General features: G+C 43.7%; 2 protein-coding genes across 8 annotated transcripts; both read right to left on the bottom strand.

The window, feature by feature from the left end:
• Window positions 1–3,290: 3,290 nt before the first annotated feature.
• LOC136098120 (syntabulin) lies at window positions 3,291–5,013 on the bottom strand. The gene has a single exon (XM_065831256.2). The coding sequence runs from the start codon at window positions 4,911–4,913 to the stop codon at window positions 4,239–4,241; it is 675 nt and encodes a 224-aa protein (XP_065687328.1). The 5' UTR covers window positions 4,914–5,013; the 3' UTR covers window positions 3,291–4,238.
• A 5,198-nt stretch (window positions 5,014–10,211) lies between these two features.
• LOC136098119 (syntabulin-like) lies at window positions 10,212–51,457 on the bottom strand. Of its 7 annotated transcripts, none has more exons than XM_065831250.2 (9): window positions 47,324–47,555; window positions 37,289–37,486; window positions 28,358–28,429; window positions 27,624–27,720; window positions 27,070–27,189; window positions 17,096–17,198; window positions 14,491–14,694; window positions 13,415–13,564; window positions 10,212–12,275 (listed from the first exon to the last, which is right to left on the bottom strand). In XM_065831250.2, the coding sequence occupies exons 3-9, from the start codon at window positions 28,367–28,369 to the stop codon at window positions 11,162–11,164; spliced, it is 1,800 nt and encodes a 599-aa protein (XP_065687322.1). In that variant the 5' UTR covers window positions 28,370–28,429; window positions 37,289–37,486; window positions 47,324–47,555; the 3' UTR covers window positions 10,212–11,161. The 7 variants fall into 7 exon arrangements, with proteins under 7 accessions (XP_065687322.1, XP_065687324.1, XP_065687327.1 ...); XM_065831252.2 differs by having other exon boundaries at window positions 27,624–27,717; XM_065831255.2 differs by lacking the exons at window positions 27,624–27,720; window positions 28,358–28,429; window positions 47,324–47,555 and adding exons at window positions 50,926–51,112; window positions 51,244–51,457.
• Between the last annotated feature and the right edge of the window lie 10,041 nt (window positions 51,458–61,498).

The following is a 61,498-nucleotide window of genomic DNA, read 5'->3' as shown; positions in this document are numbered from 1 at the left end:
ATGGGTGTCCTGGTGACAGAAGATACAGAGAAGGCAGAGTTACTGAATGCCTTCTTCATCTCCATCTACTCTGACAGAGGCTGTCCTGAGGAGCCCCGTACCGCTGAGGCCCCCGAGGAAGTCGGGACAATGGAGGAGAGTGCCCCTGTTGATGAGGACTGGGTTAGGGAGCAATTACGCAGTCTGGACATCCATAAAACCGTGGGTCCGGATGGGATGCACCCGTAGGTGCTGAGCGAGCTGGCTGAGGTCATTGCTGGACCGCTTTCCATCATCTTTGCCGAGTCTTGGGAAAGGGGAGAGGTGCCTGAGGACTGGAGGAAAGCAAATGTCACTCCAGTCTTCAGAAAGGGCAAGAAGGAGGACCCGGGTAACTATAGACCGGTCAGCCTCAGCTCCATCCCTGGGAAACTGATGGAATGACTTATCCTTGGTGCCATCGCAAGGCATATCAAGGATAAGAGGGTGATTAGGGGCAGCCAACGTGGCTTCACCAAGGGGAAGTTGTGCTTGACCAACCTCACTGACTCTTATGAGGACATAACCAGGCGGATAGATGATGGCAAAGAAATGGATGTGGTCTATCTTGATTTCACTGAAGCATTTGACACAGTCTCCCACAGCATTCTTACAGCTAAACTAAGGAAGTGTGGACTGGATGATCGAGTAGTGAGATGGACTGCGAACTGGCTGAAGGGAAGAAGCTGTGCTGCCATCCAGCAGGACCTGGACAGGCTGGAGAGTTGGGCAGGGAAAAATTTAATGAAATATAACAAGGGAAGTTGTAGAGTATTGCATGTGGGTAGGAACAACCCCAGTTTCCAGTATAAGTTGGGGAATGACCTATTAGAGTGCAGTGTAGGGGAAAGGAAGCTGGGGGTCCTGGTGGACAGCAGGATGACCATGAGCCAGCACTGTGCCCTTGTGGCCAAGAGGGCCAATGGCATCCTGGGGTGTATTAGAAGGGAAGTGGTTAGTAGGTCGAGAGAGGTTCTCCTTCCCCTTTACTCTGCCCTGGTGAGACCACATCTGGAATATTGTGTCCAGTTCTGGGCCCCTCAGTTCAAGAAGGACAGGGAACTGCTGGAGAGGGTCCAGCACAGGGCAACAAAGATGATTAAGGGAGTGGAGCATCTACCTTATGAGGAAAGGCTGAGGGAGCTGGGTCTCTTTAGTTTGGAGGAGACTGAGGGGTGACCTCATTAATGTTTACAAATATATAAAGGGTGAGTGTCATGAGGATGGAGCCAGGCTCTTCTCGGTGACAACCAATGATAGGACAAGGGGTAATGGATACAAACTGGAACACAGGAGGTTCCACTTAAATATGAGAAGAAACTTCTTCTCAGTGAGGGTGACAGAACACTGGAACAGGCTGCCCAGCGAGGTTGTGGAGTCTCCTTCTCTGGATACCTTCAAAACCCGCCTGGACACATTCCTGTGTAACCTCATCTAGGTGTTCCTGCTCCAGCAGGGGGACTGGACTGGATGATCTTTCGAGGTCCCTTCTAATTCCTAACATTCTGTGATTTTGTGATTCTGTAACTTGTACAGGACATGCCAGCTATTTCCCTACAAGTTGCTGGGGCCTGATGGGATTCATCCAAGGGTACTTGAAGAGCTGGCTGATGTCATAGCCAGACTTATCTCCATGATTTTTCGCAGCCCCTGGGAATCTGGAGAGGTCCCAGATGACCGGATGCTGGCAAATGTTGTCCCAAACTACAAGAAGGGCAGCAGGGATGACCCTGGCAACTGCAGGTCTGTCGGCCTCACTTCTGTTCCTGGCAAAATCATGGAGAAGATTGTTCTGGGAGTTATTGAAAAACATCTGAATGACAATGCAGTCATTGGTCCCAGCCAGCAGGGGTTTATGAGGGGAAAGTCCTGCTTGACCAACTCAATTAATTTAACCAAGGCTACCCACGCAGTTGACCAAGGGAAGCCTGTCTATGTGATCTTTTTGGATTTCAGGAAACCCTCTGATACCGTCTCTCACAGTATCCTCCTGGGCAAGATGTCCAGCATGCAGCTGGATAAACACACAATGCAGTGGGTGAGCAATTGGCTGATAGGCCAGGCTCAAAGGGTTGTAGTAAATGGGGTTACGTCAGGCTGGTGACCAGTCACTAGTGGGGTTCCACACGGATCCATCTTAGAGCCAGCACTCTTCAATGTCTTCATAAATGACTTGGATGCAGGACTTGAGGGAATGCTAAGTAAGCTCGCCAATGACAAAAAAACTGGGAGGAGCAGTTGACACTCTCAAGGGCAGAGAGGCCCTGCAGAGGGATCTGGACAAATTAGAGGACTGGGCCATCACCAACTGCATGAAATTTAACAAGTTCAAGTGTCAGATTTTGCACCTGGGTCACGGCAACCCTGGCTGTGCATACAGACTGGGGGACGAGATGCTGGAAAGCAGCTCTGTGGAGAGGGATTTGGGGGTTCTGGTCAACAGTAAGTTGAACATGAGCCAACAGAGTGTCCTGGCAGCCAAGAGGGCAACCGTGTCCTGGGTGCCTCCAGCACAGCGTTGCCAGCCAGGCAGGGAGGTGATTGTCCCGCTCCGCTCTGCACTGGTGTGGCCTCACCTGGAGCACTGGGTGCAGGTCGGCACCACAGGATAAAAAGGATATAAAGCTACTGAAGTGTCCAGAAGAGAGCTACGAGGCTGGTCAAGGGTTTGGAGATGAAGCCCTATGAGGAGCAGTTAAAGTCACTTAGTTTGTTCAGCCTGGAGGAGACTGAGGGGAAACCTCATTATGGCTACAGCTTCCTCACAAGGGGAGGAGGAGGGGCAGGTGCTTTTCTCTTTGGTGACCGCTGACAGAACCCGAGGGAATGTCAGGAAGATGTGCCAGGGGAGGTTTCGGTTGGACATTAGGAAAAGGTTCTTCACCCAGAGGGTGGTGGAGCACTGGAACAGGCTCCCCAGGGAGGTGTCACGGCCCCAGGCCTGACGGTGTTCAAGAAGAGACTGGACAACACCCTCAGACACACGGTGTGAGCTGTGGGGTTGTCCTGTGCAGGGACAGGAGTTGGACTTGATGATGCTCATGGGTCCCTTCCAACTCAGGACATTCTATGATTCTATGATGCTTTTATCTGGCTGAGTGCTTACGCTTGGAGCTGTACTCAGGTGTTCTCAGTCTAACTCTTTTCTCCAGGTCCTGGTGGTTCCTATGCCCTGATCCAGTGCCTCCTCCTTCCTGTGCAGCCTTCGTCTGACAGGTCCACTAGGCAGAGGTGTTTTTAATAGCTTTGCTACAATAAAATGCTCACACATGTTTGTTTAACACTTTTAACATGCTTTACTGAACTTGTGATTATAAAGGTAATTTACAATAAAACAATTAAATAAGCAATAAGTTAAAACACAATAACAGATATATATATAGAATTTCAAACGGCTTGAATAACTACCAGGTTCAAATACATTAAAACTTTAAAACAACATCAATATTTCAAGCGTATCCACGCCTATACTTAAAACATTTCAAGATTCCCACCAACGTACATTTTTGGTTACAGTCCCCGTGTATGCACAAGACTGGTGAAACGCTCAAGCAGTTGTATGACTGAGAAGAGCACCACACAAGACAGGCATGAATGATGTAGTGGAAGCTGCCTGGGGGGTATGGGGCTTGCCTCTAAATTGAATCAACATTTCAGACAACAAACAGAAAGCGCTAGCATGCTTTTGGAGTACATGTGGGCACAAGTCTCTGTGTCACTTACTTAACACTATAGTTTCACAGATGTTTTAGTCTGGTGCTGCCTTAAGAAATAGCTCACGATCCTCTGGCTGTGGCACCCGGCACATCTCACACCCCTGAGCTGGTGCAAAGCACTTACAAATTTGCTCAGGGAAACTGCGCTTAACTCAGCAAGGAAACACAAAAGAGTGCTCGCTGTAGTTCTTTATTTCCCCATCATCTTCATTCTGCAGATGAGCTGGTAGCATAAAGATACCAAACCAGGGCAAGGACACAGTGCCTGGGAGCAGGAGACCTAATTCTTTAGGCAGCAGTTAAAAACACCAGTTGAAAACACCTTGTGGAACTACAGTGTTCAGCTTTTCTATTTTGAAACAACATTCTTGAACAAATTTATAGTGCAAATCATGTAGTCAAAACCAAAATTATGAACTCTGCCAGAATAACTACAGTAATTTTTTATGACATCTCATCCCTCTTTCTGCCCCAGATAGTTGATGCCGCGGGACAGAATGGGCTTTAGGTTTTGATGGTGAAGGGAGTATGGCGTAAAGAGTGCAGGGCCACCAGGCAGCAACCACGAAGCAGTGCTCCAATACTGTAAATGGGATCAGTTCCTCCTCGCTGGGTACTGAAAGCCCACATTAGAGTGGGTACTACAGGGGCTGCGACAGCCAGAACATCTCTCAGGAGACTGCTGCTCCAGTATGTCTTCTTTACTGCTGCCTGAGAGACGGTATTGACAAACCCAAAGGCCTCCTCCTCCTCATCAGGTTCAGTAAAATCAAGTTCTTTCATGAAACGGTTTTCCTTAACTCTGTGCTCCACTTGCCTGCACGGGGACTCCATAGGAGATAAAAGGATAGCAGAGTTTGGATCAGTTGGAGTTAAATCAACTACGATGCCAGAATCACTGAAGCTTCCATGAGAAAATTCACTCAGTTCCTTCAGTGATGAAGGTGGGCTTAGCGGACAGGCATCTTGACATCCGAAGATGTTTTGAATGAGCTGCTCCATGTCTAGGCTGTATGGTACCACGTCAGTTTGGATGGCCTGTTCCACCAGGTTTAGTGCCTGAGTTAGGTTACGGTTGGACTCGATGATCCTGAGGGTTTCTTCCAAGTGAAATGATTCTCTGGTTCTCCGTGTTGCAGCAGTCTCATGAGGTTGGCCCACTGGCCTGCAGGAGCCCATGCAGGCTGGAGGGTGCGAAAGAGCAAGTTACCGCCAGAGAATGCAAGGTGGCCACCTTTGTGAGCTCTGGGAACTATGTTATAGCAAATTGTCTGTTAGATTTCTCTTCCTTAATATAATGCTTAATGAGCCCTCCTGAATCTTTGTTGCAAACACAAGTAGTTCAGAAGTTGGGCATCACAGGGACATGAAATGTCAGTCGCCTCTGTAAGCACCGCTGTGTATCACCCTCACGAGTGCTGTAGATGCTCCCCACATGATGGCCAGTTATGCCTCCTCCCTGGTGGCTCACTAATCACCCCCTTCTTCCCAAAAGCTTCAGAGCAATTCACAGCATTGTCTGGTTTCGCTAGACCCCCTCTTCTCTGGGTTGCACCGGGAAATATCGCACTTGCTTTGCTGGAGCGCAAAACTGGAGGCCAGTCAGGTTTAAACGGTTAGAGGTGGTGAAAGGTTGGGTGAAGCCAGAAAAACCCTACTGGGTCATCTGTTGGGTAGTGTTGCCCTCCTCTGGTTTATGCACAGATTTCAAGTTTTGGGCATGGAGAATTTGGGCTTTGATGGTCACAGTGGCATCTCAGTGTGCGCACTGAAATTACACCACTCTCGGCGGGTTAAACAAAGCCTTCTGGACTTCTGTTAAACACCTGGAAGACCCGTGGCGTACTGGGAGTGCAGAAGGGAGAAGTAACAAGCTCCCAGAAGACCGCATTTGGTTATAGATGAGGTCACTGGAGTCTGTGAATGCAGCGTGGGTGCGGCAGAGTGGGCGGCAGGTTATTCTTTAAGGAACTAAGCGAAGCCTCCAAGTCATCTGCCCCTGTCCTTATGGAGGACTTCAACTTGCCAGATGTCAACTGGGAGTGTCACACAGCTGGCACCAACAGGTCCAGAAGATTCCTGAAGCATCTGGATGATAAGTTCTTGATACAGGTACTAAGGTACCTGATCAGGAAAGGTGCCTTCCTAGATTTGCTACTCACTAAGAGAGAGAGTGTTGTGGGAGAAGTGGCAATTGGTGGCTCCCTTGGCCACAGCAACCACAAAGCAATCAGGTTTTAAATCTGTGCTAATAGGAGGAAAACTGTCAGCAAGACCTTAACACTAGATATGAGGAGGGCAGAGAAGTATTTAGTAAGATTTCCTGGGAAGAAGCTTCTGAAGGTGTGGGGGTCCATCAGTGTTGGTTGCTTTTTAAGTACCACCTACCAAGAGCACAGGACCAGGCCATTCCAAAATGCCGAAAATCTAGCATGTGAGGCAAAAAGCCAGCTTGGTTGAGCAGGCCCTGGTTGTGGTGGGGGATTTTAACTTCCCTGATGTTTGTTGGAAGGACTACTCAGCCAGCCAGCCAGCCAGCCAGTCTAGGAGGTTCCTCCAGTGCCTTGACGATAACTTTCTGATGCAAATGGTGGCTGAGCCAACTAAGCACTGCTGGACCTCATCCTCACTATCAAGGAGGGTCTGGTTGAAGTGGTAAAGGTTGAGGGCTGCCTTGGTTGCAGCGACCATGAGATGGTGGAGTTCAGGATCTCATGTGGCAGGAACAGAATAGCAAGCAGAATTGCAACCCTGGACTTCAGCAGGGTGAACTTTGGCCTTTTCAAGCAATTGCTTGGGGAAATCCCATGGGCAAGGCTGCTTGAAGGTAAAGGAGCCCAAGATAGTTGGTTGGTGTTCAGGGACTGTTTCTACCGGGCACAAGATCACAAGCATCCCGACACATAAGAAGTCAAGGAGGGGAGCCAGGAGAGCTGTGTGGTTGAACAGAGAACTGCTGGGTATGCTCAAGCGGAAGAGGAGAGTTTATAGATCATGGAAGGAGGGGCTGGCCACCTGGGAAGAATATAAGGCTGTTGTCAGAGGGTATAGGGAGGCAACTAGGAAAGCTAAGACCTCCTTAGAATTAAATCTTGTGAGAGGGATCAAGGACAATAGAAAGAGCTTTTTCAAATACGTGGCAGATAAAACTAACACCAGAGGCAATGTAGGCCCACTGATGAATGAGATGGGTGTCCTGGTGACAGAAGATACAGAGAAGGCAGAGTTACTGAATGCCTTCTTCATCTCCATCTACTCTGACAGAGGCTGTCCTGAGGAGCCCCGTACCGCTGAGGCCCCCGAGGAAGTCGGGACAATGGAGGAGAGTGCCCCTGTTGATGAGGACTGGGTTAGGGAGCAATTACGCAGTCTGGACATCCATAAATCCGTGGGTCCGGATGGGATGCACCCGTGGGTGCTGAGTGAGCTGGCTGAGGTCATTGCTGGACCGCTTTCCATCATCTTTGCCGAGTCTTGGGAAAGGGGAGAGGTGACTGAGGACTGGAGGAAAGCAAATGTCACTCCAGTCTTCAGAAAGGGCAAGAAGGAGGACCCGGGTAACTATAGACCGGTCAGCCTCAGCTCCATCCCTGGGAAACTGATGGAATGACTTATCCTTGGTGCCATCGCAAGGCATATCAAGGATAAGAGGGTGATTAGGGGCAGCCAACGTGGCTTCACCAAGGGGAAGTTGTGCTTGACCAACCTCACTGACTCTTATGAGGACATAACCAGGCGGATAGATGATGGCAAAGAAATGGATGTGGTCTATCTTGATTTCACTGAAGCATTTGACACAGTCTCCCACAGCATTCTTACAGCTAAACTGAGGAAGTGTGGACTGGATGATCGAGTAGTGAGGTGGACTGCGAACTGGCTGAAGGGAAGAAGCTGTGCTGCCATCCAGCAGGACCTGGACAGGCTGGAGAGTTGGGCAGGGAAAAATTTAATGAAATATAACAAGGGAAGTTGTAGAGTATTGCATGTGGGTAGGAACAACCCCAGGTTCCAGTATAAGTTGGGGAATGACCTATTAGAGTGCAGTGTAGGGGAAAGGAAGCTGGGGGTCCTGGTGGACAGCAGGATGACCATGAGCCAGCACTGTGCCCTTGTGGCCAAGAGGGCCAATGGCATCCTGGGGTGTATTAGAAGGGGAGTGGTTAGTAGGTCGAGAGAGGTTCTCCTTCCCCTCTACTCTGCCCTGGTGAGACCACATCTGGAATATTGTGTCCAGTTCTGGGCCCCTCAGTTCAAGAAGGACACGGAACTGCTGGAGAGAGTCCAACACAGGGCAACAAAGATGATTAAGGGAGTGGAGCATCTCCCTTATGAGGAAAGGCTGAGGGAGCTGGGTCTCTTTAGTTTGGAGGAGACTGAGGGGTGACCTCATTAATGTTTACAAATATATAAAGGGTGAGTGTCATGAGGATGGAGCCAGGCTCTTCTCGGTGACAACCAATGATAGGACAAGGGGCAATGGATACAAACTGGAACACAGGAGGTTCCACTTAAATATGAGAAGAAACTTCTTCTCAGTGAGGGTGACAGAACACTGGAACAGGCTGCCCAGCGAGGTTGTGGAGTCTCCTTCTCTGGAGACCTTCAAAACCCGCCTGGACACATTCCTGTGTAACCTCATCTAGGTGTTCCTGCTCCAGCAGGGGGACTGGACTGGATGATCTTTCGAGGTCCCTTCTAATTCCTAACATTCTGTGATTTTGTGATTCTGTAACTTGTACAGGACATGCCAGCTATTTCCCTACAAGTTGCTGGGGCCTGATGGGATTCATCCAAGGGTACTTGAAGAGCTGGCTGATGTCATAGCCAGACTTATCTCCATGATTTTTCGCAGCCCCTGGGAATCTGGAGAGGTCCCAGATGACTGGATGCTGGCAAATGTTGTCCCAAACTACAAGAAGGGCAGCAGGGATGACCCTGGCAACTGCAGGTCTGTCGGCCTCACTTCTGTTCCTGGCAAAATCATGGAGAAGATTGTTCTGGGAGTTATTGAAAAACATCTGAATGACAATGCAGTCATTGGTCCCAGCCAGCAGGGGTTTATGAGGGGAAAGTCCTGCTTGACCAACTCAATTAATTTAACCAAGGCTACCCACGCAGTTGACCAAGGGAAGCCTGTCTATGTGATCTTTTTGGATTTCAGGAAACCCTCTGATACCGTCTCTCACAGTATCCTCCTGGGCAAGATGTCCAGCATGCAGCTGGATAAACACACAATGCAGTGGGTGAGCAATTGGCTGATAGGCCAGGCTCAAAGGGTTGTAGTAAATGGGGTTACGTCAGGCTGGTGACCAGTCACTAGTGGGGTTCCACACGGATCCATCTTAGAGCCAGCACTCTTCAATGTCTTCATAAATGACTTGGATGCAGGACTTGAGGGAATGCTAAGTAAGCTCGCCAATGACAAAAAAACTGGGAGGAGCAGTTGACACTCTCAAGGGCAGAGAGGCCCTGCAGAGGGATCTGGACAAATTAGAGGACTGGGCCATCACCAACTGCATGAAATTTAACAAGTTCAAGTGTCAGATTTTGCACCTGGGACACGGCAACCCTGGCTGTGCATACAGACTGGGGGACGAGATGCTGGAAAGCAGCTCTGTGGAGAGGGATTTGGGGGTTCTGGTCAACAGTAAGTTGAACATGAGCCAACAGAGTGTCCTGGCAGCCAAGAGGGCAACCGTGTCCTGGGTGCCTCCAGCACAGCGTTGCCAGCCAGGCAGGGAGGTGATTGTCCCGCTCCGCTCTGCACTGGTGTGGCCTCACCTGGAGCACTGGGTGCAGGTCGGCACCACAGGATAAAAAGGATATAAAGCTACTGAAGTGTCCAGAAGAGAGCTACGAGGTTGGTGAGGGGTTTGGAGATGAAGCCCTATGAGGAGCAGTTAAAGTCACTTAGTTTGTTCAGCCTGGAGGAGACTGAGGGGAAACCTCATTATGGCTACAGCTTCCTCACAAGGGGAGGAGGAGGGGCAGGTGCTTTTCTCTTTGGTGACCGCTGACAGAACCCGAGGGAATGTCAGGAAGATGTGCCAGGGGAGGTTTCGGTTGGACATTAGGAAAAGGTTCTTCACCCAGAGGGTGGTGGAGCACTGGAACAGGCTCCCCAGGGAGGTGTCACGGCCCCAGGCCTGACAGTGTTCAAGAAGAGACTGGACAACACCCTCAGGCACACGGTGTGAGCTGTGGGGTTGTCCTGTGCAGGGACAGGAGTTGGACTTGATGATGCTCATGGGTCCCTTCCAACTCAGGACATTCTATGATTCTATGATGCTTTTATCTGGCTGAGTGCTTACGCTTGGAGCTGTACTCAGGTGTTCTCAGTCTAACTCTTTTCTCCAGGTCCTGGTGGTTCCTATGCCCTGATCCAGTGCCTCCTCCTTCCTGTGCAGCCTTCGTCTGACAGGTCCACTAGGCAGAGGTATTTTTAATAGCTTTGCTACAATAAAATGCTCACACATGTTTGTTTAACACTTTTAACATGCTTTACTGAACTTGTGATTATAAAGGTAATTTACAATAAAACAATTAAATAAGCAATAAGTTAAAACACAATAACAGATATATATATATAGAATTTCAAATGGCTTGAATAACTACCAGGTTCAAATACATTAAAACTTTAAAACAACAGCAATATTTCAAGTGTATCCACGCCTATACTTAAAACATTTCAAGATTCCCACCAACGTACATTTTTGGTTACAGTCCCCGTGTATGCACAAGACTGGTGAAACGCTCAAGCAGTTGTATGACTGAGAAGAGCACCACACAAGACAGGCATGAATGATGTAGTGGAAGCTGCCTGGGGGGTATGGGGCTTGCCTCTAAATTGAATCAACATTTCAGACAACAAACAGAAAGCGCTAGCATGCTTTTGGAGTACATGTGGGAACAAGTCTCTGTGTCACTTGCTTAACACTATAGTTTCACAGATGTTTTAGTCTGGTGCTGCCTTAAGAAATAGCTCACGATCCTCTGGCTGTGGCACCCGGCACATCTCACACCCCTGAGCTGGTGCAAAGCACTTACAAATTTGCTCAGGGAAACTGCGCTTAACTCAGCAAGGAAACACAAAAGAGTGCTCGCTGTAGTTCTTTATTTCCCCATCATCTTCATTCTGCAGATGAGCTGGTAGCATAAAGATACCAAACCAGGGCAAGGACACAGTGCCTGGGAGCAGGAGACCTAATTCTTTAGGCAGCAGTTAAAAACACCAGTTGAAAACACCTTGTGGAACTACAGTGTTCAGCTTTTCTACTTTGAAACAACGTTCTTGAACAAATTTATAGTGCAAATCATATAGTCAAAACCAAAATTATGAACTCTGCCAGAATAACTACAGTAATTTTTTATGACATCTCATCCCTCTTTCTGCCCCAGATAGTTGATGCCGCGGGACAGAATGGGTTTTAGGTTTTGATGGTGAAGGGAGTATGGCGTAAAGAGTGCAGGGCCACCAGGCAGCAACCACGAAGCAGTGCTCCAATACTGTAAATGGGATCGGTTCCTCCTCGCTGGGTACTGAAAGCCCACATTAGAGTGGGTACTACAGGGGCTGCGACAGCCAGAACATCTCTCAGGAGACTGCTGCTCCAGTATGTCTTCTTTACTGCTGCCTGAGAGACGGTATTGACAAACCCAAAGGCCTCCTCCTCCTCATCAGGTTCAGTAAAATCAAGTTCTTTCATGAAACGGTTTTCCTTAACTCTGTGCTCCACTTGCCTGCACGGGGACTCCATAGGAGATAAAAGGATAGCAGAGTTTGGATCAGTTGGAGTTAAATCAACTACGATGCCAGAATCACTGAAGCTTCCATGAGAAAATTCACTCAGTTCCTTCAGTGATGAAGGTGGGCTTAGCGGACAGGCATCTTGACATCCGAAGATGTTTTGAATGAGCTGCTCCATGTCTAGGCTGTATGGTACCACGTCAGTTTGGATGGCCTGTTCCACCATGAGGATGCTGCTTTTCTTCTCACCCTGGGAATAAGTTAGTTTTTCATAAAGAACATTTCCAATCATCTCCTTATCCACAGAAGCACTAGAGGGAGCTGCATCACTGAACTCAGAAGTTGTGGTCAAATTCTCTTCAGACGAATCAGTGCCATTAGCTGCGTTCTCATTAAGAAGCAGCCCACTGTCTGCCACCTCCTCCAGAACCTGGTCCTCCATGATGAAGCTGTCTGGCATTGTGGCACACAGTGCGAATGACTTCTCCTCCGAGCCACATGTGTACTCCAGGCACTGCTCATCCCTCACAGAACTGTTCTGAGCCGCCTCCATGCTCTGCAGACAGGATTCCAGTTTCTTGTTTTGAATGTTTATGTCTACGAAGTACTTCTGAATTTTTTTGTCTTTCTCAGCCATGCTGTTTTCCATGGTTTCAATAACCTTCTTGAGTTGTTTAATTTCGTCTTTTGCTTCCTTCAAGGCCAGCTCTGTCTCCACACGATTACACTCTTCTTCAACCCAGTCTTCCCTCATCCGTCCCAGCTGACCTTTCAGCTCTTCTATTTCTGTTTCCCTGTAGCAAAATGAAAATGTTGTAACACTTCTGCTGACCAGTCAGTTAAATATTCAACATGAGGCTCCGCGGCACTGGGATGGCTGTGCTGCAGAGATGCTCCAAGAAGGAAGCAAGTTCCTCCATGAACCATTTCCTGCTGCCTCTGAGAGAACTGGTGGAGACATAAGTGGCTGCCACGACATGCCGGCTGATTGCTAACTGGAGTCACCGACCTCACCACACAGCCTGGTGGGCTGTGCCACAACCCGGGACATTTGGAGGCACAAGTGGTGACCTCTAGGTTAGGTCCAAGCAGTACAGCGTTAACATCTCACCTACTGCCTCTCCCAGGAGGAAATGAGAAAGCGCTGTTTGGATGTGTCCCCCTTCTTGTCACATTCAGCCAGAGCCACCGCTGGGGGCTGCAGGCACCTGGTTTGCTTTGCACCCACCCAGCCCAGCGAGGGGCCAGAGGCTGCTGCCTTGACCGGAAGCAAGTGGGGAGAGGGGGCCCCTGCATGGGATCCAGCCCTCGAGTTCCCTGGGACTCTGCCTTGGGGATCTGCACAGACACCCCTTTGTGCCCGCTTGGGTCATGTGGGCTGAAGAGCCAGCTCTTAGGGCGGTTTTAGTAAAAGAGACAACATCTGTTGCTGTGTAATGCACATTGTCACTTCTTCACTCAGCATACATAAAAAGGGCTAATGTGAAAAATTCAATATCTAAGTAACAAAAATACAAGTGGGCACACTGGTTTGTGTAAGAGCTTTTCTGTCTTTAGGGGAGAAGGAGGACATATGTAGTCTTATTTCACACTGAGTGAGGTAGAACAGGAGACTAAGGTAATACATGGTTGCAGGTAGAAACTATGTATAAAAAGTCTCAATACTAAATCAGACTAGTAAAAAATGATCCTTTAAAATACTCTGATGGGAAAGTTCAAAAAACAGAAAAGAGAAAGTCATATTAATAACTAAATTGCATGACATGTATTCAATGAGCATGCTATGAAACATAAAATATCTGAAAACAACCTAATCAGACTGACTATATTTCAAATTTCTTAATGAAAAGTTTATGTGGTAACGTTCAGGATTCCCACCCCTAAATGGCCCTGAATCAATCTTTCTAATTCTGATTTCTGAAGTGAAATATACCTTTCTTTAAGCTTGCTCTCAGCTTCCTTCAGCTTTGTTTTCAGATGCCGTATTGTAACTTCTTTCTGCTGCAGAGGAGTCAAATAGTGCTCTGGATTTTGTGGCTTAATGCTGTGATTGTCACCACAAGAACTGTACCTCCCTGATCGCCTGAAAAGAAAAAAAAAAAAACAACAAACCATCACATCACTTCTACAGTTCTTCCGTCCTGGCAAAAAGGAAACATCCATTGATACAAAGCTTGACTCATTTGAGGCTCCTCAGTGTCCGCACAAGTGACTCCGTGTGGCAAATCAAACCACTTGAGGAAACCGCTGATTTCTGGCTATAGTGCAAAATTTAGTATTTATTGTACTTGGTTTCAGTGCCATTGCATCAAATGAGCCATCCCCTCACCCAAAATGGGTGGTGTGCCCAAGGGCAGGCAGCCAGGTCACTCACAGGGGCACCCAGCTGGACATGGCTGGGTGAGGCTGGGTACGGAATGAGTTCAGCTCCACACCTGAGTTATAAGGCTGAGCACGCGGAAACCCAGACTCATCCTGTTCAGCTTTAGGTGTGACATACTTGGCTGTTGAGTTCTCCAAGAGAGAGGGGAACAGCAGCAACGTGGTGGCAACTTCTTCTCTGCAATATTTCTCCAAGGCATCTGTTTTATTTTCTGTACAGGAAACCGCACTCCTTAGGGAGGTGCCTAAGGCCGGGCAGGGTGAATTTTTGCCTAATTGTACAATGTTATCTACTCTCTCCAAAGTGAAAAGACCCTTAGACAAAAGAACCAGTAAATCCCCATGAGAACTGATGGCATGAAACCACATGAAGGAGCCTTCCTTGGAGTGAAAACCATCTACAAAGGGCTTTGACTAAAAGTAACCCTGAATTTTACAGTGCTGGAACAATAAAGCTTTTAGAAGGGACAGGGCACCCTGCTGACTATTGAGCCACCAATATGAGGAGTCACACCTATGCTGAGGAGAAAGGCGGCATTCTTGGCAACTCATGTAGCTGATCCCACATTACAGTGCAGAGAAGTAAGTCAGTACACTGGACACAGGGTTGCTGAAATAAAGACTTGCCTCATCACTGGGCTGCTGTCGCTTCCTTTGTACGAGCCCGAGTTGCTGCTGCTGGCTGAAGAAGCCCTGTAACTCTGATGGATGTTAGCAGGACTCAGCTGGTTTTTGCACAGTGTTGACAGAGGGTCCTTTTCGCGGGAAGCAGGTGGGCTGGCTCCAGTCTTGTAGGATAAGGATCCATTATTCCGACCATAAGGGCCACGGCTGGAGGGGAACCAAAATGGTTAAAGCATATTGGATTATCCTCGCCATGGAACCCATTATGTGTCTTATTTTACACACAAAGCTGTCTAAACACTACACCTGATAGATAACCATGAGTAGTTGGGCAGAAGGAAAGTCCTGGTCATCAGCCACTGCACATTCTTTCACTGACTGGGGTCTCTCAGTCTGAATTGCATGATCCAGGGAAACCTTGGCGATTTTACATTTCTCGGTGGATAACACAGTCCCTAGTGACTCCATCAGATCATTCAGATTCCCTGAACCTCTGACTCCACTAAGTAATGAGAGGACTGCAGCCTGGACTAGTGCCAAGAGAACCACTTTTCGGCTTTCCCCAGCCAGGCCTGTGGAGAGCTGCCCAGCCCTGGAGCATTGCTGTATGGCTGCTTTCATGCTGCTCAGCAAGCAGCCCGAGGGATCACCGCGTGCAGTGAAAACAGATTTTGTTTGAGTCACTGTTCTTTCCTGCCTTTGGCATAGTGGGTACTTCAGCTGTCATCGTCAGCTATTCATTTGCTTAGACACAGTTCAAACCCCACTGAGAGGAGGCTGAAATAGTATTAAAATAGACAAAGAAAAGCATAGCCTTTTCTTCCTTCCTTCCTTCAAGTTTCCCTCATACATGTCTACCTTTCTTTTCCCACTCTTTATTATAAACAATCTGACTGTCAGCTGTGTGTGTAAAAGCAATTCCTGTCTGCACTGCCCAAGAGCTGGCAAAGGGCCGGGGCGCTCTGAGGACAGTGTCTCGAGGCGGGCTCCTCGCCTGCTTGCTTGCTTTGCCTTCCTGTACTACCACGCTGCTACCTTCACCCTCCCATGGAAGTAGTTCTTCTAAACTGTACTGAAAGGGCAGGTTTTGAAAAATACGGAAAAAGGCAAACCCAGCCAGCAAAAGAGAAGGCTTGAATATAAAAATTTAAATACCACAGAATTATGAAGCAAAATCTCTTCTTAAAATTGTCTGATTTGGTTTCCTCCCTTCTCTGAAAATGGAACAGTTTATAAGGAACAGATGGTTGAGTGGCTGCTGCAAACCTTCATCACACTCCTGCGGTTTGGGTGATTTTATAATTATTTTACAATGAAGTGCAGGACTGTGGTTTGTGACACCACTGCAATGTTTCAGATTGAGTTAAGTCAAACAGTGTCCTTGCACTCTGTACAGTACAGCATCAACTCTGGCATGAAGCAGAACTTTCACATATTGTGCATAATACAGCAATGCATTTGATGGAGCACTATTATAAAGGACTTCTGTCCAATTAAGTAGGTCAGTGTGCTCTAATTTAAAATTGTCTTTAAATACCCAATAATACATGAAATGATACACAATCGTACTGAAAGTAGGGTGATTTTAGGGCTTCATGTTATACTTAGTACTGTTTTTTTTCCCACAGCCAGTACCTTTACTTGTTAGATTTAATCTAGAGAGTACTTAAGTAATGTTTATTTTTCTAAAATAGTCTCATGATACAGATAGGAAACTGCTCATTGAGCATCATTCTGCCAATCTCTGCACACTGGGGCACACTGCGACCTTGGAGAGGTCTGGGTGACTCCAGCTCAGGGCTGTCCTGCTGCTGGTCCCCGCCTGCCTGCCAGCTCTTCCACAAAGGGCAGGAAACCAGCCCTGGCCATTGGAACTCTTTCCACCTACTCCAAAAAATGTAACCAGCAGGGATTGCGTGGGCAGAGCACAACATGCACCGCTCCATCCCAGTGCCCCTGGATCCACAAGCTGTCTCGATTTGTGTTTCATATGATACGGAGAAATCTTAGAGAAAGCTTTCATGAAAGGCTCATTTAGATAGATGACTATGTTTTGTTTTTTTTTTTAATTGTATATAGTTTTAGTCATATAAAGGCTGGACAAGGTTGTGTAAGAAAAAAGTGTGAAAGGCAATACTGTGCACTTCTTCTTACAGAAAATAAGCTAATGATCTGGAAAGGGACATGCCAAGCTGACAATTTATTACAGAGAGAAAACAAAGTGATAAGATGAAAAGGTTAAGGTTAACTATTTAGAAGTATGGCTGTTAACTGACACACATGCAGTAGTTTCCCCCTCCACTCCAGCCAACGCATTTTCTGCCTTACCTGATTGTATCTCCCATACTTTGTTATGAATAAACAACAGAAAAATACCAGTTGGCTGCTCTGCATATTGACAATTGCTGGGCTCCACATACAGCATTTTTTTTTCTTTCTCATATCACAGTTCTCATCACTGTAAGTGCTGCCCCAGAGCACAGTGTTACGCAAACCGTTTCAAAACTCACAATACTGGTGTTGTATGTATTAACTGCAAGACCTTACACAGTAGTCTACCTTTGCACTAGCAACACTTGCAATATTCAGGAAAAATTGCTTTGCTTACTTGCGAGAAAAAGAAGATCTCTTGCTTCCAGGAGTAGACATGTGGACTTCAGGCGCTGAAATACTGCCCGTGCTGCTTGAAGAGCTAAAATCAGCCTCACTCCCTGGAAAGGAAAAGGGAAGAGTGAAAACATGATGGAAATTCTAACTCAAAGACTGTTTTCAAAATAACAATGAATCACAAGTATCCTTCCTTTGTCCGTCCTGTGTGAATTTCAGAAGTTGTATGAATTTTCAAACATCCCTGAGGACAAGCGCTGGACTTGTTCCAGATTTTCAACATTTCTTCAGAACTGGCACTTCAACAAGAGCAGAAAAAAAAAAAACAACAAAACATTTGGACACAAAACCCTCGTGCTACAGAAGCCATTTTAGGACTCCACTAGGAACATTTGTTGTGACAACCTGTTTGCTTTCTCACTGTCAACAGGAGATGAATGAGGCTGCTCACGTGGCTCCTTCAGAAGCACAGAGATCAGGAGCACACAATTTTAACTGGAGATTTATCTTGTTTTAAACCACATGAGAAAACTATGTGCTGGGAGGAAAGGTGCTTTGATTTTGGTTTCTGAGATGATGTACACATGTATAAATGTGTATAAGCCAACCGGGTATATGCATATATAGACCCGTACACAGGTATGCAGGTTTTCAGTTGGCACAGAAGCACAGTAAGGTAGTTCTAATAACCTTAAAATAATCCAGTAATCATGTGTGGCTCTCCAGTGCTTCTTGGGTGCTAAGCCACCTATCTGGTTACTGACTTTCTATGGATCAGAGCTTTTATTTCCCAAGCTCTGGCATATACAAGGAAAACTGCTCTCCTTTTGCTAGGGTCAGTAGTAGGTAGGTCTACTAAGAAAGTCTTATCGTCTGGAAAAAAACCACCTTAAAGATAGGATTTTTTTCAGTCTGTCACTCAAATGGCCAATGTCTCAAGCTGTACCCAGGTCTCATGCCGCAGAGTCACGATAGTGGATGATGACTTTATCGAGGGGATGGAAATAACTTTCCAGCATCCTTCAAGCAGCTGGTTGGGGGAGTATCTTTCACTAGAGAAATTCTGGGTGCCATCTAGCACAGACACCCTCAGCCAGTGGCTGCCGACTTACCACAAATCCCATTTTGGCTATCTTTTCCACGAGGTGGAGATGCAGCTGCATCATCCCTGCTGCGGCAGATAAACCTTCAGGTACACAATGTCTCTTAAATCCTTCACAGAACTGCAGAGCATGTCTTACATTTTGGGTGGGAAAAGGCCTTGTCAGAGCCTGTCTGCACAGCCTTAACAAGGATGAGACATCCAGCACCCATCCTCACCATCCGGCAGCTCTTAGCAACCAGTGTTAGGACCAGACGTGTTTGGATTTAACCCAATACCTTCTCAACCTCACCAAGTCCCAGCGTCAAGATCAGCTCTCATTTCTTTGTGTTTCTGATACGGCCCAGCCCAGATATTCCTCAGCCCAATTTCAAAGCACTGAAATGCAAAGCCCAGCTCTGGAAAAGGGTGAGCCCCCTCTAACCAGCTCCATACCCAGTGCAACATCGCTGACAATCAGACCCATGTCGCCACAGCTGTAACCATAGTGCAAGTTCACAAGCAGAGAGAAGGAGAGCAGCAAAGCCGCTTTGTTTCACAGAGTATTTACATCACATCTACAGATGTAGATGTCAGTGACCCTCTCCTTGGGGAAGCAAAATGACCGTGGGACATGATGTCCGAAGCTGCAGCAGAGTTTTCCACATAAACAAAACGCCCATCTATGAGACTAAGATACCAAATACTGTCTCGATACCATGCTACTCCCAAATCTACTTTTTCAAGCAAGACCATCACACAGCAAAACACATCACACAGATTTCATACCTCCAATGTTTGGGCCCCCAAAACATTCCTGCCCTTGCAAGACACCAGCAGCTTTCCAAAGTCAAGTCCTGGCTGGAGCACAGAGGGCGGGAGCGCTCGCTGAGGCTCATCTCTGGTTAGGTTGACCACATCATAATCAGATCTCGCTATCAAAAGCATTTCAAGGAAGCAAGGCTTAATAATAGTTTCTCCCTGACCTGCTTGGCTTGAGCACAGTGCTGGGAAGGGCACTGCTGGTGTGAGTCAGCAGAGCCTGAAGATGCAACCACCTTGAAGGCTGAGGTTTCTGAAAGACTGGACTGCATCTGAGACCTGGAGCTGTGTCTGCAAAGCAAGAATTAACCTTTCTGGCCCCATTCTGGTAACAGCTACACACAAGCTGAGCACAGGAGACTACTTATACTTAAAACTAGGCAGGCAGCTATTTATAGGATCTTTGAGAACATTTTCTAAATTAAAGGGGTCACTGCTGGTATCGGTTCCAAGTGTTCTAGTGATGTTCAAGCCAGCTCTGTGTGTAGCAGAGCTCGACAGCAATGTTACTAGGAGACTTTAAAAAATATTTTCTCCCATTTGGTAGACATCTCTGAGCAAAATAACATGGCATCTATCCAAATAATATCAATTGCAACATATTCTCCTGGGTAAATGCAACTTCTGTCTTACAAATGTCTTAACAAAGAGGTGAAACTGCTTGCCCAGCAGCACTGTGGGCAGGAGCCGAACACAGCCTCTCACCTCTCCTAATGCTGTTCTACAGGCTGACATCTCCCAAAGGATGCCTGTTGACTATTTTTGTTGCTGCGACAACGTGATTATAAAAGTTCACGCGTGTAAGCTCCAGAATAGCCCACCGATTCAGCGCTAACCACGAAAGAGGCTGACACTTCTCAAAAACTTATTATTTTGTCCTAACTGGCCATAACACTTGTTTTGCCTTGATCTGAGACTTCCCTGCTAAGAGAATCATAGAACAGAACCAGAGAATCATTTCAGTTGGAAGAAACCCTCAAGGTCATTGAGTCCAACCATAACCTAACTCAGGCACTAAACCATGTCCCTAAGAACCTCATCTAAACATCTTTTAAACACCTCCAGAGAAGGTGATTCAACCACTTCCCTGGGCAGTCTGTTCCAGTGCCCAACAACCCTTTCCATGAAGAATTTTTTACTAATATCCAACCTAAACCTCTCCTGGCACAACTTGATGCCATTTCCTCTTGTCCTATCACTTGCTGCTTTGGAGAAGAGACCAACACCCTCCTTGCTACAATCTCCTTTCAGGCAGCTGTAGACAGTGATAAGGTCTCCCCTCAGCCTCCTTTTCTCCAGGCTGAACAGCCCCAGTTCCCTCAGCCACTCCTCACCAGACTTGTGCTCCAGCCCCTCAAGACTGTCTTACCAACCCTTTCCCGCAAAAGACGCTGCACATTGAGTCGTTGGCTTCAGCGGTCTCTCATTTGAAATTCATTCACACATATTCTTCCATGGTCAGTGTCACAGCACCAACAGCCTGCTGGCATGTGAGCCGAATAAGGAATATGCTCTGATGGAAAGGCTCATGCGGCACGTACGGCATCGGTGGCTCTGGCCTCCCCCTGCCTCGCAGCAGGCTCTGAGCAGCAGCACCCCATGCCACGGGAGTGGAGCTGTGCACTGCTCTGTGCAATGGGAAGCACAACACAAGGATGGCCAACAAAGTACCGCAACATTTTCCAGGATTGCTTCTTGCCTGGAACGGGTATGTGAGAACCAAGAGTGAAACTGCAGCATCTAGTGCCATCCCTGCACTTCACCGCTTGATGGGCAACAGCACATGCTGCCATGCCCAGATGACAGCTCAAACTTCGTGTACATTTTATTGCCCATTTTCTATCTAAAGAGTAAGATTAAAATATGGAGAAAAGGAAAATGTCCAAGTAATATCTGTGACAGGAACACTGACACCTGAACAGCAGAACTGCATTCCCAAAATTCAGGATGCATATGAGCTTACTAAAATTTAGTCTTTTTGCGGTAGTCATTCCTATTTGCAACTTCACCACTGTTCCATAGCTGCCGAAGTATGTAAACCATAGAGCTTATCTATCTTCTGACCCCATAAACAGGACCTCTTTATATATATCTCACTCTTGATGCTAGGTTTTGCATACAAGTCACCCAGTGAAACAGAGCTGTAAATAAAACAGTGCTGACAGAAACAGCTTGTCCTCAAAATGTAAAGCACTTAAATTCGCTGAGCTTTCCTGCCTCCAAAAGCATCCTGCTATATGGCAAAGAGATCAAAATAGGCATATATGTCCACTAGGCCCATTCAGCAACGAGAGGAGTAAGTGGCACGCTGTCTCAGTAGACAGCTTTATGTAGAGACCCCAGGGCGCCATTAGAAGCAGCTGGAAAAGTAGAGAGAATTCAGTTGTAATGACCATTATTGAAAGGACCTGCATTTTTAACATATTTGGTTTCATTTATCTTGAAACCTTTATCTCACAGCTTCATCTCTAGTTCTAATATTTGACAGCAAAAGCAGTATATTGCCAGGAAACTAATGCTGCTTCTTTTCTATTTTATGAAGTTGTTTCTGTACACCACAAGCAATCTAGGAAAGAAAAACACACTGCTCACATGCACAGACAAACATAAGAAACTGCAAAGAAGTGATGAAATCTTGCTTTAACATAGATAACACGCTCTAATGACCTGTAGAGTTAGTGGAGGAAGCTGAGGATGACCAGTATGCCACAGTATTTCTCTTATGAGAAACATGGATTTGAAGTCCTTTAGTCTAAGGAGGGCACCGAATCCTGATATTTTCCCCCAGCTCCAACTGCTCGGCTGTAACACACAACAGGGTGGTGGCACAAGCGCTGGCCATACTCCAAAGGAATGAAATGTGCTGGTTCCTGGCACTCACTGAGATGGTCCAGCTCCAGTACAGAGGTTCAGAGTGAATCCGAGGCTGGCACATGGGCACACTCAGGACTAGAGACAGATGACTGAGTCTGGGAGATGGGCACTCTACTCTGGCATCTCCTGTGTGCTGATGGAAGCGTGCTTCTGCCTGGCACGCTCTCTGCGGTGAATCTTGCATTTTAGTATCTAACCATCCCCTCTGATTTTACATGCAGTGTAGTCATCAAGCTCAGATATGTGAGTTGTGCTTCCAGAAAGATGTTGAGAAGCTGGGCACAGCACTGCCTGGCATCGTCAGTCCTGAGCATACCAACAGGCATGCCTCCCCTGTCCCACTGCGATGGTCAACAAAGCCATCACTCCCTGCTCTTCGGTGCCTGTCTATCTGACTGTTTGCCTGTGCCTGCTCCTCAGACAGATCTGTAAATCACATTTCGACCGACTGTGCGGTGCAGTAACAGCTGGTAACTTGGGCAGCTGGCAAAGACGCAGTCAAAGGGGATGCGAAGGAAAATTTTCAGTCTGACTCTCCATAAACTGTTCAAACCCCCTGGGTGAGGAGCCTTCCACTCAACATCAGACAGAAGACTTTGGGGAAGAACTGTACCACACATCCTGCTTCCCTGCATTTGGATTTAAACTTGGTTTCACAAATGATCCCCTGAATTCTGACTGCTGGTTGTGTGATGAAACTCATTATTTATCTTGATTTTTGCTCATCTTGCTTGCTTAGTCTTCTTACTTTGGAAGAAAGGTTGTTATCAAATAATTAAAATTTATCTCATTAAGCAGTTTTCTGATCTCATCTAAATACTATAGTTTTGGTAGTAATCTGAATGACATTAATGCAAATTATAAGCACTGCAGATCTCAAAATGAATACAGAATGTGACTTGTGTATGCTGTGAAACCACAATCAATCAAGCTCTTCTCTGAAAACACAGTCACTACAAACTAATTACTGATATTGGCTGAGAGCCATCATGCATATTCTGCATATCACTATGATCTGGGCTTGTGTTTTCCTTAATTGTGTTTAATTCATGGATTTGTTGAGCAGCCACAAGCGGATGTTGGAACAGACAAAAAGTATTACAAGTTGTTGGTTTTTTTTTTCTTCTTTATATATCTTAAGGAGATTCTTCATGCAGAAATCAGCCTGACCTAATTCTTTTTTGTGCTTTTATATGCAGTTTGAGCTGTTCTCACAACACCCTAAAATTGGCTCCCATAAATCTTTCTTTCTCAGCCTGAAATGACCTTTGTCATGGAGAACATATGTTCATAGAGCCGAAGGGATCTCTCCGTTAAAGCAAAAAGGCCCTTTGCATCAGACATGGAAGGATGCTGCTCTGCTACACCAATCTCAATAGAAACATAGGGACTGGAGGATCAAAAAATACAGGGAGAGTTGTATAACATGATACTCAATGTGCATTTGACAGTTTTATAAAATGGACATGTAAATCCACCTATGAACAACTATCTTCTGTGAACAAGCATGCAGTGTCACCCCAGGAGATTTTACGTACCTTGCTATTTGGTCTGTTTGAAGGGAAATGCATAGGCTGGTCAGGAATATTTTTAGGAGCTGGAAAATGTCATCTTTGGCAAGGATGACTTAGCACTACACGGAAAGGGAGCGAGCTCCATCACAGACTGGGAAAACATCCCAGCTCTCCCATCACGTTGGTGGCAGAAGTTTAACAAAAGGGCTTTGAGGGGCCCCTTCAGCACATCTCCTAAATCTGGTTGCCATGTGTGAGGAGAGAGGCTGGTGCACAGCAGTGACTGCGCAGGCACGTGTTCCCAGCACACATACAAACACATGGAATCACATGCTAAACCTGATTCAGCTGAAAGCTTTTGCACAGTCACCCTTAACATAAAACATGTGGTTTTCATTATAATGTGCATGAAACATTTTAAATCAGTTTGACATGTTTTCAACAGGCAAAAGAAAAACACTGGAAGGAGAAATGTATCTGGGAGGTAACTAACTAAACAACCTTGTAGTCCCAGGATGAAAAGCAAAATTTGTCATAAGCTAATCAAATATTTACTGTAACACACATATTGAAATGATTACAAAAACCCAACAGAGTTCAAGTGTCATCTACTGAAAACAACAGTAAAACCCTACCCAGTATACAGACTGGTTGCCTAAGTTATATTTTCATAGTACGAAAGCCCAGGTAGGTCTGAGGACAATGCATTTCAAGTTACGACTTCTGTCATTTTCTGCTTTTTCCCCTCCCCAATAGCACTCTTATCACTAAGAAACACTAATGACAGACATGAAGCCTCTGCTTTTTCAGCTTATTAGTCCTTGTGGGTTTGTGGTCACTCTGTATTCTGCCAACTCCAGCAAACAGCCACAGCCTACCCGGATTTCAAAAGCCAATAGCTTCCTATTAGAGAATTTCAGAAGGGAGGAACAGAAACCTGTAATGAAGTGCCTCAGCATGGAAATAAGACAAGGCTTGTAATACTAATAAAATACAAAACAAACCCTGCAGAAGTTTCACTTCCTTTAAATTCATTTATGTAATGGCATGCATAAGGTACATTATTATGAAGTAGATTTACTATTTTGTTACGTCACATTAAAGGTGACACATTTCAATCTCCTTGGGGAAGCGATGTCCTCCTTGCAGTGGCTAGAGGCTGGATTTAGGAAAGGATGCCAGGTTCCCAGCTCCCGGGGGAACTTTGGAAGTGGCGCTCTCCCAATCTGCCACCTCTCTTGGGAAATACCGCCCATCAGTTTGAGGAAGAAAAGCTGCTCAGCTGTGTGAAACTCCTGTTTCTGGGCAGGCTAGATGTGTGTTGGCGTTGAAAGCACTAACAGCTCGGTGCCTGGCTCCTGTCCAAAGCCTGCGGCGGGTGTTTCACACTACACCAAATACATGGGGGTCCATACAAAAGCCGCCCAGGGAAAGCTCTCTTCTGCTGTCTGCTTCGCTGGGGAAAGGATCCACCTGGGATTCACAGGGCCAGACTCAGCTTTGAAGTTGGAGGAGGCTGCACATCATCTCCCTATCACACCACCTGCAACATCAACTGCATCCAGCAGTAAGAAACAGATGAGGAGATTCCTGTCCTCTCAGCTTATCATGGCCCTTTCCAGATCCTCCATAAATCCATCCAATTTAAGATGCCTGTCTTCATTACCCTCTGCTACATGGGGGAATCCAAAGAGACTTGAATTTCCCACAGCTCCCACCTCCACCATGAGATCCTACCCAACACCTGCATCCAACACACCTGAGAAAATGAAGTTCTACTATCTAAAGGTTTGCGCAAAGTTGGGCAACCCCTATTTAGTTGCTCTTCCAGCTGCTGCTTTTTATGTTTTTGTTCCTTTTTCTTTCTTTGTTTGTTCTAATTTTGGTTTATTTATTGGAACAACAGCTGGCTGTGCATTTGTCCCTTTTCCTTGGCTCTTCCTTCAAACGAGAACCAAAGCAGAGTGAAGGCATCTAAAATGCAGCTTCACCAGGATTTAGATATTTAGGTACATAAAAGTAAGTAAAATACCACTGCTTAAACATGTCAGGTTTTCAAAATGCTGCCGCTATCTGCAGAGACCTGCTTAGCTGTTAGGTAGTAACAACCAGCTTACCCGATGTCCTTATGCCGCACTGAAATCAAGTAAGTGAGATTTGCATGACTAAAATAAAGACGTTGCCTTAACTTTGCCTGCCTATGTATAAATACAGACATACAAACATGAGGAATGTACAGACATATCCACTACATACTGCTTAAAAAGTATTTAAGGTAATCATTCTGAGGGAAACAAAAGCTTTTAAGTAGTAATTTGGTCATCAAAAACAAAGTTCCGAGGGCACTGGAACTATTTATGATTTAAAGTCAAACATGGCCAGAAAATGGAAAACCAGAATTTTCTACTTTCTGTTTGAAAGTATGCTTTAGTTTTGAAAACTAACAAACTTATTTCTTCTTTTAAAAAGGGGGTAAAAAGATTAAAAACCTCCCCAAACATTCTAAATATTTTAGATTGCATACTGTCTTCGTTGAGTCTGAAATAAAGATTTTCTTTAATGTTTTGCTTTGTCAGCAAAACGCCAAATCAGTTATTTGCATAGCTCAACTTTGAACACAGTAAGATGTCAGACAAAAAAGAAATAAGGGATGTAAAGTGAAATAGAAAAGGAAATAATTTATCAATTCTTGAGTACACATTGCTCAGAAAACATTTTAAATCCCAGGATTCTCATTAAAAAGGCATTAATAACCTGGAGGAATTCCAAAAAAGGTCAACAATAATGATAACAGGATTACAGGGCACTGTTTATTAAGCGAGATTAAGGGAATGCAATTTGTGTATTCTAAGATAAAAATGAATAAGTGGCAAGACTGTTTATCATGGGGAAGAGGAGCACAGCTGGAAAACTGTAAAGAAAACCATGTAACAGCAACATGGGATTCTGGCTGCGATGAGTCTTATTTAATGAAAAATGACTTGAAATAAAAACTGATGGCTGGTGAGACTTGTGCATAGTAAAATGTAGCTGGAGTAGGTTCAGAATGCTTTAACCAGAGAATCAGAAAGCTATTTTAAACATTAGCATAAATAATACAGATTGTAATTTAAAAGCAGAGCACCAAAAAAGAAAAATCTCCTAAGGGAAGATTCATAATGGCCTCTTTTGTATGCACAGCATTTCTTTCTGTGGAGGTGAAGCGGGCTGAAAGCCACAGAAAACAGCCAGAAGGAGCAGAAAATTCACTGCAGTAAATACACAAATTGCAAAGCACCTTCTAGCTTGACCTCACACACATTTTAAAACAAATATTAACGAGTGTGCAGTGTGTGTAGCATTGGTTTCTCTCTATTTTTGGCTCATATTCCACTCTGGATTAGCAGAGGAGAGAAAAAGAACCTGCTTGAATATAAAAAATATATTTTTTTCCTAAAGATCACACCTATTGCCATCTTCCATACCTACCTCAACTCTGACCTCTAAACCCCAGTGCCCTTCTTAACACCAGACACTCAGTCATTTTTTCCAGATGCAGGAGCACATCCCCACAGTCCCCAGGAGACCTGTCTTGCTATCAAACAGCATTTGGAGCTAAAAGACGCATTGGCTGGCACAGGTCTTGCCCCATCCGGCAGCCCGGGCACTCCCTGCGAAAGCCCCATATCCACATCCCCTACTCACTCGGAGGCGCGGTGCGAGCTGGGGCTCTCTCACGGACAAAGCGCACCGCTACTCTCGAGGCTGCAGGCATCCTCAGGCGAGAGTCCCTCTCTAATGCTGGCTGTCCCACTTTCCGTACATCTGGAGCGGTATTGGGACAGTTAACAGGCCAGAGAGAGAGAAAGAAAGGCGTTAGGGTGTGCCTGCCGGGACCTCGGCTTCAAACCCCCAGCAAAAGCTACTAAATTATAGCAAGTGGAGGAGCTTCCCTGGGAGCAGACTCCCTGCATCCCACAGCCTGCCCAGCAGCCCTGTGTTAGGACTCTCTGCACCACTGTACTCCAAAAGAGGTGCACACAGATCTAAATATAAGTTTATTTTCCCTTTACTGAACTAAGTAACAGGGTTTTTTGTTTGGTTGTTGATGGTGGTGGTGGGTTTTTTTGTGAGGAAGGAGCTAAGTACTTCAGTGAACTGCAGATTTGTGCTCAAGACCCTGAACTGCAAGTGGCCTGTGCCACCAGCCAACATCTGGGTAGGTCACTATCTGTCACAGGGAGGACTCCAGCTTTCACCTTTTACTTGACAGTTCCTGCTTTGCAAATTGCCGCCTCCATCGGATCCTCCATTTTCGCGTTGATATTTGCGTGCTTGCTGCAGCCTGACAGTCTTCTGAACAAAAAGAGATTTATGTCTTGAGAGGCCACAGACCAACCACTAATTGCCTATGTCTCTACTAAGCAACATCTAAAATAATTTTTTAGAAGGAGGTGGGTTATAAAATTTGCGTCACAGAATTAAAAGATTATTTTTCTAAGCCACTTTGCCAGGAACTTTTAGATTTGGGTTCAATAACATGAAACACTTAAAAGCTGAAACACTCTTTGTAGCTGCTACTTTGCTTACTCTTGTTTCAAAGAAATACTTGGCTATTTTCCACATCAATTCAAGCAAATTTGTTTAAATTCAAAGTTTAAGTTTAAAATAGATATAAACCCAAACTAGAAAAATAGCTCTATGCTAATAACTTTTACCTAATTTCTAAACATCTTTTGCTCAAAATATTTATATTCTCGTTATATTCTAGTATTATCTCTTGGAAGTTACAGAGCACTTTTTTCACTTCAGTGTAATTTAGTTAGCCTCTGTCCTAAAAATACTTAATTGCTGTGAATTCACAGTGCAAAATGAGATCCAGAATCTCCCTGTGCAATGCTAGGCACCTCAAGCAGCTGTCCTCAGGAACAGGACAAACAGAGTGCCAGAGGTCATCAGGGATGAAGAGGAAAAGGCATCTAATTAGACCTACTTGAAGATCCATGTGTGATCTCCAAACACAGACTTTCTTCTGCAACGGAATGTCTAAGGCTGACTTTCCTTTCTGTTAAAAAAAAAAAAAAAAAAGATAAATAAAAGAGACAGAGACTGAACTTGGCTTCAAGAAGGGCTAACAGCAGAGTTGTCAGAGACCTGTTAAGGAACACAGGAGATGGGAGTGGGATTCACCCAACTAAACATGAATGTCTCCAATGCAGACACTCATGTCTGAGCCAACCTTGGTCCCATTTTTAGTCAATGGAGAGTTAGTATAACCAGTGAGTTCAAGGTACTATTTTGCTTATCCTAAAGTAAATGCTTATACATTTGGCCAGAAAGACTGCACATTAGATTCACTGGTTTTACTCGTTATATCTTGACACTCCTTTAAAACAAAATAGGACCTTAATGCCCTTGTGCAGGTGCAGACAATTACAACTATGTTACAGATACAGAACTGAGCTCAGATAAATTACAGGCTATCTCTGCTCTATCTCAAGACCACAAATTCACGTCTCCCTCCCCTCTGAAACAGCTCCCGTAACCTCCAGAAGAAGGGAAATGGCAGATTCACCTGTTAAAGCTGTTCCACCTCCTGTGAGCAAAGAGACCAGTCACCGGACCAGAGACAGAAAGCCAGTCCTCACACGCAGTCCAGAGCTCCTGATGGTTGTCTAAGGAGACCTGTAGATTCAAATCTCACCTCTTCTGAACCACAAAACCCGAGCGATTTATGCCAGAGAGAGGAGCTCCAAGAGTATCTACCGGCTGTGCTGGGTTTGTTGACCCAACTGGCAGTGAACATTCCAAAATTGCCATGGGGACCCAGATGTTCCAAAGGGGCAGGGCTATGCAAATGAGGGTCCCCCCAACAGCTGCTTCCACACACCAGCACCCACCAGACCTCACAGCACCCACTGCTACCAGACACCAAAGCTTCGCAGGGTGACACCCCTCATGCTCAACCCCAGGACGCAAGCTGTGAGGACAGGACAGGCCTGAACCCAGACAGGGCACCCTCACTCCTGGAGAGCGAGACGTGTGTGTTCGTCCCCCCGAAGCACAGCTGGTCCCCCCGTGCCCATGGCGACCGGGTCCTTCATAACTCCCCTTGCTGGCAGGTCAAGTAAGCAAATCTGCACAGCTCCATAGCAACAGACATGAAATTAAAGTGGATCCTATCAGTAAAATATGCAGGAGGGCTCAATGCATAAAGAATTATTATCCAGAAACACTGTTGTTTAAAAAAAAAAATCAGCAGTAGCTATTTTGTGTGGGCCCAAGATGAAAGACGAAGAGAAGGAAGAAAAGCAAAAGTAAATGAGAAAAAGGAATAGGATCAAAAAAAGACACTACTGTATTTGTTAGACCCTGTGTTAGAAAAGATCTAAAACTCTATTGTCTCAAAATTATGAAGTGCACACATAATAAAGGGAGAAGAGTGAGATTAAAACTGTACGGAGAAGTGATCTTGTCACTGTACTGGTGAGGCCCCACCTTGAATCCTGTGTTCAGTTTTGGGCCCCTCATCATTAGAAGGACATTGAAATACTAGAGAGAGTGCAGAGGAGACAATGAAGCCTGGAGCACAAGTGTGATGAGAAGTGGCTGAGGGAACTGGGGCTGTTTAGCCTGGAGAAAAGGAGGCTGAGGGGAGACCTTATTGCTGTCTACAGCTACCTGAAAGGAGGTTGTAGCATGGAGGGGGTTGGTCTCTTCTCCCAAGTAACAAGTGACAGGATGAGAGGAAATGGCCTCAAGTTGCGCCAGGAGAGGTTTAGATTGGATATTAGTAAAAAATTCTTCATGGAAAGGGTTGTTGGGCACTGGAACAGGCTGCCCAGGGAAGTGGTGAAGTCACCATCCCTGGAGGTATTTAAAACGTGTTTAGACGAGATTCTTAGAGACATGGTTTAGTGATAGAGTTAGGTTATGATTGGACTCAGTGATCCTAAGGGTCTCTTCCAACTGAAATGGTTCTGTGATTCTAGGAAATGAATGCTGCGTACTGGTGGATTTTAATGCCAGGATGGTTACGTTGGCTGCTATCAGGTGTGGGGCAGAAGTGAAACACTCGAATCATGCGCTCACATCTGAAGAAAGATAACACATGCTCAAGTGCTTTTTCCCTTTTTATTGCCAAGGCGATGTTTTAAAAAGCAGATGCAAAGCCTTTCAGAAGCACATGTAATTGACCACTGTGTATCTGCTCCTTGCCAAATACTCAGCTGCTTAAAAATCTAATGCTCAAGTTGAAACCATCTTCGTCAAGTTACTCAGAGAACATGGACTTTTCACTTGCAAGCTCCTCTGCACCCCTCAGAGAATTTATGCTTTACACTTATCAATAAACATAGCCACATAGAGAGACTGGTTATTATTAATACAAATACTTCAAGGAAGTACAAAAGAAACAAATATATTAACAACTTATGATCACAGACAACATGCTCCATCATGTGTTATAAACTTACTTCACTTCATCCATATTTAGAACATTTTTTGTTCTATGACTCATCATTCAGCCTGGAGAAGAGGAGACTGAGGGGAGACCTCATAGCAGCTACAGCTTCCTCACAAGGGGAGGAGGAGACGCAGATGCTGATCTCTTCTCTCTGGTGGCCAACGACAGAACCCGAGGGAATGTCAGGAAGATGTGCCAGGGGAGGTTTCGGTTGGACATTAGGAAAAGGTTCTTCACCCAGAGGGTGCTGGAGCACTGGAACAGGCTCCCAGGGAGGTGTCACGGCCCCAGGCCTGACAATGTTCAAGAAGAGACTGGACAACACCCTCAGACACACGGTGTGAACTGTGGGGTTGTCACATGCAGGGACAGGAACTGGACTCGATGATCCTCGTGCGTCCCTTCCAACTCAGGGCATTCTATGATTTAAACTACACAGAAGCAGGTGTAGCTCATTTCCTAATTCCAGCATTCCTATGCACTTGGCACCAATGACATATTTAACTATATAAATATTCCCAAGGAATGGAGGCATGAATCTTCCAATTGTCACTGCACAAGTAAGGGTATGACTGATTGCAGGATGGGAGCGTGGTGTACTCTGATTAAATCCTGCATTTGTAACCAGGTTAAATGTTCTTTGACATACCCTTGTTCTTAAGTATCCTTCCCCCAGAAAAAATGCAGACCTGGAATGTGGGTTATAAAGTACTGCTAAATTAGCCATAGCAGAAAGAGAGACATATTACACTGAAGTCACCAGTCCTCTCATCGCTCTCATCTTTGCGTGATTCTGCTTTTAAAATGAAGCACGTCCGTTTATTTTAGGGGTTGGTCAAGGCAGATTGTTATGTCCAAATACAGTTTTTCTGTTGTCTGCTGCCTTTTTTTTTTAAACAACCACACAGCATTCTATATTACCAGCAGCATTTTAAAATTTATTTCAATATAAGAGATATAAGCACCAAATAGTAGTTACAAAGAACAAATCTCTTTGCCTGCCATAGGATCTATTCAAGCTAGCACATTCTGTAACTTGTTTTTTTGTATTCCGTGCCATAGTTCCTGAACAACGGAGACAACAGTTCTATTATTTTTCCCACTGCTTGCAGAAATTCAGTAGAGAGAATGAACAAAAGCCATGCAAATACAAGATACAATGTTTTTGGGTAAATGCACCAGTAAAACATGTCATTTTATCAGCCTTCCCAGGATAAGAAAAAGTCCTATCATTGCATCCTCCTGCAAGCAGAAGAGCAAGGCTCTTGAGAGTGAAGTATGTTTCCAGAATTACCTCTAAGACAATCCGCTCACAGAACTTACACATCAACTCATCTGTATTTCAAGTGAAGCACATATATATATATATATATATATATATGTATGTATATATATAAATAAGTCAGGCACTATTATTCCCACACTGTCATACTGCAGAGAGAGTGTGAGCTGACAAAAGATCTGTAAAATCATACAACCAGATATCAGTAATACAACCTAAATCAGGGCTTTACATTTTGGTTTTTAAATAGCCAAAGTGACTGCATTTACAATACAAACACATACGGAAGTAGAGTAGCAATATGGATAAACTTGCCTACTAATTCTACACCAATGGACTAACTATCCACTACACTTTGCTTGCACAGGGTGCTCCCAAGAATAAGTTCAGAGACATTTAATATCTTGTAAATCTAATCCTCACACACTGGACAATACAAAAAAAATCAGCAGGAAGAGCATTATGCTTTAACAGCTACGCATTTTTAACAACTAGACATAATCTGCAGCCAACACCTGTATTTTCTGTCTAATCTGTTTGGCTTATTCAGCTCTAATTGTAATGTTCCCAGATGCCCAGGACCATTTCCCTTGCCTCCTTTTTGTTAACTATCATCAGCTCCAATGTTGATAATAAAAGCACTCACACCTACCCTGTTCTCAAAACCGATTTAAGTCCAATACAATCTGCTTGATCTGCCTCTCTGCTAAAACTCCTTAATAGCCCTAAAGTTTTCGAAGATTAATGTGTTCAGACCAGGACATCCTAACCCAAAGCTCATCCACTTGTGACTTGACAAATTCACCATCAAGAACTAGAGAAGATCACACTGGCAACACACACAGAGTACGTTACTCACAACAGCTCAAAGTTAAATGACAGTTTTAATTGAATAGAGATTGCTAAAAGTTGCTTTTTTTATTCTTTTATTTCTATGAACTCATTTTAAGTTAAATGGCAGTACACAGACATGAAAGATTGGGCAGGAAAATCATAAATTGTGCCTTGTAACTACTTATCTACAGATCTGGGTGATGCACTAATTAAAGGAAAAAAGCTGGACAACACATAATCACAGAATTGCTGGGGGTGGAAGGGACCTCTCGAGACCACTCCCTGCTCAAGCAAGTCTAACTGAAGCAGGCTGACCAGGACTATGTCTAGTTGAGGTTTGAGTACCTCCATGGGTGGGGACTCCACCCACAATTCCTGTAGGAAACCTGTGTCAGCATCTGACCACTGTCACAGCAAAAAAAAATATGTCTTCTTGTATTCATCTGGAATTTCACATTCCTTAATTTCTGCTCATTGCCTATTGTCCAATAAACATAGGTGTTCTATGTGGAGAAATCCTCTGAGATTTGCCCATTAAATTGAACAGACCAAGGTTTTAATTCCTGAGTTCTCAATGACCGCCCTTCTTGAAATGCAACCCATTGAAGTTCAACTGCCATATGATGTTGGAAAGCAAAATGTGGGAAAGCAAGATGTGCGGTTCCAACCATTTGGATGATAAAGGAAGATCAATACTAACATGACCATCTGGACGATCAAAGACATAATACTAACATAATAATATATAAAGGGCCTTGGACAGATTACTTTGAAGCACATTTCTCATAACTGTAAAAAGTTATAACCTAAACTCATGAGAATGGTATCTCGGGCCGGCTAACCGGCCTCAAGTGCATGGGATGTGTGAATGCCCTTGGGCCTGGTCTGTGAATGAGTGGAAAAACAAGTGAGACAAACATCACATGAGTTTAGTGTGTTTTTAATAACAATTAGTGGAAAAACACCTTTTGTAAACATCTTAGTCCAGGCCTGTACCTGTAAATCCTATAAACTGTCAATGGTGAATAAAGAAGACGGCCTAGGCCTAGGTCAGCTCTCTGTAAACATTTAAAGCACGGCTTTTTGCTATTTTAAACATGCAAGCCTTTAAAAAGTTATTGACACAACTCTTGCTCAAGACTCCTTATCCACATCTTTGTAAGTTTATGAGTACTTTGCAGCTTGCATACCCAGATTTTGAATTCTTGCACTAAGCATTCGTATGGAAGTCAAGAACAAGACAAAAAAGACTGTCACAAGAAAGCAAACCAGTTCCCACTATTCTTAACAAGATTTGGACGTGAGCTGCAGGAATTCAGTATGGATCTTTGCAGGAGGAGTACACCAGGAGTGTGAATATGTAGAAGTGTTAAAAGATCTGCTGTTTATGTTCGTTTTTATTCAGTTACCAAACCTGTAGGATTCAGCACAGTATCTTGATAAAAAACTGGAACTAGTGTTAATTAAGCTTTTTTTGTGCCTTTTTGCAAGGCTGTTTTCTGCAACACATTTTCTTTTATTTTAATATTGCATAAATGAATCACATCTAGAACAGGGAACAACTTCTAAAATCCTGAAATTAAAAGATTCCTAACCTCCTCCTGGAGTGGATATTTTATATCTTCCTTAATGTAATGGTTCTCTCCCTCCTTTCCTGGCAACACAGTCACTGATTTTAAGCCAAATTCACCTATAACACTGCTGTGATTCAGATGAAATTAACAATAAAGACCATTAATAACTATACCAAATGATTAACATCTTCATAATTATAAATCTTTCAGAGGTTTAGCAAGATGCAGTGATAATGCGTTCCTGGATTAAGTATGGCTCGCTATGCAAACAACATAAATTATGAATGATATCTGAATCTCGTTCATTAATACTTCAAGAGCTGAAGATGACTTAGATCCACATAACAGTGCCTTAGGTTGTTAGAGAAAAAAAACTACACCATATTTCATATTTTGAAGTATAGAAAAGAAAGATGAAGTGATTTTGCTAGAGAACAGCAAAATTTCTGGGAACAGCCTAAAAAAAAGTCCCAGGGTTCATTCTCAGTGCAATCCCACTCTGACATTTCCTGAATTATCTAAATATTTGTGTGAGTGTTACTTCTGAGATTCGGCATGTTCCAAGAAAACAATCCTGGAAACAGATAAATTCTAGGCAAAATGACAAGCGTTTTGACGGTGCACACTGATTGATGTACTGGCCTACAAAAATGTAGTGCAGGACAGAGCCTGTAAAACATAGTGATAGGCTGGATTTTTCTCTCTTATGTCTGGCTCCTGCGTTGTAGTCATTATCACAAGACATTTTGGATAAATAAAAAGTAGAGGTTATCTCCATAAATCAGGAAGGGCGTTTGGTAGAGAAAAAGATACTGTGCACAACCCTCTTCATGCTGGATTTCGAGGTATCCAGCTGTATGCAGAATTAGGTTACACATGACAAAGACACATCGCTGTTATTCTTCACCCAGGTCCCACTTCCCTTTTAGTGCTCCCATTACTCCTGGTATGTTTTGCTACATGATGATGTCTCCTCTTTTCACAAGGGCTAGAGCTTCCTGACTGACCCACCAGAAATGTATGTGCAAGGAGGTTATGGGGAAGGACTAGATCTACCTGAAGCCAAGAGACAGCAATGGGAGAGAATTACATTAACTCCTGTGGCCAACACTGAGGAAAATGAAGCCCAGCTGTCCTCAGATGTCCTCTCCATTTCAGGAATGTCCCTCACCTGTGTCAGCTCTCACACTGACTACAATGTGGTTTTTGAAAACTTTCCACTAAAAAGGTGGGAGATATTTGGCAGGAGGAGCTTAGAAATACTCTATAAATCAGATCTGCTTCCTGCTCTGAGAGTTTTGATGGATCTCAGAAGCGATACATGCAAACTCCAGAGGCAACTTTTCTAACCTTAGATATCAACCAACATAGACACCGACAGCTACAGAATGGCCCACCTACAGGAACACCTAAACACCCAAACTAAGTCCATTCAAAGACTTGAAATAATACCATCAACTAAAATGAAGATGACTTCTGACTTACTGTGAAAGGCTAATAACATGATATTTTAGGTCAGTTTAAGCATAATAATCAACAGAAAAAAAACTTTCAAAATTTTTTATTCACACTCTGCTAAGCTACATCCACATTCACATACAAAATGGTTGTAGTAGCCATTGCTGCAGATTTGACTGTCTTATACCATATTCACTGCATTCTGCCTGCATTATATTCCTTGATTTTAATGGAACAGAAAACAAACATTGAAAAATATTATCTGTCATCCATTATGCAGAGCAATAGGAGACTGGGAACACTCAAGTAACACAGTGCTATAAAATGAGCTGCAGAACTTGCAGGAATAGTGGTCAGTTTTAATCAGCCCTCTCAATGACCAAGACAGCGAGGAGTTTTTTGCAGCAGATTCTCTATTGTTTCTGGATTAAACACGGAGCTGGTAAATCTGAGCTGGCTCCTCATGACAGTATCTAAATTGCTTCCACAGGTAAAATGACTGGAAATAGTATAGCCAGGAGGTACATGAGCTCATGAACAATGTCAGTTCTGCAGCTGGCTCGAAATCCTCTCTGTCTCCATGATTAATTAAATAACAGCACAAATACCCTGACCATTTGCAATCAACATGAATCACATGCCCGTACATGAATCACAAAAATATTTTGTATCTACTCATTACAATTACAGCAGCCAGTGACACGCCAGGATATTGAGTCTTGGATGTGAGACAAGCAGGTGCTGATTTAGATGGTGGTCTGAGGTGCCTCATTAGCCTGGGACCATGTAAGACATGTTCTTCATGCAGCCAGTGCAGTTCAGATTTAAACCTAACTCCCACATGTAGGCTGCCCGTTATCTTGCTTTGGTTTGACATGTTGTATCCCCAGAGCTATCACAGCCTGGCAGCATAATCTTCAGGCAGGATTCAACAATAAATCTAACAATATCAGAAGACTGTAATTCTTTGCTTTGATAGTAAGAGTCATTTATCTTCGGCCAGTGAAATATGTGTGCAATTACCATGAAATAGGATAAAATCAATTTCAGTTTTTATTTGACATCACCATTGAGCCTCAGAAAAGAAAGTTAATATGTCGATTAATTTTATTTCCTTGAAATAGCTAATACAAATAGTGTTTTCAAATCTTGCAGGTGGCTTCATAGAAGGAATGCAACTATATTTTTTTATTTCCTCTCAGCATTAGTGGTATCGCAGGCACCACAACACAGTGTATGTAGACATCTGTAGAAGTTCTAGTCAATTAGGAAGCGTAATTAAAGAAATGAAAGGAACCATACTGTACTCACCGGGCTTTACTAGGCTTGTCTTTGCCTCCTTCTTATATCGAGCCAGCTGCGGGTTCCCTTCGGTCATTGTCCCTGGACTGAATTTCTTCCTGGAGAAGTCTCCATCACTACCAGTGCAAAAACTGATTGGACTGTTTCCAGCATCAGAAGGAGTCTTAACTGGAGATACTGACTGGCTACTAGGACAGCCAGTGTCATCTGAAAAGGGAAAACATCAAAATTTCTATCTAATACGTACATGAATGTTTTCAGATTAAAAATACCCCCAGTGTTTGAACTACAACTGTTTGCAGTCAGTTACCTGATATGCACGACCTTGGCTCTGAAACCTGGTGAGAAGCTATTAGTTTCTTCCATTTAAGTCTTGAATACCTTATGGCAGACTAAAATAGTAAGTGCTTCTTTCACAAAGTCTGGCAAAATACAACATTAGGGGCTACATAATGAAAACTCAGATCTATGAAAAATTCTTTTGACTTGGCTAGGTTAGGGAGTAGTATGGTATGAAAAAGTGTACATAAGACACAAGAATGGCTTGTGTAGCACACACTGGATGAAAAACAAGCATGGGCCACATGCTGTTCTTTAAGATCTGTTCCTATCTGAACAACAAGAGAACGACCTACAGCCCATATGCACGAAGTCAGGATTTTAATTTAACCAGAATTAATAAAGGTTTCCTTTTAAAGCAACTGTGATCACAGAGCTCTTCCTTCTTGACAAGTGGGTGTGAGGTTCCCAGTTCTGAAGAGAGTGTGTTACACACAGACTGCTTTCATTTAAAGCCGAACTCCTCCGAGGACACTCCAGTACTTCACGGCATCAGCAGCCACCTCGGGAGCAGACCCACGTTCCTGACCTCCAGAAATACAAACACTCCAGCTCTTAACAATTAAATGCAAGGTAAGAAGTCTGAATCCAGGTGAAATCCACATATCAAACACTCCCTTCACCTAATCACATCTCCTGTAATCTTGAGCAATCACAGCTGTCCTAAAAGTCACCGTGGTTTACAGATACACAACAAAACCAAACAGGCTACTCTGACACTAGGAAGCCTTGAATATTTACTCTCCTGGAGAAATATAATTGTTTGATCTTTCCCAGGATAAAATGAAAGCTGACATCTTAATTATGCAATTGCACTCTGTTCCCGGTATGTTATTATTACCTAACATGAAACTCAAAGAAGTACCCGCAACTGAGCCAAATAATTTGCATGATCACACTGCATTTACCACTTCCACCCTGTTCGTAATTTAGGTCAAGCCTGATTTTGCAATGAACTTTGCATGGGGAGATTGTTTAAAAAGTCAGTATATGACTGTGCATTTATGAGAAAAAAAGGAGCACCACGTAACTATCTGAGCCCCTCCCTGCCTGCCTCCCTCTGCAGAAAAGAGCAGCTTTTGCTATTTCTAACTATTGTTCCCTCAGTACAGTAAAACAACCACATCCTTTCATATCAACCAGTTTTCCTTTGTGCTTCGCCAGTCACTCTGCCCTCACCTATTTGTTCCAGTGGTTTGTTTCTCATTTCTCTGTGTCCTGCCTCCAGTGCTGGGCACGGTGCCTATAGGTGCTGACCATCCAGTGCACGCTATAATACATGCATTAGCATGTAACAGCACCGGAGGTGTTGCTGCCAGGCCTGATGCCAGGCCGCAGGGCAGCCCAGCCTGCTTGCAGGAGTACCTCCCAGGCACAAAGGGTGTAAAGCACCTAATCCAGCTTAATCATATTTGATTCCTTCAAACCAGCTCAATTAAGCCTACAAGCACCTCCTTTTGCCATCTTGCTGGCACCTTCCGCAATTCAGAATTAGTCCCTAGAAAAATAACAGGAAAGAGAAGACCGCTAATATGGTTTTCAGCCCGTCTTCACATTCATCCTGACTAAAGCAGGACTGTTGCCCAGATGATTTTAGTTTACTTCATCCTTTCCATTCCCATCAACATCACAATATAACTCAACACAGAGAAGAGAGAAGGTGGCAATTTCCTCACAGATCAGCACCTGTTTCATTTTCTGAAGGGTTCGGAGTCTCCTGCGGGCTGAATGAATGCAGCCCACAGGGCAGCGGATCAGCACAGCTGAGCGAGCTGCTGAACTGCATTTAAGCAGCTCCTTTAGTTATGGACAAAGCATGTTCCCTTTAGAGGCACACAAACATAATCAACTATAATCAGAAAAAACTACAGATTCATGCAGTTTGATTTTTAATTATGACCTTTCCACTTAGATACTTCTCTATGTGGTATGATTTCCAAAACTTTGTGGTGTTTTTTTTTTTGTGCTTTTTTTTGGTTGGTTGGTTGGTTTTGGGTTGGTTGGTTTTTTTTTGTTTGTTTGTTTTAAAAGACAAGAAACTATTTACTTTCTCTTTCCACTGATAAAATCACTGCAATAGTTGAACAAGTTCTGTAGACTTCACAGATGTGTTTTAAATGAGAGTCTTCATGTACAAATAACTTCCAAAGCTACAGAGAGGCTACCTGGAAGAACCTCAGGAGCTGATAAAACTTTAAACAATGAAAGAACTTAACTACAGCATTAAGAATTAGGGCATTAAACCCCCTCCCAAATATGTTAAATTAACTGCAATGAGGAAATAAGGTAGCTAAAGAAAGCATACAAAAATAGCATTTAAAAAATCAATATTTTAATTACCACCTGCAACCATTGCCTCTAATATCACATCGATGACACTGTATGATCAGATTATTTCATATCTACTTTCATTTTACCCTTAAGGATCTGAGCTTACATTGCAATGGGGCATTTATTAAAGAGTCAATCAGCCCTTCCAGGCGCTTCACTGGGTTACTGGCAAGGTGAGACACGTGGGCAGACCTTTAGCTAGTCCTTCAGCTGGACTTCTCAGCCAGGAGAAGAGAAAGCTCCAGGGAGACCTTGTTATGGCCTTTCAGTACTTAAAAGGGTCCTGTAAGAAAGATGGGGACAGACTTTTTAGCAGGGTCTGTTGCAATAGGAAAAGGGGTAATGGTTTTAAACTAAAAGAGGGGAGATTCAGGCTAGATATGAGGAAGAAATTTTTTACAAGGAGGGTGGTGAAACACTGGAACAGGTTGCCAAGAGAGGTGGTAGACGCCCCATCCTGGAGATCTTCAAGGCCAGGCTGGACGGGGCTCTGAGCAGCCTGATCTGGTTGCAGATGGCCCTGCTCATTGCAGGGGGGTTGGACTGGATAAGCTTTGAAGGTCCCTTCCAACCCAAACTATTCTATTAAATAAGCCTGGCACAAAGCACAACAGTTCTTCTCTACTCCCCTTGTGACTTTCAGACACACCAATAACCAGATGAGCATTCCCACTCCAGCTGAAGTAAATGAATCATTTTATTGTACTCCCTCTCCTCTGATCACTTGTTATTTTTTAATGCAATGTATATCTTCTATTCCTTCTACCTAGTATTAGCCAGAACTGTGAACAAAATCATAAACTCTAGGGCAAGCCTCAGAGAAACAGTTTTCTGTGTCAGCTTTTTGTGGTGTCTTTTAAATAATAAAAATGTTTACTACCACAGAAAGGAACAGCTGCACACGAAATGCTGGTGCTCACCACCAAGGGCAAGCAAAGTTCTGTACACTGGAGAGATCCACCTCCCACCCGACCTGCAGCTCACCGTACTGGCAGAAGAAGTCCTGGTCAGCACTGAAGGGCTATTCAACTGCTCGGTGCAAGCCAAACTGCCCGCACATATCTTTGTTCTCGCCTGCTAATGAAGCCTTAGCAGGCTATTTAATTGTATTTAATATTGTAGGTGAACTTCCCACAGAAGAGCAGCAGGCCCCCCCATGGACCCTGATGCCCCCTCCATCCCACAGACAGCTTGACCACCTGCCCTGCTCAATGAACATCTCTGCTCCTTGTCTGCAGCAGGAAGGATGCAACTACAGCAGCGTGGGTTCCGTGGTTCCTGCAGATTCCTCCAAAACTCCGCTGCAACTCTGACAGAAAGAGGTGAAGATGTCTACCAGAAATGCGCCGAGATAAGGAACCTGTCTCCAAAGTTGGCAAGAGGGTAACAGGAGCAGATGAGTCCACAATGGGATTCCCTTTCTGCTGAAGCCATGATGTGAATGTAGCAAGAGTTCTGCCCCAGTAAAGATTTCAGGTCCAGACTTCTCAGGAATACAGACAGACCTGATACACCTTCTCAGGCACATGAGCATCAGGAAGACAGAACAGAGAAAGCTGGCAAATACTGCTGTGAAAGTCCATACTTCTGATCTTGCCTGTATTATTTACTTGCACAAGAGGGAAAAATACATAAATTTGTAACAGACTACTTTCATTGCTTCCTTAGCAATATTCATGGTGTCTTGTTTCCCAGTGGCCTCCTAAGAGCGTTTTGGGAGTAGGCTTTTCCTTTGAACATCAGCTGGATTTCATCATTGAAACTCTACATCCAACCCCTCTCCCAGATCAGACACGCTTGCCAAGTTTCAAAGCCAAGCACAGGATAGTGTCTTCTCAAACAAACAATCAGGGAAGCTGCTCAGAGCACTCTGACATTTGCGTGCACTGCCTAGATTTCAAATAGTAAAGTCAAAGTATAAACAGTGGTGAAGATAATAATACTCTAACAACAGACAAAAATATTGTTCTTGTTGCCTTTAAGGCCGTATGTTGTGACGTGATGACTTCCTCTGATTTTCTGTGCACAGAAGCCTTAGAAATGTCTCTGAAATATGCTTTAGAGCCCTCTTTAGAAAAATACTGCTTTTTCCTGAAGATGTCAAGAAATACTGAATTTACAACTTCCTTATGTGATGCATCCAAATAATTAATGATGCTCTCACTGAGGATCCACTGACTTATTTTTACCCTCACTCCAAGCTTCCAGATCTAGTTATGTACTCTCATGAGTCTTAACTATCCAACCCCAACCTGATCCCTTGTCTACTGTCCTACTTTCATCTCCTCCTTAAGGCTCCTTTGACCAATGCTCAGGCTGTACATACTCTGCATTTCCACTAAGAAATGTGGATTCCAGAATTAAACGTGGGCCTCTAATGAACTTTTGAAAATTCGGTGTATCAAGGCAAAACCATTTGCTGACTTTCACCTGATGGTTCCCTTTCTGTCCGTTTCTAGCCCAAGTAGCGATGGCTCTGCCAGGATGGTGCACTGTGAGCTGGCTATTGACAGCGAACCACGAAGGGTATTTCAGATTTTTTTCAGGATAATCCTCCAAACTGCTTGTTTGCTCCACAATTTTTGACTCCCTATGTGTTGCTTTGGTCTTCTTTTTGTGACTGCTCTTGTAGCACAGGGGTGTTTCATGCATTAATGAAAGTTGCTGACAGACACCGAAGGAATCTATCAGCTAGCTTCCACCTGCTAAGGCTCCTTCTATTTTAAATGGAGAGAAAGAGGCTCCTCTGGAGGATGAGTCACGACAACAGGGCAATTTAGGCTTCTCCAGTACGCTGAGTCACTGTCTGGAGAATCTCATCTCTTTCCATTGACTAGCACAACCACCGTCCTGACTTGTGCAGCTGAACAAGTGAGGTGCAAGGGCTCACCACCCAGCTGGAAAACATTGCTGACAAGAGATTCACAATATTATTCTGGAACAACTGGGCAACACAAAGGATCATAGCAAAAGCAGCAGAATGAAGCATAATAGTATAACATGAGTAGTGCACATGGAAGGACAGAGCTGGAACATGTCCACATGCACACCATCAGGCTCTCAACAGGTAGGAGTCCAACTCCTACCTCATCACAACACTGAACGGCCCTCTGGGGGCACCCCCAGCTGCCCAGCAACCATTTAGGGAGCACAGCTTAAGGTGAGAGGTGTGAATATTCTCCTCATCTACTATTTGTACTACAACATTTCATTTTTATTGCAGCCATTCCAGTAGGTGATTTTATGTACTCTAGGAGATGAGTCATCTGCTACAAAGAATTTCTCATCTGCAAACCTGCAAAATCAGACTGTTGAAAAAAACATTTAATAACTTCACTAGAAGTAGAGTCCGAAAAATGCTACTATTGCTAGTCCTCCTGCTCAATTCTTAACTAACTTTACAGCTATTTTTAAGATCTGTTGGGGTGGGTATTTAATAAAATTATTCAGAATTTCATGTGCTTGTAAGGCAAGTGTCTTAACAGAAGTCAAAAACACACTAGAACAAAGCAGAAAACCAACAAAACTATATCCTTGACAGGAAAAGAGAGGAGGCCTAGCTATCCTCCTAAGCAAATGAATTCCACATTTAATCTGTATGTCTCTGCAGACAGAACTTGAATTAACTATGCTCCATTTTGCCTGTCAAGGAAGGCAGGCAAGCAGCTCCACCACTCCCTGGGGTCACCTAGAGAGGCTGTGCAAACTCTTGTCCTTGACGGTTTTCTAGACTCAGACAGACAGAGCCATGGCTGATGTGACGTAGTGCTGGAAATAGTCCTGCTACAAAAAGGGGGCTACATGAAATGATCTCAGAGGTCCCGTACAATCTACATGGTTAGGATCATACTTTCCCTTTACATTTTTTAGATATTCCACAGCTGGGAACCACCATGTTTTTCCCAGTTCATCTATTGATTTTAATGTTCTACTCATAAAACCTAACGCAGTAGTGAAGTAAGTAAAATCACGACTAGACATCTTCAAGTCCTTTTACCTGTTGCTGAGGTTCCCATCATTAATACACAGGCAAGTTTTACACCTGTTTCTCAGCAGCTCCTTTGGCCTTGCTTCCCTCACACCCAGAGGCTGACTACTAATGGTCACTACTGAAAATTTAGTATGGAAGCTGCTCGCTGATTTCGGCAAGAGGTCCTCGCTGCTCACTCACAGCACGGCATAAATGGTGGTAGGCTCAGCTTGTGTAGAAGAAGGGAGAGAAAGGTGAAAGAAGATGGACTGACCCAATCCTAAAGCTTGGGCATCTTTTACCATGCAGTATTTCCCACAAATGTCCTTAAAGGTATCAGCTTTTGACATCTGACTTTACAATAGTGAAGTTACACGGAAGCAGCAAATTTTAATTGACTTTGGCAGCAAATGATGCCTCTACTAATCTTCCTTTTATTTGAACATTTTACTAATAAGCAGGACTGATGTGAGTTCTGGGAAACCATCTGAAAAAAGGACTATATAATTGTGGCTCACTGGCTTTGTCATTACATTTATAGCACCACTAATGGCATTAGTATTACAGAACAAAAGCATGAAGACTTACGAGTAAAAAGATCAATAAAAACAGTACTGTTACTAGGAGAGTGCTGTGGTCAGGAATAGCACAGCTCCTAGGGTTTTGATATCACATTAGAGAGAACATTTGGACAGGGGGTTTAATATGATAAAGGATTGAAAATCTATTTGAAAATTTTAAAGAAAAGTTTTAACTGAAGGTAAAGGAGATGAAAGAGTCTGAAAAAGAGACAAAGAAGAGTCTTGGCAGTTCGGCAGATATTTTAAAACACTTCAACAGACCTCACTAACCTTTCCTGAGGCCAAGAGTTAGAAGTGGAGCCACAGCTGCTGTCTCAGGTGAGAAGGCCATGACAACATCAAGTGTAAAAAATATTACATATTTCATATCAACATCGTGTGAAATGTATGTATCTATAGATGGGTTTCTGTGTGTGTGGTTTTACATGCTTAGTTTATTTATGCAGCAAAGGAAAAATAAATATTCTAGCCAGTTTTGAAGATACCATTTTTGGATACAAATATCTTCAATAGACCACATGAAAATTTGTTCCTGTTCCTCAAATGGCACAACATTATATTCCTTCTTTCTCATATAGCTGTGTCTCCATAGCCGACAGCATATGACTGTGATCCTCAGGGCTTCAACATCACCTGACAACATTGCACTGTCTACATTCTAATGATGCTTGGAAACCACATATACTCTATCCATTGTTGTTTTATGCATTTTTTTAATTGCCACCAAACCCAGAGTGGCACTTAACATCACCACAGAACTCACTCGCTATATTTGGTGATACATATATGCCAAAACACTGTTCCAAAATTTCAAGGACTTATACTAACCCTGTAAACGTACGGTTAAAACATGTCATGTAGAATTTCTTTTAAAACATTAAGATTCTCTTTTAATACAAAATTAATCAAAGACTTCTCATTTAAGTTTCATTCCTGCTACAAGTTGTGATGTTCTTCAATGCATGACAATATTCAACTCAATAGAAAATTGCATGAAGAAGCACTTCAAAACAGAAGTATTGGATTATGCATTGGTGGCAAAGAAAGTACACGATATAGTTAGCATGCAGTCTGTAGTACACAGCAAGCTGTGACAAACAGGGTAGTAGAAAGGGTGATGTACTGACTGTTCTCAGGACACTGTCCAAAATGTGCCAGAGACAACAGGAACTCTTCTACTGACCTCAGGAGGCTCTGGGTCAGGTTTTAAGGGTTCACAGCGCTGACAGACACATAAAAAGGTGACAACAAACACTCAAAAGGTTAAATATTTTGGCTTCCAGATGTTGTTGTGTGGCACAGGAACAAAAGGATTGTTACTTAGCAAGAGGGAATAAATAGTGAAGTTGAAAGGGAAGCCAGGAAAGGCCAAAATCTGAGGAACAGGCAGGCTTTGCTCTTTAGTACCTAGACACTGTCTCATTTCCACGTTTGGAACAGATCTCTGCGCCACAGAAACAGAACTGGTGGTTAACAATAAGAAGCAATAATAAATTATTGCATGTAAGCTGACCCAGCAGGAAATTCTCCAGGGGAACAGCAGTGAGAAAAGGAAGCATGTCACCAGTGTCACCCTTATGCAAAGGCCATACGTGCATTTTTGAAAGCAGATTTTTGTTTCAATGTTTTTGCAAATTAATATCACAGTGATTACTGAACTGCCTTACAGAATGATGCAAACAAATGCGCTGGAGAAAACCTCCACTTCAGAAGTTTGAAAAAATGGCAGAAGGACTGTGGAAAAGCATAGCATAAAGGACTGCAGGAAAGAGAAGTTAACTTTCAGTATCACATACTTGAGCACTTTTAAGCACCTCTCTTCAATTCAGTAACTCAGACTAAAAAAAACAAATAAACCAGTAGGAACAGGAGAGATCACTGTTTCCTTAATAATACATACATATATACACAAATAATAAACATCTTTTTTTCAGTAATTCTTAATAAGTCTATGGCCTCAACCCGTTGATTTGTTAAAATACTGAAAATTTGCTTTCCTCTATCGTTTTCTATTCAGAAATACATACTCAAGTACACACACTTCAACAGTGTAGCCTCCAACGCTAGCTGGTTTACAGTACAACCTTCTTTGATGTTCTATCAAAGAAACCATCTACTGGAGCATGAGAAGGCACAGCATTTCATTCAGCAACATTCATACAAAATCTCCCCTAGTCTGTGGCTAGCAATATGGCTAGCGCATTCACACTGACTTTAAGATGCCTGCCTAAAGCCTACGTGCTTTTTTTGGACAAGTGCACTGTGAACTCAGCCCCAGCATCCATCAACAGCTGGGCCAGTTGGCAAATAATCTCCGAGTTCAAGGGGATGGTGTGCAGGAGCAAGTGAGCAAGCACGTTGACACCAAGATCCCTGGTGCAGCACCTACAGCCTGGGGATTACGGTGCAGCCACGGTACCGGAGCATGTTTATAGTGCCACACATGTAAAGAGTAAGATTTTTGAAAAAATGCTTTATAACAGAAAAAAAAAAAAAAACCAACTATGAAATAAGCACTGTACCCAGACTTTGAAATTGGAAAGAAAAAGCAAGAAAGAAGCTTTTACTCCTATTTTTGAAAACACTGTTGAGTCACATCATTCATTCACAGAGATGACGCTGTTTTTCAATGGCCTGTAGTACTATGCAGTCTAGTTAAAGAGGCGATTTGCAGGTAAGCCCAAGAAAAGATGAACTATTAATATTTGCTATGGGAATACAACAGCTCCTCTGGCTCCCAAAGTCTTTTACTGAACTGATTATTAAATGCACAACTGTTTCCTGCAAAGCTCCATCTCAGCTAACAAAGCGCTGCTGCGTTACCTGCAGAAATTCAGGCGGCTGCCTTCTGAAGAAAGGCTGAAGGAAACCTTGGGTGTTGTTATAAAGGCATCATGTAACAGATCTTCTTCACAAGGAGAAATTTAAAAGCTGAGCTATTCAGAGGCAGAAACTAGAGAAAAAAAGAAGTACATCCAAAACTAACTTCCTTTTAAAATGAAAAGCAAAACAGCCCGTTACTGAGCGTAGCACGTCCAGGCTGCCTTCAATCCAATACACAACTGGCTTGGTATCAAAGGGACGTGTATACAAAAAATCAAGGATAACGCCCCGCCCTAAGTATCTTATTTCTTACAAGGCAAACCCTGTAACTGGAACCACAAAACCAGCTCAGCAGCCGCTCCGCCACGTACCCGTGAGGGGATGATTTATTCGCAGTGTTTAAAATCACGCTCTTCTCACGACTGACAAGGTAAGTGTCTGCAGCCGCTTTGAAGCCAAGTGCAACTTATGAGGAAAACACACGACATGGGGAAATGCTCGGTAGCAGCCGAGCCAGATGAAGCTGCTGGGAGAATGTTTTCACATCATTTGACATCATACAAGTTCTGTGGCCAACGTCCAAGCCAAAGGAGGGCAGCGGCTGCAGGAAGAGAAGTGCTCCCATATCAAATGACAAACAGAAGCCCAGATGTGCTAAGATTTTAAGGAAGGATTGCACTGAGTGAATGCTGATAAAAGACTCAGCTTGGCTACACAACATCCAGAGAGCATCCATGTTCATTTGGCAGAAACAGAGAATATTAGAAATACATTTTGTGAGGATTGTCACAGATAAAACAGATTAACGGGCTCACCATGTTTCATACAGACTTACAAGGCAAAAAATGACATAAAGTCAGTTCCAACTAATTGACCAACATGATCAAGTCGAGTCTCTGATCCAGTCACACAAGACAGAGATGGTCATGCAAATTTAAAACTTATCTCAGCCAGAACTAACAACTTCAAAAGAAAATAAGCATTAAAACAAAGTGTCCCTTGTCTGCTGCTGTGTGGCATTTCTGCTGTTGCCACCATTCTCGCAGCACTGCCACGGTTCCTGAGGTTCCCCCTACCTAAACCAACATTAACAATACCTGAAAGACCCTGATGCTCACATTTAGAGAGAAAAAAGAACTCTGAGCCTTCATTTATGGGTTGGGACCGATGTGAGCACCCAGGGAAAGTGGACAACCTCAGAAGCTCTACGGAATCAAGCAGGAAACACATATTTATATGGACTAGGAAAAAAAAAATGGTTCTACCAGGGGAAAAAGATATGTAGTAATCATAACCACTTGATGTCAGTAATAAAGAAAGGTAGAGAGGAAAGGAATTGTTCCAGAGGACGATTCACACTATTTACTGCTTATTAACTTTTGGCGTTATATGCTCCAAATAAGTAACAAAAAAGCATTTCTCCAAATGCCCACGAGCTTTTTAATACTGCCATCATACTATCATTCATCATATTCATCCACTCACCTCTCCCAAATGCATTACTTGCTAATTTTAAATACACTTCCTGGCACACACTTCTCAATGAAGACGGTAAAGTGCCTGGCAAGGCACCAGGAGAGGCAGGTTGGAGGCTGCAGCTCCTCTGCCTGCATCTTGCCTCAGTTCTTCACCATTCACCAGAAGCAGGAACCAGCAGCCACCTGCTGCCACTGGGGCATTTCAATCTCAATTAGACACGCCATGATAAGGAAGGATCGTAGGTGGAAGACAGGGAAGAAACCCAAACACCAAAGCCAGGTACTGGGATGGAGGACAGTGCCTTGGCTGGTCCTTGGCTGCGTAAGGTTTGACTTACATAAACTATGACCAGTTGTCCTTAAGGGGCAGGTTAAGAGACCAGCATCGCGCTCCTGAACACCTCTGTGAAAGGCACTTTAGAACTGTCACACCACGAGATTGGACACCCAGAGTAATCACAGAGCTCTGCAGGGACTCCAGACACACCCTGCGCTGTGTGGCAGGACTGCAAGGGATCACCTGGCAGCTCTGTGTTCAGTAGATCTGAAGAATGAGGTACAAATGAGGTACAAAACCAAAAGATATCATAAAAAAGAATGCCAGTAACCAGGATGAAAGGCTTGTCAACACATTAAAAAAAAAAAGCAGGATAAAAAGCAGCCATTTGGGAGAGATCATAAAAATGAGGTATTTCTAGAAAGCTTCAAAAGATTTTAGGTCTTTGTTACAGGTGAACTGAAACAGGTAAGGTGGAGGGATTCAAAAGGGAAAAAGACTTCAGTGTTCTTACCACCTGTGTTGTTTGTTTAACACTCCGCATTGTTCATTAAACAATAACCAAATAGATCATCCCACTGAGCCCGAATTGCAAAATCTATCCAAGCTAAGAAGGAAATGGTAGACTCACATGTGGATATTGTGTTCCTCATCTAGGAAAATTGACTGTTCTTGTACACAGTGTTCAATACACAGGTTTTTGTTAAAAGATTTTTTAAAAAATCTGATCCACTGTACTGAAGATAAATACAAGTGTTTCTGGCTGTTCTCAGGAAGAGCTTTGGTAATTTAAATGCTTTATAAATAAACAAAAAGGAAGTTCAGGAACTTGCTGATATACCTGCTATAATTAAGATTTTTAGTTAGACAGAAAATGTTATGCTCTCCAAATTATTGCCTATTAAAACCAAATTTTCAGTTCTCAAAATATCTTGAAAACTACCACATGCATGTAGAGCCAAAGGTGCTAATGATGTGACCCTCAATGCCATTGCCCGCATGCATAATTTCATACACAGTGAAGAGTTTCACTGAATTAAAACATTACTCACCACTAGTAGGTATCTGAGTTGCTGCTAGTTGAGGCACTTAAATTGTGCTTAACTCTACACAGGACAAATATTTAACATAAAAATCTGGTTTCAAGTTATGCCTGACATAAAGGAATATACTCATTTTGAAGAGCAAGTGACACTTTCGTGGTCTACAGTTGGAAAGCAGTAATGCAGTTCTGATACATCACCCAGCCATCGCCTTCTCTACAGAGATCATGCCCAGCTCACGTCTGGTGACAAGCTTGTCGGGCAAAGCCTGAATTCTCAAATAGAAAACCTCGCTTCAATATGACAGTGAAAACTTCACCTATATATTTAGTTCCGATTCATGTACAGAGATCATAGTCACAAAACCAAAAGCAAATGCAGTATTTGATCCATGACTGATGCCCTTAGTAGCAACTCCCCTGTTTTACAGACTCTTTGGCTTATGGGCTTTCCAGAATGTCTCAAATCCACACAGAAGCTTTTAAGGCAAATCTTTCTCTTTAAAGCAACTATTCTGCTGCAGTAAAACCGCCAACTTTTTAGTGGTGGATAGCAGAACTTGAAATGGAAACATCTGGTGTCACTTATGGACATGTATTAAAAGAACAGATACTGGATTTCCCTGGAAAAATCAATGGTTGCCCTTCTTCATCTGCAAAGCGGGATGCTTGGTAGGGCTCGATACCAGCTTGACACACGGATTCTGCATCAGGGGGTGACAGCGAAGCCTCGGGGGTTGGCACAGTGGGGCCCACCGTGAGCCCCAGGCTGAGGACCGAGCCAGGGGGGGTCCCTTTGCAGTACCTGAGCAGAAGCTGTTGCTGCTGATGGTCCTGCGGGAGCCCCCGGAGGAACTGGGCGGGTTGAATTCCCGGCTTTCCTCTTCCGAGAAGGGCGACTCGGAAGCGGGGGACACCTTCTGCTGCGGCCGGAGGACCAGGCGGGGGATGCGGCTGCGGGCTGTCTCCTTCTCCAGCTGCGTCTTCTGCTCCTGCTCGGGAAGGGACACCTCGGCATCAGGGATGCGCCCTCCTCCCGCCACCATCCCTGCAGGGACAGGCAAACCCCAGCCTCCCGGCCCTGCCTCTCCTCCGTCCCCGCAGCCGCCCGGCCCCCCCTCACCTTGCTGCTCTCCCGCAGAGGCCCCATCGCTCCTCAGTCACCGCGCAGCCGGGGGACAGGCACCTTGCATGGGCGAGGAGGATGCGCTAAACCCGGGCTGCTCCTTCCCGCTGCTGCTGCTGGTGCCGCTGCGGCGCCGGAGGTGGCGGAGCCCGGCCCGGCCCCGCCGCTCCCCCGCCCCGACACGTGGTGCCGCCGCCGTCCGCGCCGCCGCGCCCGGGGCCGCCGCTGCCGCCCCGAGGGCGCCGAGCAGGTGCGTGGACGGGGCGGGGACGCATCCCCTGCCCGCCGGCAGCCCCGGCTGCGGCCGCATCTCCCCGGCACCTCTCGCAGTGGGGTGCCCGGGGGAGGCAGATCCTTGCCCGCCCCGGTCGCAGAAGGCTGTAAGGAACGTAAACATATTAAAATCTGGGCAGCCTGAGCACAGGCTGTGTGTGCAGTTTTATAGATTTTTATAGATAGTTTTATGGACTGAGGCACCAAAACAGATAGATAACAGAGGGCAGATGTTACCAGTACAATTATGATAGATGCATAGCTATATAAATAGCAAAATGCCTGAGATGTTTTCTTCTCCTTCTGCTCCTTACTTAGTTGCAGTTTTTTTATGGAATGCTTGATTCTCAGACAACACATTGTGTAGTATATTTAATTATTGTATTGTCTCTCATACCTTTCATTGTGATAATTATCGTTGACCCTCCTATTGATTAATGCACATGTGTTAACCTTGTTCATCTGCTCCCCAGAGCCGGCCTACTTAAAAGACATGCATCTATTAGCAGGACTGCGATCTGGGCTGTGTGCATATCCACACAGTGGGTGAGAAGAGCTTCTTTTCCACAAAAAAGGATGATGAAATTCTTGATATGAAGTTCATTTGAGGTTCCACGTGTATGTCTGCTAATAGGACTTAATGAGCCTGCAGAAACTACTTCCAGCAATAAGTGTTATTCAGCAAAGATTTCCTTTGCATGTATGCTTCCTACAAAGGGCCCCAATTCCTGTTGGGAACTTCTGTTTGCTATTAGAGTGTAAATATTAAATACTGTCTTAAAAATAATTGAGAGCAAATGTGTCTTTTATGTGCAGTGCAGAGACTGTACCATCAGTAATGGGAAAGGTGATGCATTTATCTAGGCCTCGAAGAGGAAAGAAGACACCAGTGAGTACCAAGACACTGATTGTTGCATATACAAAGAGTTATAATTATTAATTTATTAACCTGGTATCAGGATTAGATCCATTACTTATGTAGAGCTCCAAGCTATGCTTTGCCAAAAAGATGAAACCACCCTCCCCTGGCAATGTCAAGACATCTATAATTTAGAGAAATGAGATAGTTACAGCTGAAAAAAAAAATGCTTAAGATTCCTGTGTTAAAAAATTCTGTGTGCTCGTGGGATACCTTCTAAGCACTGGATCATCCCTTGCTGAGGCACAAGAGGGCAGGAAGAATCGTGGTCCTTTCCTTACTGCTCCAAGACTGTTTCTATGGAAAATGGAAAATTGCAAATTGTATATTTTAATGACACAAATTTGCTCTTCTGTTCAGTAGGAACCAGGGCACTTGAGACCGTGGGCATCTTCTGCAAGGTGCACGTGGCACGTGAGCGGTGGAAATTTCCCATGTACATTTACAAAGCTGTTGTACCAGTAGAAATAGTAAGAAGAAGCTGAGCAGCAGCACTGCCATTGCCATAGTAACTCAGCTCGGGAGTTGATGATGATGATTCAGTTGTTGGAGCCTGCTTTATCTTTTTCCATTTCAAGCTCAAATTTTTGCCCTGCTAAGAAACAAGATATGAAAAGTGGAGTCTTCAGGCTGCCTCAGAATTCATAATGAGATACGATTCCCTTTGATCTCCTCTCCTTTTTGCATAGAGATTTATAGCCTTATCATAAATCATAAAACAATCATTAACTTTGAAACATTCCCCCCCCCCTCCTCACAGTCTATATACATCTAATAAATATTGAGGAATTAAGTCACTTCTCAGCCTACTAAAATATTTTTAGTGTACACTAGTTAATCATCAGTACCAGGAGGAACACATACTTGACATGGTCAGGTGCTGTCACTCATACTCCTCTTGATGTCTTTTACAAACCAGCAGTATTGCTGTATTACCTATAAATTTCATAATGAGTATGTGACGCTGTGGAAGGTGAAAGGACATTGTAGATTCTAAAGGGCCTCAGAAAACCCACAGAACACAGTATCTTCTTAGGCTTTTTCTTGCTCTGCTCCCTCCTGGAAACCAGCAGCTCTTCAGGCAACCGCAGAGGCTGCAGATCCAGCAGAAGCCCCTGGACTGCAGGAGCTGCCAAGGCAAAGGTGGGCACAGAGCCAGGCCCCTGGGTCAGACCTGCGGCTTTCTTCAGAGGGGAGAGAGGTATGTGAAGCAGTTTTCATTCCAGGCTTTGCTCCCGAGATCTTCACTCACACAGAGTGCTCTTGCAGAAAAAGTTGCAAGGGAGTGGGGAGGGGGTGCGTTGTAGCGGATCAGAGTATGTTCTGCTGCTGCCTCTGCTCCTGTTCTGCTGCTGCTTCTGGACCTTTGCAGCGGCGGGGGAAAGGCCTCTCTCTGCCGGCCAGCAGATAGCTGTGTCCTTCAGCACAGACACAGTGAACTTGCTGCATCGCTGCTGCCACATCTGAACTGCTAAGAGAGGAGCTTCATCTGAGGTTTTTGCAAAGCTTTCTGTTAAATTAGTTTTTGTAAGTTTATTTCTTCCATCTGAATGTACATTGTTCATAGACATCTGCAAGTTCTGTTGTCCAGTTTGCTTTCTTGCTGTGTAGTATTTTTGCTCGTCAGCTGCCAGAATAACAGCAATGGAACACTCCAGTAAAGGTCTCAGAATCCTAATTAGGTACTCAAATAGCTCTGTTCAGAATCAGTCTCTTCAGAAGAAAAAAAAAACAACAAAACAGCCGGGAGAGAATTACTTAGAGCAGTACGTACAAGGTACATACAAGGTTGCACCCTTCAGCACAAGAGGTTTATTCATGCTGCCAGGAGACCAAGTCTCAGCTGAGACCTTCTCTGTAGTAGAGACTTGTATGCTGCCTTTCTGATCCCATGAATCTTCCTTCTTTTCTGTGCAGTAGTTCAGCTTCAGCAAGAAGGCTTCCACTCCTAGCTCACTTTGCTTTCAGCCAGCCCCTCACAGAGTGGAAAAAAGCAGGACTTGTAGTAAGTCAGAGGCATAGTCTCCCCAGGTGGCAAGAGGAGCAAAACCTCTACCTTTTTTTAATTTTTTTTTGGTGTAGTAATTAAAAGGCTGAACAATGATTCCTGGCTTATGTGAATTCTCACTAATCAATCACCCTGTGCACCTTTACTGGGTTTATGTTGACAGCATTTGGTAGTGTTTTTTGTAGTTCCCCCCTTTGTGGGGATGTGTTATGTTTCTGTCCTCAGTTTATCACATGGAAGATGCTGGTCCAAAACCAGGCTGGCTCATTGCTCTGACCAGGACAGTTTCAAGTTTTTGTAACACTGAAAGCACTTGTGGGCATTTGGGACAAAAACCAAAGAGGCATTTTATAACTTTATGTTCATTACGGTTAGGCGGCTTTCTTGAAAAGTTCTACTGAATTGGAGGGTTTTGGTGCCTAAGTCTGTCTAAATTCAATTTCAGGTGGCTGAATTTTTCTTTTAGGCTTGTCACTGGGCTTTCACAGATCAGGGGGGAACAGACAAGACCTTATGCTGCTCCAGGACCATAGCCCAGGTTTTGGGTTTGAATCACGTATCTCTCTGAGGTCAAAGGAAATGCTGAGTGGGCTGAGGGCAGAGCTGGGCCCTGTAATACCACTACTACATAATTTCATTAACACAGACACATAGCTGATAATGCTTCTCTCCATGACCTAGAGAGCATCTGTACTTTGCCAGCTGAGGCCTACGACGTTTTCACTTTTTTTTCTCACCAAAAACATGGGAATGATGCTGAAATTAGTTTTTCGGGTTTTGGAAATGGGTAAATGCTGAGAAGATTGTGAAAGAACATGAAGGTGGGGAAAATGAAAATACTGCAAATTGTCAATATTAAAAATAACTGACTTGAAAATCTTTAAACATCTCCTTCTTAACCAAGAAATTAATATGTAGGTCAGCAAGGAGAGTCAAAAGCCTTGTCAAATATACAAGATTGTTCATTTGCAATCATGTGTGTCAGGATATTAGTAGGGATAAGACAGATAGAAAAGGTGGAGAAATTAGAATTTGGAGAATTAGAAGATTACAAATAAATCTACATTTAAAATATCAGACTCAAAATGTTTTGGCATAAAGATTACAAATGAAAAATCAGTATAAAATGCAATCAGATAAATGCAAAAATAGAGGAAAGCAAAAGATGAAACAAATATTGAATATCATACATTAATTTAATACTTATGAGGGCTACTAGTACGTTTCTTATTTTTGATGGGTGGTGGAAAATTGTCATTTTTTTTCTGCTTTAGAGACCAGTTGTACAATAGAATTAAAACCCAAGTGTAAGGCCCTGCACCCGCGTAGGGGCAATCCCCAGTACCCATACAGACAGGGGGATAAAGGGGTTGAGAGCTGCCCGGCAGAGAAGGACGCGGGGTGCTGATGGATGAAAAGTTGGAGATGAGTTGGCAGTGTGCGCTTGCAGCCCAGAAGGCCAGTCATACCCTGGACTGCACCAAAAGGAGCATGGCCAGCAGGTCGAGGGAGGTGATTCTGCCCCTCTGCTCTGCTCCTGTGATATCCCACCTGGAGTCCTGTGTCCAGCTCTGGAGCCCTCAGCACAGGACAGACATGGACCTGTTGGAGAGGGGCCAGAGGAGGCCACAGAAATGATCAGAGAGCTGGAACAGCTCTGCTGTGAGGACAGGTTGAGAGAGTTGGGGCTGTTCAGCCTGGAGAAGAGAAGGCTCTGGGGAGACCTTATAGCAGCCTTTCAGTGCTTAAAAGGGGCTGATAAGAAAGATGGGGACAGATTTTTTGCCAAGGTCAGTAGTGACAGGAGAAGGGGCAACAATTTTAAACTCAAAGATAACAGGTTTCAATTAGACATAAGGAAGAATTTTTTTTTTTTTTATGGTGAGGGTGGTGCAGTGCTGGAATAACTTTCCCAGAGAAGCTGTGGATGCCCCATACCTGGAAGCACTCAAGGCCAGGCTGGACAGGGCTTTGAGCAACTTGGTCTAGAGGAAGGTGTCCCTGCCCATGGCAGGGGGTGGACTAGGTGATCTTTAAAGGTTTCTTCCAACCCAAACCTTTCTATCATCCAATGATCTCCCTTCTGATTGGCCTTAGTTCAAACAATTTCAAATTCTCTGAGCAGAATAACACACAATAGTTTGTTTATCAAATGTGTTGATCCTGTTTTTCTGTTCACATGGGTTGTGTAACATCAGCAGTTCTCATTGAAACATTTCCCAAATGCTAAAAAGTACGCAAACTGGAGCTAACCATTTTTATAGCAGTGGTTTACATTAGAGATCTTCAGAGAATTACCTGAAAAATTCTTTCATCATCTTGAAGAAATACTGGAAAAAGAAACTTGGGAAAACTATAAATGTAATAATGATATATAGAAAAGAGCAAAAGGGAAGCATTACTTCATGTCAATCTTGAGCAAAATAAGAGAATAATTGATTGGAGTCTCTGGCAACACAAATCAGAAGTTAAAAATATAACTAATAGCTCTCAGGATGTCTTTATAGGAAGTATATCTTGTGAAAAAAGACTCCTTATATAGAGCAAATAGTAATATTTAAAAAATACAGCCAAATTCAAATAAAAACATCTGGGATAATAAAGCTCTGCCAACAGGATGGGAAACTGTTTTGGAAAGCTATTACGAGAAAAATACTTTGGGGCCATAATAATGAATGTCTTAATGTGAGTCCTCAGCCCGTGGCTGTGGTTAAGAGAAGTAATGCCGAAGAAGTGGAATGTTGAGCTGAAACGGGAGGGATCTTGCCTGTGTACACAGCCTAAGACATCTGCTGGAACAGTGCGTTCAGTTCTAGTGGGGAAGAGTTCAAGGGAGATGTTATTTTCTGCAAGACATTTATTTAATCTGACTTCTGACAGGAATTGTGTGATGTGTGTGTGCTGGACAGGTCCATGTCAGTACTACTCAGGGAAACGCAAGCCAGAAAGCAACCTAAAGCACTGAATACCCTGAGATGTTTGTGCAGCAGCCTACGACTTATCTGACTTCAGGCATCTGAAGTTACTGCATGAAATTGTGAGATATATGGGGGCAGAGTCATGGCAAGCAGGCACCTCCTGCCTGTGCCCACACTGGAGCTGGGTGTGTGGGGAAGGGCCTGTGCCCAGTGGCTGCCTGGGTTGAAGCTTCCCTGCCCCGGGTGTCTGAGATCTCTGCCAAAACCCGAGATTCAGCTCTGCATCCAAAAAAATTGGGAAATACAGGAAATTTGGGTTGAAGTGCAGTTTGGATCTGCTTTTAAAATAGAGTGTAAACACATTAAAAAATCAACCTATAAACAATTACTGGACTGTCTTACCGTAAGAAACACTCCCATACAATGCTGTTTTGTAAATGTGCAGTCTTAAGTGGCACAGAAATATCCTACATGTTTCAGACTGCAGCTGTGTCCGAGCTCTAGTAAAATGAAATTTGATGTTGCTATATAAGTCAAATTTATCTAGTTCATAAAATGATTGTTGTCCTGGTTTTGTTAAAAAACAAGTTTCTCTTCTCGTGAATTTGCCTGTCAGCTAAAGCCTTCATATTAGCTGCATTTTCCTGGAGAACCAGATACATGTTTTGGTAAACATAGCAATGGAATGCAAACTTATTGATAAGCATGGATGGACATCTCGCGAGAGGGGCAACGAGAAACCAGTGACCAAGAAACTGACCAAGAGTGTATAACATTCCATTCATGTGAATACTTCATATAAAACTGGGAGATCAAGAGGATCTCGTTCCTTTTTCCCTTTTTCCTCATGGCTGACATTAGGAGAGGACCTTGCTGGTCGTCCCTGCGAACTGAGGCCTAGTGAGAGACTGAATCCAGCTCCGGTTGGCTACAGAGTCCAATCCAGGACTTTGGGTGCTGGCTCTGCAGTTGCTGAGACTTTCAAGATTGGTTTTGTATATTTTGTGTTATTTTCTCTATTCTTAGTAGTAGCATTAGTAAAACATCTTTAATTTTTCCAACTTTTCTCTCTCTGTCCTTCTTTCCCTCCCGATCGCCTGTCCTGAGTGGGAAGGGGGGAGAGGGAGGGGCAAAAGGGGAAGTGGGGGGGGGAGAGAGGAGGTTAACAATACGTCTGCCAGGGTTTTATTTTCACGCCACAATCTAAACCCTCAACAATTGTACATAGCAGTACATGTATTTTAGTAGTCTTCTGTGAAGATATTGCTTGATCCAGTGTGAAAGTTTAGGAGCTGCCTTGTCATGACTGCTGAAATGCAACCATCTGAGCTAACTGTAGTTTACTCTTCCATACACGGTTTTTATATAACATAAACTCTATACAGATTTGCAGTAGCACTTGGGATACAGCTGTGCTGAGGTGTTGAAAAAGATGTTGTTGTCCATCTATTTGTGCTAGATGAGCCCTGAGGTGATCAATAACCCCAGTTGTTTTAGGGTTTGGTATGATATTGCTGAAACATGAATTCTTAAGGAAGACAGATTGTTCTGAGATGGCCACACGCACACAGACTCCTACCTAGTTTTGAAAGCTTTTTTGGCTTTGGAATAAGTGTTCTCCAGTTCTGTCTTGGCTCAGGGAATATCAGCCCACTGTCATTTAAACCAAAGGATACAGGTATGGTGGATTTGACAGAGACATTTTTAAAATTAAGTCAGTGAGTAGGAAAGTAAGTAGCAGGGATATTCAAAGGTTAATTACTTCTGAATGCTGCATCTCCTGGAGTTATCAAGAAATTCAGTTGAGTATCTTGCCTTATTTTCCTCAGTAGTTTGTGTGTGTTCGCATACTATATGGCATTTGCAGCACAGAGTGGGTAGAATGGACTGGAGTGCCACTTGGAGAGACACAGTTGATGTTTTTAGCTCTATCTGGAGAGAAGTGTCTCTTGATGAATGAACACTTGTGAAAGGAATTTTGTGACCCCCAAATGGGTGTCTGAGAAGTGTCTCCTCATTTATCTTGCACACCTAGGTGGGTCTCCTTGTTCTGATGAGTAAAATATTTATTTCTGAGCTACTTTTTTCTGTTCTTACACTCAAGGTAGAGAGGGATCTGATTTCAAATGCTATTCTGTGTGGGAAAAACAAAGGATGCAGTGATACCTGTATATCAGAAAGTTTCTCAGCAATTGAAGCACACACTTGCAGAGGTCTTTCCATGACCCTGAAATCGGTTGATGACATTTAATATTGTTAAGAGGATAAGCTCTCACTGACCTGGAATCTAACATGGTTCTTATGAGCTCTCCCCTCCAAATCAAAGTAGTGCCTTGCCAATTACCACATGCTTCTGGCAAAATGTAATTATTTGAACTAGGACAAATTTCATCAATTTATGGGGACACTCACACAGGAGCAAAACACAAAATGAGAGACGGTCGTGTTAGAGAAGGAGATGAGGTCTAGAATGTTCCCATGGGCTCCTTTGATGAGCCTGAAAATGCTGCACATGCTGTAGCCAAATGTGACATGATCTAAGAGGTGATGATCAGTGCTAATTCCCTGGGGGCAGACACAACGTAACGAGGAAAAGGATATCTAGGGTGCAGATGTGATCCAGGGCACTGCTGACAAAAATAATATGATTTCCCATGCTCATTGTATACAGCACGAATCCATCTAAACGGCCGCTGAAGTAAGAAAAACAGTGTAAACATTATACAATTGCCAATGTCAGTAGCTGTTCAACTGAAGGGAAGAGCAGAAACTGCATTAGCAGGCCATTATAATTTGAGCTCATGATAACTGAATTGAATTTTAACTATATTTTACAAGTAACAGTAATGAAGAATGGTCAAAACATAGGCTTTTTACCTCAGTAATGTCCTTTTAAATGACAATGAGCAATACTTCTCCCTCCACCTCCAAATTAGACTTCATAAAGTAAGACTCTTACAAATCTTTTATCCTAGGGTTGCCTTCATAATAAATAATAATTAATAATAAAATTTGGGATATGCATGGATTTGTTCAGTACTGAGGTCCTGTGTCAAACAAGTAGAAATTTTTGTATGGGTATTCATGTATAAATTGATTCATGAAAACCTTAATGATACCAAAGAGCAACTGTTAGTATAATGTTTATATTTGTCTTATCCTGCTGACCCTGGTCTTCCTTCTGTCCTTTTCACAGTACCAATATCTATAAGCCAAGGATCATATCATAGTTACTCTCATCTTTGTGTCCTTTTTCCGTTCTGTGTTTATTGATGTTCTTGGCTTATCCAGCAGTGGCCTCCACATAGACGCTCTACAGACAAGTTTAGAGCCTGCACTAGTGGCAGTGAACAGGGACAAGGCCTTTTGGTCTATTTTTTCAGTATCTATTGCAATGTGGTTTAGAAAAGGGCCTTGAAATGCCACTCCAGGATAAACAATAGATTATAATCCTAACTGGAGTAAATGATAAAGCTTAATGCCTCAATATCAGAAAGGTTGCTGGGATGCTATTAATAGTTGGGCTATAAATTCTTCAAGTAATCAAAGAGATCGTGTAATCCTTAGTGGCTTTTAAATGGATTTAAATGAATGGATTTTAGCAAAGTGTGTTTGTGGTTCGTGTGTGTGGTTCCTGACAGGTACATTTCTGCTTGATAACATCCTCAATGTGATTGAGTTTTGTTGTTACTGTGCATGCTGTGTTACTGTGCATACTGTGTTACTGTTACATTTCCTTTTAATAAGATAACTGTGCTATCTGGGGCAATTAGAAGGCAAATGCTGCTTTTTTATCTAGGCATCTGCTTTCAGACAATGGTAATATGATGTTTTCCACAACTATGAGTAAATAACAATGACACAAAGGCTTGTGACATTTCTGAGAACACTGAATATGCAAAGAGCAGAAATACAGCGCTTCACATCCAGGAAAAGATGTGTGTTCGTAGGGCTGCTGGAGAACCTTACTGTTGTTTTGAAATGTCAGGAAGAGAAAATGAGATTTTTAATTTTCATTTTGCATTTGATTTGATAGTTTTATTTACATTATTAGTTTGTATTTTTTTCTCTAAAAGCAGACAAGATAAACAACAAAATATTTTCTACTGCTCCTGAATTGTCTACCGTGTCAAA

The sequence above is a fragment of the Patagioenas fasciata genome, chromosome 2 (genome assembly GCF_037038585.1).
Source record: "Patagioenas fasciata isolate bPatFas1 chromosome 2, bPatFas1.hap1, whole genome shotgun sequence".
Taxonomy (NCBI): Eukaryota; Metazoa; Chordata; class Aves; order Columbiformes; family Columbidae; genus Patagioenas; species Patagioenas fasciata.
Note: the sequence above shows the minus strand (reverse complement) of the source record. Positions and strands in the feature narration are given on the sequence as shown.

Coding starts and splice junctions, on each gene's coding strand:
- LOC136098120 (XM_065831256.2), bottom strand. CDS start 4,913: ATGGGCTCCTGCAGGCCAGTGGGCCAACCTCATGAGACTGCTGCAACA.
- LOC136098119 (XM_065831255.2), bottom strand. CDS start 51,270: ATGGGGCCTCTGCGGGAGAGCAGCAAG. Junction 51,113..51,243: donor CTCTGCGGGAGAGCAGCAAG/GTGAGGGGGGGC, acceptor CTTCCCGAGCAG/GAGCAGAAGACGCAGCTGGA. Junction 27,190..37,288: donor GACAAGCCTAGTAAAGCCCG/GTGAGTACAGTA, acceptor ATACCGCTCCAG/ATGTACGGAAAGTGGGACAG.